The sequence below is a fragment of the Oncorhynchus tshawytscha genome, unplaced genomic scaffold (genome assembly GCF_018296145.1).
Source record: "Oncorhynchus tshawytscha isolate Ot180627B unplaced genomic scaffold, Otsh_v2.0 Un_contig_10763_pilon_pilon, whole genome shotgun sequence".
Taxonomy (NCBI): domain Eukaryota; kingdom Metazoa; phylum Chordata; class Actinopteri; order Salmoniformes; family Salmonidae; genus Oncorhynchus; species Oncorhynchus tshawytscha.
Genome location: NW_024608683.1, coordinates 1 through 52500, shown reverse-complemented (window position 1 = coordinate 52500; position 52500 = coordinate 1). Strand labels below are relative to the sequence as shown.

At 42.4% G+C, this 52500-nt stretch overlaps 1 protein-coding gene across 1 annotated transcript; it reads right to left on the bottom strand.

The window, feature by feature from the left end:
• Nucleotides 1–14148: 14148 nt before the first annotated feature.
• Nucleotides 14149–45688, bottom strand: LOC121843720 (adhesion G protein-coupled receptor B3-like; the record flags this gene model as incomplete). The annotated part of the gene is given in 5 exon segments (XM_042313504.1): nucleotides 14149–14252; nucleotides 17691–17817; nucleotides 37516–37559; nucleotides 38781–38883; nucleotides 45613–45688. Coding segments are annotated over 5 exon segments (454 nt in total), but the record flags the coding sequence as incomplete, so codon positions are not given.
• Nucleotides 45689–52500: the final 6812 nt, after the last annotated feature.

Here is a 52500-nt window from a genome sequence, read left to right as displayed (position 1 = left end):
CAACTAATCATCAGGCCCTCTGAGTTGAATCAGGTTTTGTTTGTCCGGGGCTGCAACACAAATGTGTGCCGTTGGGAACCACTGACCTATATAGTGTACTACTGTACATTTGACCAAGGCCCATAGGGCTCTGGTTGAAAGTAGGGCACTATATAGGGAACAGGGTGGCATTTGGGATGCAGTTCTAGTGTAACAGTAATCTTCTATTGGTGCTGATGGAGGATGGAGCCTTGGCATTGGTAGCCTGACAGGAAGTTAGGTTTACACATGCACACATGTACACATGTACACACACACGTACACATGTACACACACACGTACACATGTACACATGTACACATGTACACACACACACACACACACACACACACACACACACACACACACACACACACACACACACACACACACACACACACACACACACACACACAGGCTGAAAAAATATTAGTGCACTGTCCACAGGCCAGGCCATGTTCGCTAGTCTAGTGGTTATAATCAGATGCTAAACCCTCAGATATCGTATCTTATGAAAAGGGGTTTGGAGAGAAATCTGTGAGTCAGAACTGCAAAGCTTCAGGGTTTAGGAGTGCAGCACAGTGGCTGCATCCCACAATGCCACCCTATTCCCTATAAAGAGCACTACTTTTGACTAGAGCCCTATGGGGCATGGTCAAAAGTAGCGCACTATAAAGAGAATAGGGTACCATTGGGCATGCTGCCAGTGGCTATCCTTGTGTAACAGGGTAAGGCCACCAGGGATGGATGAATCTACCAAACGTCTGCTTTCATCAAAGCTTTGTAAGTCCTTTTTTGGAAAATCAAAGAAGAGAAGGAGTTGTTCAGCACAGCTGAAGAATCGTTCCCAGTGAGTCTATGACTGACATTTAGGGATATCTGTTGTTGTTTAAAGAATTGTTTATATTTCTCCCTGTTGTTATTGTGTTTTTATAGTGAGAGCTTGGGCCAGTAAGATTGCCAATGTATTCATTACACCTGGCAAAAACCTGAAACGTGAACTTGAAACTTAAACCATCCATCTATATGCATGTTAGGCATCCAGAGGGGATGTACTGTGGATGTTGTTAAACACATGCTAGGAGTAAATGTCCATGTTGTTAGACGTATTCTATGAGTAGATGTCCATGTTGTTAGCCGTATTCTAAGAGTAGATGTCCATGTTGTTAGACGTATTCTAAGAGTAGACGTCAGTGTTAGACGTATTCTAAGAGTAGATGCCCATGTTGTTAGACGTATTCTAAGAGTAGACATCAATGTTGTTAGACGTATTCTAAGAGTAGACGTCAGTGTTAGACGTATTCTAAGAGTAGATGTCCATGTTGTTAGACGTATGCTACGAGTAGACGTCAGTGTTAGACGTATTCTAAGAGTAGATGCCCATGTTGTTAGACGTATTCTAAGAGTAGACGTCAATGTTGTTAGACGTATGCTACGAGTAGATGTCCAGGTAGCCTAGTGGTTAAGAGGTTTGGGACTATAACCAAAAGGCTGCTGGTTTGAATCCCAGAGCTGTTGATGTGCCCTTGGGAAAGGCACTTAATTGTTCCTGTAAATCGTGTCTGCTAAGAGTAGATGTCCATGTTGTTAGATGTATGCTGAGTGGATGTAATGTAATGCTGGGTGAAAATTCCATGAACTGTAAGAGTACTTTTCATGCTGTGTAGTGTGTTTCTGGACATAATATAGGAACAGGCTGACAAAGGATCTGATTAAAAGTGACAAGCCTTCAAATTAACTTAGCATTACTTCTGGGCCTAAGGCTCCACACATCCCATTGCCTTGGAATAGGATGTCAGAGCTGTGATGCTAGCCACTAGCTAACAACAAGGCAGACAGAGCTGTGATGCTAGCCACTAGCTATCAACAAGGTACTCTGGGCTGTGATGCTAGCCACTAGCTAACAACAACGCAGACAGAGCTGTGATGCTAGCCATTAGCTAAGAGCAAGGCAGTCAGAGCTGTGATGCTAGCCACTAGCTAACAACAAGGCAGATAGAGCTGTGATGCTAGCCACTAGCTAACAACAAGGCAGACAGAGCTGTGATGCTAGCCACTAGCTAACAACAAGGCATACAGAGCTGTGATGCTAGCCACTAGCTAACAACAAGGCATACAGAGCTGTGATGCTAGCCACTAGCTAACAACAAGGCATACAGAGCTGTGATGCTAGCCATTAGCTAACAGATTTCATTAATCTATGAAAAAGTACAAATAAATAAAAGAACATGGGGGGCATGTTTTCCAATGATGGAAGGGACTACATGGTTACCAATGATGGAAGGGACCACATGGTTACCAATGATGGAAGTGACCACATGGTTACCAATGATGGAAGGGACCACATGGTTACCAATGATGGAAGGGACCACTTGGTTACCAATGATGGAAGGGACCACATGGTTACCAATGATGGAAGGGACTACATGGTGGTTACCAATGGTACCAATGATGGAAGGGACTACATGGTTACCAATGATCGAAGGGACCACATGGTTACCAATGATGGAAGGGACTACATGGTTACCAATGATGGAAGGGACTACATGGTTACCAATGATGGAAGGGACTACATGCTAACATTTGATTGAAGGGACTACATGGTTACCAATGATGGAAGGGACTACATGCTAACAATTGATTGAAGGGACTACATGGTTACCAATGATGGAAGGGACTACATTATTACCAATGATCGAAGGGACTACATGCTAACAATTGATTGAAGGGACCACATGGTTATCAATGATGGAAGGGACTACAATGATGGATGGGACTGGTGTAATGAATGGAGTAAAAGACACTATTGATGAATAAAATAGGCCTAATGTAGGGACCTCTGGGTTACCTGGGACACCACACTTAAAAGCATTCTGAACTTAAAAGCATGATGAATAATGTAATTATCTGAACAAGCAGAAGACAATGTGATTCCTGTCCTATATCAATAAAATACATAACAAACTAGATTTAAATAAAACATTATCCATATGTGAATATTGTGTGCAAACCTTTGACTGGTACTGTATATAAAACAATATTTAAATAATACATTTCAGAATCCATATATTGGGAATGATAAATACTTCTACCATGCTCTTTCTGACCTGAACCAGGCTACACCTCTTCACTGAAATGGCTGCTGTGTTTGCTCTGGGCTCCCATGGATATGCCTGTAAAACTGTCTGTAGAGTGATAGGCAAATGTGTCATTCTGTGACTCTGCCAATACACTGAGAATGACATCTGTGTGGGCTGCTTACGCAGTCAATGACAACCCTCTATGTGCCAAGCTCGTCTTTTAGATAAACCACTTGTTTGTATTACAGGACTCAAGAACAACTATGATAAGCCTGATCAGTTGGTTATTTGTAAACAGCAAGTGGGATACTGTTATTGTGTATAATCAAAGCACTAGTAGCAGAAGTCTCTTGTATTGTGAAAGTTGGCGGTTCGTATCGTAAATAGTCAGTTACATTTTCATTTAGCCATTCATCTTCTTCAGATGTATCTGTCACGCCCTGAACTTAGAGATCCTTTTTATGTCTCTATTTTGGTTTGGTCAGGGCGTGAGTCGGGGGGTGGGCATTCTATGTTTTGTGTTTCTATGATTTTGTATTTCTATATTTTGACCGGGTATGGTTCTCAATCAGGGACAGCTGTCTATCATTGTCTCTGATTGGGAACCATACTTAGGTAGCCCTTTTCCCACATGTGTTTGTGGGAAGTTGACTTTGTTTAGGGCACATAGCCTTTGAGCGTCACGGTTTGTTTTTGTAGTGTTATTTGTTTTGTTCGGAGTCATTTTGATTAATAAGCGAAAATGTATGCTCACCACGCTGCACCTTGGTCCTCCTGCTTCAACAGCTGTGACAGTATCTCTGATCTGTTTGTATAATTTAAAAGCCTAAAGGAATACAACTTTCATACATTGAATAATACATTACAATTTGGGTTAAAGGCTTCATTTTCCAATCCATTGTATGGAAACCTCTAAAATCTCAACGTATACTAACCCATTACTGGTGAAATCCTTCCTAAGAAATTTAAGAAATATATTTTAAGCATGAGCACTCCTTTAAATTATTTAGTTATCAATCTATCAAAAAAAAAAAAAACGAATATTCGCTTCCATCTGTTTAATTAAGGTGGCAAAAATAAGTTAGTCCTAAATATATAACTAAAAAAACTAAAGCATTGTACTTGGGACTAATCATTCACTAAACCCTAAACCTCAACTAAATATTTCAATTAACTAATGTGGAAATTGAGGAAGTTGAGGAGACTAAACTGCTTGGAGTAACCCTGAATTGTAAACTGTTATGGCCAAAACATATTGATACAACAGTAACTAAGATGGGCACTGCTCTACCTTCTTAACAGCACTATCAATGATAGTCCCTGAACTACTGTCCATTCAATTGGCACAGAACTGGCCAGTAAATTTGTCCCTGAACTACTGTCCATTCGAGTAGCTAATTAATAATGTGCATGTCAATCTCTCCTGGCTCAAAGTAGAGGAGAGAGAGACTTCATCACTACTTGAAATTGTGAGCAGTCCTGTGTAGCTCAGTTGGTAGAGTGTGGTGCTTGCAATGCCAGGTTTGTGGGTTTGATTCCCACAGGGGACCAGTATGAACATGTATGTACTCACTAATGTAAGTCACTGGAGATAAGAGTGTCTACAGGAATGAAAAATATTAACTTGTTGGATACACTGAGCTGTCTGTTTAAACAACTAGCAAAGAGCCCAGACACCCATACATGCCACCAGAGGTCTCTTCACAGTCCCCAAGTCCTGAACAGACTATGGAAGGTGCACAGTACTACATAGAGACATGACTACATGGAACTCTATTCCACATCAGGTAAAAGTACACCTTATAGAACAGTGGGCTCTGTGCATAGCACACATAATAACATGATACACATGGATTGTATGTGATAGCAGCCTGAGGGACATCTGTTGAGAAATGTTTTAATTCTATATAATTGCCTTAATTTAGCTGGTTCTAAGGAAGGGTAGCTGCTGCCTTGGCAGGAACTAATGGGGATCCATAATAAACCCCAGGAAGAGTAGCTGCTGCCTTGGCAGGAACTAATGGGGATCCATAATGAACCCCAGGAAGAGTAGCTGCTGCCTTGGCAGGAACTAATGGGGATCCATAATAAACCCCAGGAAGAGTGGCTGCTGCCTTGGCAGGAACTAATGGGGATCCATAATAAACCCCAGGATGAGTAGCCACTGCCTTGGCAGGAACTAATGGGGATCCATAATAAACCCCAGGAAGAGTAGCCGCTGCCTTGGCAGGAACTAATGGGGATCCATAATAAACCCCAGGATGAGTAGCCACTGCCTTGGCAGGAACTAATGGGGATCCATAATAAACCCCAGGAAGAGTAGCCGCTGCCATTGGCAGGAACTAATGGGGATCCATAATAAACCCCAGGATGAGTAGCCGCTGCCTTGGCAGGAACTAATGTGGATCCATAATAAACCCCAGGAAGAGTAGCCGCTGCCTTGGCAGGAACTAATGGGAAACTCCATAATAAACCCCAGGAAGAGTAGCCGCTGCCTTGGCAGGAACTAATGTGGATCCATAATAAATACAAATACATCAATGTGAGTGGTTACTTCCAGGGAGGGTGCTTCCATAAGTTCATTAGGGAGTTTGAAAGAACCCTGCATCATGTCCCCTAGTGTGAGTCACAAATGGCACCCTATTCCCTATTTGGTGCATCACTTTTGTGCACTATGAATGGTATAGTGTGTCATTTGGGATACAGTCTTTGTGTGGAATAACCCTCTGTTGCTGCATCCTACATATCCCTGTCTCTTAAAGGCTAAACACACACACATACGCACACACACACGCACACACACACACACACACACACACACACACACACACACACACACACACACACACACACACACACACACACACACACACACACACACACACACACACACACAACACACACACACACACACACACACACACACACACACACACACACACACACACACACACACACACACACACACACACACACACACACGGCTATCCTATGGCCCCTCATTAATGATTGCTGCGTCATTCTCCTGAATCTATAGCCGTAGAAACAACATCACTATTTCATTGGGGATTGATTTCATTGTCCTTTCTGGGGCCATTATTTAGGGTGGAGACCATGAAAAGGATCTTGCATCCCAATTTAGGGAGAAGGACCATAAAGAAGATTAAAAATGCGTCCCAAATGGCACCCTATTCCCTATATAGTGCACTACTTTGACAAGTGTTCAAAGGACTCTGGTCTAAAGTAGTGCACTATATAGAGAATAGGATGCCATTTGGGATGCATATTAATCTTCTTTATGGTCCTTCTCCCTTAACTGGGATGCAAGATCCTTTTCATGGTCTCCATGCCAACGAAGCAGAGTCTGAGTTTACCATCTCGGATGAAAAGGTTCAAGGTAAAAAGGCATCATATTGGATGAAACTGCAGCAAGGGTGAAAAGGTGTGCTGAAACGCATGCTGTCTGACTTAAAAACAACACCTTGTCTACATACTAAAAACGAGTGCATTACTATAAAGGGAATAGGGCGCCATTTTGTTTAGGATCAGCTTTAATACTGCATATTGACTGTGGCTTCTATCAATGTAATTGTCTGCATCATTTCCAATCCTCTTTTTTATAAATATATATATATAATATATATTTATAACATATATATATATATATACTGTATACATTTTTATATATATATACTGTATTATTTTCCCCTAACCCTACCACCCCTCCTCTAATTGGAGTAGACTAATGGACAACAACCCTTAGGCTATTATAGTACTTCCAGAGTATACAAGACACAGTATATTTTACATTAGTTATCTTGTTTTTTTGTTTTTTTAGTTCCACAATGCTCTTTTTCACAATCTATACTGTAGTCTAGCTCTCATCTCTAGACATCATCCATTCCATTATGGAGTGATCATCAGCATCATCATTATCGCTAAACCCTATTTCTCACACCTCTCCAATCAATATAAAGCCTTGAGTTTGCAGCTCAGACATTTTGTACACATAGACATAGGCCTAAAAGGCTCATTCCAAACAACCACCATCTCCTTCCAACAAAACATATGAGTACTGGATGCAAGGCATCTGGTCCAGATAGGTAGCTAACTCAGGGCCCCTACAACTGTTGTAGGCATCTGGTTCAGATAGGTAGCTAACTCAGTGCCCCTACAACTGTTGTAGGCATCTGGTTCAGATAGGTAGCTAACTCAGGGCCCCTACAACTGTTTTAGGCATCTGGTTCAGATAGGTAGCTAACTCAGAGCCCCTACAACTGTTGTAGGCATCTGGTTCAGATAGGTAGCTAACTCAGTGCCCCTACAACTGTTGTAGGCATCTGGTTCAGATAGGTAGCTAACTCAGGGCCCCTACAACTGTTGTAGGCATCTGGTCCAGATAGGTAGCTAACTCAGGGCCCCTACAACTGTTGTAGGCATCTGGTCAGATAGGTAGCTAACTCAGGCCCCTACAACTGTTGTAGGCATCTGGTCCAGATAGGTAGCTAACTCAGGTACAACTGTTGTAGGCACTGGTCCAGATAGGTAGCTAACTCCTAGCCCCTACAACTATGCTAGGCAGATAGTCCTGATAGGTAGCTAACTCAGGGCCCCTACAACTGTGCTAGGTATCTGGTCCAGATAGGTATCTAACTCTACGGGGCAACCAGCCAGTACTTTGCCATCATCTGAAGTACAATAGCTTGTGGGATTTAGATAAAGAGACATAGAGATGATCTGTCACTGATCTGGTTGACACAGATCCAGTTCCTGTGTGGCTCAGTTAAAGCATAGTGCCCCTAAACACCAGGGTTATGATTTCTTCCCACTTAAACATATGTACTCACTGTTCTGTAAATCGATTTGGATACAAGCATCTGCTAAATGTAATATTTTATATATATTAATATAAAACATAGAAGGTGTCATAGACTCAGGACATAAACCTTGAGTCATTTGGTCAGATGTAGTCTGTCCACTAGAAATTACAACAGAGGTAGGTCTTATATTTACAGTACTCCTCATTGGAAACCAGAGGTAGGTAACATATTTACAGTACTCCTCCTCATTGGAAACCAGAGGTAGGTAACATATTTACAGTACTCATTAGAAAACACAGAGGTAGGTAACATATTTACAGTACTCCTGCTTAGAAAACACTGAGGTAGGTAACATATTTACAGTACTCCTGCTTAGAAAACACAGAGGTAGGTAACATATTTACAGTACTCATTAGAAAACACAGAGGTAGGTAACATATTTACAGTACTCCTGCTAAGGGAACACTGAGGTAAGGTAACATATTTACAGTACTCCTGCTAAGGAAACACTGAGGTAAGGTAACATATTTACAGTACTCCTCATTGGAAACCAGAGATAGGTAACATATTTACAGTACTCCTCATTAGAAAACACTGAGGTAGGTAACATATTTACAGTACTCCTGCTAAGGAAACACTGAGGTAAGGTAACATATTTACAGTACTCCTCATTAGAAAACACAGAGGTAAGGTAACATATTTACAGTACTCCTCATTAGAAAACACTGAGGTAGGTAACATATTTACAGTACTCCTGCTGAGGTAAGGTAACATATTTACAGTACTCCTCAACACTGAGGTAAGGTAACATATTTACAGTACTTTTAGAAAACACTGAGGTAGGTAACATATTTACAGTACTCCTGCTAAGGGAACACTGAGGTAAGGTAACATATTTACAGTACTCTGAAACACAGAGGTAAGGTAACATATTTACAGTACTCCTCATTGGAAACCAGAGGTAGGTAACATATTTACAGTACTCCTCATTAGAAAACACTGAGGTAGGTAACATATTTACAGTACTCCTGCTAAGGAAACACTGAGGTAAGGTAACATATTTACAGTACTCCTCATTAGAAAACACAGAGGTAAGGTACAATATTTACAGTACTCCTCATTAGAAAACACTGAGGTAGGTAACATATTTACAGTACTCCTCATTAGAAAACACTGAGGTAAGGTAACATATTTACAGTACTCCTGCTAAGGAAACACAGAGGTAAGGTACAATATTTACAGTACTCCTCATTAGAAAACACTGAGGTAAGGTAACATATTTACAGTACTCCTCCTAAGGAAACACTGAGGTAGGTAACATATTTACAGTACTCCTGCTAAGGAAACACTGAGGTAAGGTAACATATTTACAGTACTCCTCATTAGAAAACACAGAGAGACAGCTAGACTGAATAACACCCAGGCTTCACAGTTGTCAAAATATCCCCTGAATCCGTAAAGGGGCCATATTTTGACGACGTGCAGAAACACACCCTATAAATAGCTTGTGAACACAGCACTGGATAACCTGAGCTCCAGATATACACAGACAGAGAACGGAACAATCTGTCCATCAGCCTATAGTTATTACCTCATTGGTTGTTTTAACATCAACTCCTCCCTCAGAGGAAAACATTAACATGATGAAGCAGAATCATCTTTGCTCTCTCTGATAGTAATAATGGTTCCTATGGGAAAGTCTGTTTTATGGTTTACCAGGCTTGTGGCTAAAACATTGATATGCCTTGTGAAATATACACCAATAATGTCAAATGTGGCAAAAACAAAATGCAATTCACAGTTTTAGACCCAAATGGGCTAATGTGGGTCACCCTGTCACACAGACCAGACTATCAATCAGCCCGTAAATAAGTCTGCTGTCAGCATGTGCATTTCTGTTGTTTATCTGGGGTTAGAAATCTAAGTCAAAGCTTTTAACTGACAATACATTTTTTGTAAATTCTTATTTACAATAACGGCGTACCCCGGCCAAACCCGGATGTCACTGGCCCAATTGTGCACCGCCCTAATCATAGCCAGATGTTATACAGCCTGGATTCAAACCAGGGACTCTTGCACTGAGATGCAGGGCCTTAGATCGCTGTGCCGCTCGGGAGCCTAATAATGTAAACATTAACATCATTTGGAAGTCTTTGTTGCATACAGTAATAACCTCACAATGTTGACATAAAAACTCAAGAGTTCCACTACAGTGAGTATCAGTAGAGTGGTTAAACAGTGAGTATCAGTAGAGTAGTTAAACAGTGAGTATCAGTAGAGTGGTTAAACAGTGAGTATCAGTAGAGTGGTTAAACAGTGAGTATCAGTAGAGTGGTTAAACAGTGAGTATCAGTAGAGTGGTTAAACAGTGAGTATCAGTAGAGTGGTTAAACAGTGAGTATCAGTAGAGTGGTTAAACAGTGAGTATCAGTAGAGTGGTTAAACAGTGAGTATCAGTAGAGTGGTTAAACAGTGAGTATCAGTAGAGTGGTTAAACAGTGAGTATCAGTAGAGTGGTTAAACAGTGAGTATCAGTAGAGTGGTTAAACAGTGAGTATCAGTAGAGTGGTTAAACAGTGAGTATCAGTAGAGTGGTTAAACAGTGAGTATCAGTAGAGTGGTTAAACTACAGTGGGTATCAGTAGAGTGGTTAAACAGTGAGTATCAGTAGAGTGGTTAAACAGTGAGTATCAGTAGAGTAGTTAAACAGTGAGTATCAGTAGAGTGGTTAAACAGTGAGTATCAGTAGAGTGGTTAAACAGTGAGTATCAGTAGAGTGGTTAAACAGTGAGTATCAGTAGAGTGGTTAAACAGTGAGTATCAGTAGAGTGGTTAAACAGTGAGTATCAGTAGAGTGGTTAAACAGTGAGTATCAGTAGAGTGGTTAAACAGTGAGTATCAGTAGAGTGGTTAAACTACAGTGAGTATCAGTAGAGTGGTTAAACAGTGAGTATCAGTAGAGTGGTTAAACAGTGAGTATCAGTAGAGTGGTTAAACAGTGAGTATCAGTAGAGTGGTTAAACTACAGTGAGTATCAGTAGAGTGGTTAAACAGTGAGTATCAGTAGAGTGGTTAAACAGTGAGTATCAGTAGAGTAGTTAAACAGTGAGTATCAGTAGAGTGGTTAAACAGTGAGTATCAGTAGAGTGGTTAAACAGTGAGTATCAGTAGAGTGGTTAAACTACAGTGAGTATTAGTAGAGTATTAAACAACAGTAGTATCAGTGGTTTAAACAACAGTGAGTATCAGTAGAGTGGTTAAACAGTGAGTATCAGTAGAGTAGTTAAACAGTGAGTATCAGTAGAGTGGTTAAACAGTGAGTATCAGTAGAGTGGTTAAACTACAGTGAGTATCAGTAGAGTGGTTAAACTACAGTGAGTATCAGTAGAGTGGTTAAACAGTGAGTATCAGTAGAGTGGTTAAACAGTGAGTATCAGTAGAGTGGTTAAACAACAGTGAGTATCAGTAGAGTGGTTAAACAGTGAGTATCAGTAGAGTGGTTAAACAACAGTGAGTATCAGTAGAGTGGTTAAACAGTGAGTATCAGTAGAGTGGTTAAACAACAGTGAGTATCAGTAGAGTGGTTAAACAACGGTGAGTATCAGTAGAGTGGTTAAACAGCTACTGTGGTTGAGTAAAGTTTGCCAACAACACTCCACTTGCCAACAAGATAAATAGACATGTAATGTACCACAGTGTGTCTGTTGTTGATTAAAGCATGTTAAAGTGCATGAATTGCCTGTATGTACAGGTATGTCTCTTCCAATACAAGTATATAAACACAACCTGTGAGTATCAGTGTGGTTAAACAGTGAGTAAAGCAGTAGAGTGGTTAAACAACAGTGAGTATCAGTAGAGTGGTTAAACAACAGTGAGTATCAGTAGAGTGGTTAAACAACAGTGAGTATCTTACCGCATTGTAGTGGTTAAACAGTGTCTGTGGTTAACCAGGATGAGGAGGTTGGAGGAGATGATTAAACAGGCAGTAAGTTGATTAGGATGATGGACCGTGAGTATCAGACCGGTGATATCATCTGGAATAGCTACTGGGTTGAGTAAGTTTGCCAACAACACTGACTCAACAAGATAAATAGACAAATGTACCAATCAAAAGCATGTTAAAGTGCATGAATTGCCTGTATGTACAGGTATGTCTCTTCCAATACAACATATAAACACAACCTGCATTGTGAGTCCATTTTGAGTAAACAGTTAAAGTGCATGCAGTACAACATGGAATCTTACCGCATTGTGTGTCTGTGTCTGTCCAACCAGGATGCCATTGGAGGAGATGATTGACAGGCAGAAGTTGATTAGGATGATGGACCGCTCAGGCCATATATCTGGAATAACTACTGGATCAACAAATGAAAAATGACAATCAACACAACACCACAACAATCACCAATCAACATTCTTCCATTACTACTAGGCCATTACTACTAGGCCATTACTACTAGGCCACTACTACTAGGCCATTACTACTAGGCCATTACTACTAGGCCATTACTACTAGGCCATTACTACTACTACTAGGCCATTACTACTAGGCCATTACTACCAGGCCACTACTACTAGGCCATTACTACCAGGCCACTACTACCAGGCCATTACTACTAGGCCATTACTCCTAGGCCATTACTACTAGGCCATTACTACTAGGCCACTACTACTAGGCCACTACTACTAGGCCATTACTACTAGGCCACTACTATTAGGCCATTACTACTAGGCCACTACTACTAGGCCACTACTACTAGGCCAATACTACTAAGCCACTACTACTAGGCCACTACTACTAGGACATTACTACTAGGCCATTACTACTAGGCCTAAACAAAGGGATATTTGGCACCAATTTGGTGACCAAGTCATGTGATAGTGTAGGATACTCACACGGATATGAATCAGAAATACACAAACAATGTTATGTATGTTTGTTATGTCTGTATATTAAGGATATTTAATGAATCATACAGGTTTACTATTAAAAGCTGGTTATTGCTGTATTATCATTCCCTGTTATGGCCATCCGTACGGCCAGTTAGCATATTGCATAGACATACAAATCAAATCAAATGATATTTGTCACATGTGCCGAATACAACAGGTGAAATGCTTACTTACAAGCCCTTAAATTTTAAAAATAAGAGTTAAGAAAAATATTGACTAAATAAACTAAAGTAAAAAATTAAAGAGCAACAATAAAATAACAATAGTGAGGCTATATACTACATGACCAGAAGTATGTGGACACATGCTCGTTCAACATCTTATTCCAAATTCATGGGCATTAATATGTAGTTGGTCCCCCTTTGCTGCTATAACAGCCTCCATTCTTATAGGAAGGCTTTCCACTTAGATGTTGGAATTTTGCTCTGTGCAGGCCAGTCAAGTTCTTCCACACCGATCTCGACAAACCACTTCTGTATGGACCTCGCTTTGTGCACGGGCCTTCCCCAAACTGTTGCCACAAAGTTGGAAGCATAGAATCATCTAGAATGTAATTTTATGCTGTAGTGTTAAGATTTTCCTTCACTGGAACTAAGGGACCGAGCCCGAACCATGAAAAACAGCCCCAGACCATTATTCCTCCTCCACCAAACTTTACAGTTGGCACTATGCATTGTGGCAGGAAGCATTCTCCTAGCATCCGCCAAACCCAGATGTGTCCATCAGACTGCCAGATGGTGAAGCGTGATTCATCACTCAAGAGAAAGCATTTCCACTGCTCCAGATTTTTACGCACTACGTGCTTCAGCACTCATCGGTCCCATTCTTTGAGTTTGTGTGGCCTACCACTTTGCGGCTGAGCCGTTGTTGCTCCTAGACATTTCCACTTCACAATAACAGCACTTACAGTTGACTGGGGCAGCTCTAGCAGGGCAGAAATTTGACGAACTGACTTGGAAAAGTAGCATCCTATGACGGTGCCACTTTTTAAGTCACTGAGCTCTTCAGTAAGGCCATTCTACTGCCAATGTGTGTCTATGAAAATTGCATGGCTGTGTGCTAGACATCTAGTCTAGCACACAGCCATGCTTATACACCTGTCAGCAACGTGTGTGGCTGAACTAGCCAAATCCACTAATTTGAAGGGGAGTCCACATACTTTTGTATATATAGTGTACATCAATTCATATATTCATATGAATATATATTCATATATTCATATTCACCATGTCAACATGGTTTTACAGTGTATACGTCACTGGTTGTATTGTACTCACCTCCATAGAATAGCATAGACCACTAGCAACAGGATCAAGGCGAGACAGGACAGACCACAACCAATGATCAAAGTCACAGAGGGGACCGCTGAGTACTCCATGGTCTGTAGGAGACAGAGACAGAAGGAAGTAGATATTACACCTGCTTTGTGTTGTTGCTACAGCTTCAGACACACGAATCAAAACACTTTTTATAGCTGCTTTGGGTTGGTGTTAAAATATCAGCCACAGGGCCTCCAGAGTTGTGCAGCGGTCTAAGGCACTGCACCGTATTGCATCTGGTTCGATCCCAGGATGTGTCACTGCCGGCAGTGGCCGGGAAACCCATGAGGCGGCGCACAATTGGCCCAGCGTCGTCTGGGTTAGGGGAGGGTTTGGCCGGCCGGGATTTCCTTGTCCCATCACGATCTAGTGACTCCTTGTGGCAGGCCGGGCGCCTGCAAGATGACTTTGGTCGCCAGCTGGACAGTGTTTTCTCCGACACATTGGTGCGGCTGGCTTCTGGGTTAAGCGAGCAGTGTGTCAAGAAGCAGTGCGCCTTGGCAGGGTTGTGTTTTTTCGGAGGATGCATGGCTCTCGACCTTTGCCTCTCATGAGTCCGTAGGGGAGTTGCAGCGATGGGACAAGACTGTAACTACCAATTGGATATCACGATAAAGGGGTAAAAGTACTAAAAGAAATGACAAAATGATCAGCCACTGACTGGAAAATAGACCAATAAGTTGATGTTATTAAATCTTAAACCACGAATAGAACTGTAAAACAAACCAATCAAAATATCACAACAAGTCGGCCATTTTGAGATGTTCTGTGTTGAATGGTTTCACCAACGCCAATACAAACTGAATTGGGAAGAGAAGGGGAGCCAGTGTGTTTGTGTGCATGTGGCACTATGCATTGTGGCATGTGCGCTCTGCAGTCTTTCTTCATTTTGAGTTTGATAGCTTTGGTGATTAATGTAATCTAAAAAATCTGTTGCTTTCTTAACTAACCATTCATCTCAAGATCATGATTGCAGTGTCTACTCTACGTCTCAAAATAAAATAAATACCCTAATAAAACGACCCATTCCCCATATATCTCTACTCTACAGTGTAATCATATTTCCCTGTATTAATCAGATATTCATGAATAATGAATCAAGAGAGAAAAAAGAGGGTCCCTATTAAGAAAAGAGACCATTTTCACTGATTGACATTGAGGATGGTCTAAAAGAGACATCAGAGGCTATGTGACAGAATTACATAGAGACTCCACAGAATAGAGCATAGAATTACGACTGGTGTAAAGTACTTCAGTAAAACTACTTGAAGGTACTATTTAAGTCGTTTTTGGGGGGTATCTGTACTTTACTATTGATTTATTTTGACTACTTTTACTTTTACTTCACTACATTCCTAAAGAAATAATGTACTTTTTACTCCATACATTTTCCCTGACACCCAAAGGTACTACATTTTGAATGCTTAAGAGGACAGGAGCATGGTCCAATTCACGTACTTATCAAGAGAACATCCCTGGACATCCCTACTGCCTCTGATCTGGCAGACTTACTAAACAGAGAACATCCCTGGTCATCCCTACTGCCTCTGATCTGGCAGACTTACTAAACAGAGAACATCCCTGGTCATCCCTACTGCCTCTGATCTGGCAGACTTACTAAACAGAGAACATCCCTGGTCATCCCTATCCTCTGATCTGCAGACTTACTAAACAGAGAACATCCCTGGTCATCCCTACTGATCTGGCAGACTTACTAAACAGAGAACATCCCTGGTCATCCCTACTGCCTCTGATCTGGCAGACTTACTAAACAGAGAACATCCCTGGTCATCCCTGCTGCCTCTGATCTGGCAGACTTACTAAACAGAGAACATCCCTGGTCATCCCTACTGCCTCTGATCTGGCAGACTTACTAAACAGAGAACATCCCTGGTCATCCCTACTGCCTCTGATCTGGCAGACTTACTAAACAGAGAACATCCCTGGTCATCCCTACTGCCTCTGATCTGGCAGACTTACTAAACAGAGAACATCCCTGGTCATCCCTACTGCCTCTGATCTGGCAGACTTACTAAACAGAGAACATCCCTGGTCATCCCTACTGCCTCTGATCTGGCAGACTTACTAAATACAAATGCTTTGTTTGTCAATTTTATCTGCATGTTGTACCCCTGGCTATCTGTAAATAAAAAAAAATAAAAAAAACTGTGCCATCTGGTTTCCTTAATATTATCAATTTGAAATTATTTATACTTTTACTTTTGATACTTAAGTATATTTAAAACCAAATACTTTTAGACTTTTCCTCAAGTAGTATTTGACTAGGTGACTTTCACTTTTACTTGAGTAATTCTATATTAAGGTATCTTTTACTCAAGTATGGAAATTGGGTACTTTTCCCACCACTGAGAATTACACACACTCCATAGAATAGTGTTTAGAATTACCTACAGAAGTCATTTATAAGATTGCAATGAGTAGGAGCCTCTCCTAACGTAATAAAGCTGACAATCTACCAATGCCAACCAAATAAGATCCATGTTTATTTAATCTACTGTTACTGCCTCTTAATTAACACCTTTCCCAGGATTCCACTTGATATAGGTTGTATCCCAAATGACACCCTATTCCCTATTTAGTGACCTACTTTTGACCAGGGCCCATAGGGCTGTGGTCAAAAGTCGTGCACTAAATAGGGAATAGGGTGCCATTTGGGATGCCGCCATAGCTTCTCTTTCCCAGCCCCCTCCCACAGACCACCAGTCATTGTGACATGGGCAGGGCAAGGCACTGAGTTATTAACCTGGTGCACTGCTGCTAGAGAGGAACACAATGCTATCATTCCCACAGATCACACTTTTCTCTATTCCAGTCACAACATTTGAGTAATGGTGGAACTGCTGAGCAACAGATATGATTTCACACGTGACAGTCAGTCGTGAGGGCCCGATCCCTCATCCTTTTTTATTTTCCTCTTTTAACATAATGTTGCAAATCACTGGCACTGTTAACTGTTACACAAATGAGTAACAAACAGGAACGTAAGACTAGCTATTATTTGAAAAAAAAAAAAATGAATATGACATTAGAACTAGATCTAATTAGACATAGTTCATTATGTGACGCTAATCTTTTGTAAGATAACATGACACTTCTCAATGAACTCCTTTATCTATACTTGTAATATTTGAATATGAATTGATGAGCAGAGCCAATACACAAACTGTAGGCTAAAGTCAGTCAACAACATGCACTGGCCTGTGTAACCACACACACACACACACACACACACACCAAAGCCAGTCAAGCTCACCAATGCAGAGCATTATCAAAATCATCTAGACAGCACATCCAGACTGAGATTCATCAAAAGAGACTCACCTTCACCTATAGGCTACACTAACTGAGATAAAGACCCCTGATTATGGGGAAACAAACACATCGATTGAAATTCCAACCAAAGCAAAGCAATGAAGCACATTCTAGCACCCTCCTCTGCATTAATCCATAAATGAATAGAACAAAATCCCACTACTTACTATTTCTCTTGGTTGCTGTGCCAAAATGGCGAAGGTAGATACACGATCACATAAGCATTTTGTATGGGATGCATCGGTTAGTACGGTTTTACATCCTTTACTCGACCAGGTTCCCCAAGAATCGTTCCTGCAAGAAGAAGAGATGCGATCGTTTCATTAATTCCAGCGCTCTCTCACTTTCACAAGGATTGGACAAATCTGAACGAATGAAACCTTTAATAGTGTAACATTGAATCTGTTTTAACTAATAACGGAAATCTCAATGCGAATAGGGAAGTGGTATCAACACGCAATTTCGCCATGCTACAAAAAGCATTTAGCTCGACCGGGAGAAGGAAAAAAAGGTTGAGAGAGGAAGAGAGAGGGAGAGAAAGGAGGGGACGAAGGGAGCTGTCCAAACGTGGGTGGTTCTGATTGATTAAATTTCTCTATAGGCTGTTAAACGCAACAATTGCTTTCAAAAACCTTAGGCTACATATCAATTTTTCTGCGTTTTTCTAGACAAACTATCATCTTTACCGCTATGTCTTTAGGCGAGAGCCTATTGAGCGCGTCTGGGTTATCTTCCGGAACGATTTTGTTGTTCTCTTTTCTTCCGTTCTCAATGCTTAGGCTATTATTATTACTAGGCTACTGTCGCTTTCTTTTTCGTTTGATCTGTTTTCCTCAACTATTTTAATTAGCGGGTTTTTTATGTTTCCTACGGGAACATTTCACCCTGGAAACCGTGGACAGCCTGAGACTGATACTCCGTTTCTCTCTGCTGCTGCAACAGCGGCTGGGGGAGGTTGGCTCACAGGTTACAAAATAGGGATATATTTTCCTAGGATTGATATTTTCCTATGATGATATCTGTTGCGCTCTTTCTCATTTGTTCAAGGCATGTAAAACATTTCCGAACGCAAGCATTGGTATTGTTCAACGTAGGCAAAACCGATCAGGAAAAAGGATTGCATAACCAATGGTACTCCACCCCACGGAAACGGCGCGGATGGTAGCTGCCCGTTTCCCGTTCTCCCCCCTCATAGCAGGTAAAATGATAGAGAGGAGAGGAAAGGAAAGCACGTTTCGTCTATTTACTGCCAGTAGCCTAAATCTCCCTCTCACTACGAACCTTCACAAAGAATGTCAGGACAAAAACTCGCACATAAGTCCTTAAGATAGTGTCCCATGTGAAATACATTTCTGTTTGGTATTATTTTATGAAAAATAAAAAACACCTAGATGTGTGCAGTCTTTTTATAAACATCCTTTAATGTATAGGCTGAAAAGTAAATTATTCACCCAGCAACAACTATTTAATGAGAAAGGAACGAGGCAAGTAAATTAAATCACTCACTTCATCCCCTCACACACACACACACAGACACAACACACACACAACACACACGCACACGCACGCACACACACGCACACACACACACACAAACACACACACACCAGGGCAGTGGACGCAGACCTTTGAGGGGGCAGGTGCTCAAAATGAAAAATCTACTTTCTTAATTAATATTCATAACTCGAAATTCATAATATACTAACTGTCTCTATAGCATTGGCCTATTTACAGCACATTCTTCAGTTATTGTAAGTAAGTTAATGCCAGTGATTCCTAGTAGTAGGTTACTAACTGATCTCGTCCATCTGCCAGCTCTCTTGCTGTCAAACAAACAATTTGAGCCTGGAGACGACTTTAGCTACTAACTAGAGACAGATGAGTGAAATATGGAGAAGAGTGGCTATTAGCTGATCATAGCGAATTATGATGTAAATCTACTGGTTAGCTAGCTAGCTAGTTAGCTATGCTGTCAATACTTTTTTTCATGATTTAAGTTTGTTCTGCTGGCGACATCTCCATCTTACTAATAAACACTCGAATTGCCCCCTTTTCTGTCCATAACAGAGAGAGACAAAAGTAGCCTACCAGTATTCAAACTCACCGCCTGTAACCAGCACAGCGCACTACATGCACAGAGATGAGATGAGTGCGAGCTTGAGGGTGTGGGACGGGTATAATTGCCCATATTGAAGATTAATTAAATGAGCTGTTTTGATGTGCAATTCGTTACATTTAAAATATATATATGTACATGTGGAAACCAGCTTTTCACAATGAAGACATATAGGATGCACTCAACAGGTTGTCAAGTCATCTCTATGGAGGATAGGCCTACTCATAACTGAGTAAAGAACAGTTAATGTTTTAATGTAAACGGATTCAGTTAGTGTTTTAATGTAAACTGATTCAGTAATGTTTTATTGTAAACTGATTCAGTTAGTGTTTTAATGTAAACTGATTCAGTTAGTGTTTTAATGTAAACTGATTCAGTTAGTGTTTTAATGTAAACTGATTCAGTAATGTTTTAATGTAAACTGATTCAGTTAGTGTTTTAATGTAAACTGATTCAGTAATGTTTTAATGTAAACTGATTCAGTTAGTGTTTTAATGTAAACTGATTCAGTAATGTTTTAATGTAAACTGATTCAGTTAGTGTTTTAATGTAAACTGATTCAGTAATGTTTTAATGTAAACTGATTCAGTTAGTGTTTTAATGTAAACTGATTCAGTTAGTGTTTTAATGTAAACTGATTCAGTTAGTGTTTTAATGTAAACTGATTCAGTTAGTGTTTTAATGTAAACTGATTCAGTTAGTGTTTTAATGTAAACTGATTCAGTTAGTGTTTTAATGTAAACTGATTCAGTTAGTGTTTTAATGTAAACTGATTCAGTTAGTGTTTTAATGTAAACTGATTCAGTTAGTGTTTTAATGTAAACTGATTCAGTTAGTTTTAATGTTTTATTGTAAAAACTGATTCAGTAATGTTTTATTGTAAACTGATTCAGTTAGTGTTTTAATGTAAACTGATTCAGTTAGTGTAGGAGAGTGGGAGCAGATTCATCTGCATAATATGGCCAACAGTATGCAAATAACTGTGCACTGACCCACACATTATTGTGATACAGTCAAACCATCATTATTTTACTAATATAATTAATTCAGATGTTATGGCTCTGCTGTCCCTATAGATCAACCAGTCAGATGGGGTAATATTACACGAGGTCATCATGAATGTGTTGGTAAGTCCTTGCTGACATCAAGGTTGTCCATGACTCTTTCTCAAATGACTCCTAACATAACATGACCCAAATGACTCCTAACATGGTAACACTAGTCATGACTGTAAGGGGTAGAAGACGCCTCCCAAATGACTCCTAACATGACCCAGGGTAACACTAGTCATGACTGTAAGGGGAAGACGCCTAAATGAAACATGACCCAGGGTAACACTAGTCATGACTGTAAGGGGTAGAAGACAAATGACTCCTAACATGACCCAGGGTAACACTAGTCATGACTGTAAGGGGAAGACGTAAATGACTCCTAACATGACCCAGGGTAACGTCTCCCAAATGACTCCTAACATGACCCAGGGTAACACTAGTCATGACTGTAAGGGGTAGAAGACGTCTCCCAAATGACTTCTAACATGACCCAGGGTAACACTAGTCATGACTGTAAGGGGTAGAAGACGTTTCCAAATGACTCCTAACATGACCCAGGGTAACACTAGTCATGACTGTAAGGGGTAAAAGACGCCTCCCAAATGGCATCCTATTCCCTATGTGCACTATATAGGGAATAGAGTGGCATTTAGGACGAAGTCGTGTACTCAGACACTGAAGGGGTGTAGAGAAATGTACTTTGGGTACCACTTTACTTTAATCTATAACGCTTTATAACTGTATAAGCCTGTATGATGTCTTACAAGGCTTATAACATGTAAAATAACATACCATGTCCACGTTCTACATGTATGTATAGGAGGTATTTATGTATCCTGAATAATGGAATTGCATCATACAAGAGTACATCTCTCATTTTAATGTGAGTCAATTACAGCTGTGAATGAATCAAAGACGGCCCACATAAACATTTTTGAAAATGCCTGTGCCCCAGTTTGATCTCCCTTGAAAGTCATACACTACTGAATGTTCTCATCTAATACTGTATGAGAACGTTATTCAAGCTGATATCTTTCTGCTCCACATCCTGGAAGTCCTACTAGTCCGGCAACAATCACTAACCAAGACACAGAACACAGTCACAAACCGTTGTAATTCACTACTTTTCACCAGGGTGACCATAGGGCTGTGGTCAAAAGTAGTGCACTATATAGGGAATAGGGTGCCATTTGGGATACAGTCAAAGAGATATCAAATCCTTTTAATCAGGTATTTAGCAGTAACATTGCACAAGGTCTCCTCACTTAAGGTAGCTAACACAGGAGTACATTTGAGATGGCTGACACTGTCATCACGCTTTACAGCTTCCACTTATGGCCCAAATGAGAGAAATTGGCTAAGTGTGTCCAAAGTCATTTGTCCTGTACTTAACATCCAGGAGACACAACTCTGCTGGTGCTAATTATATTTGGCTAGTCCAATGATATTTTGACATGTAATTAGTCTTTCCGCTAACCTCAAAACATGAGTCTGAGGTGAGAGAGAGGAGGAGGAGGAGAGAGGAGGAGGAGGAGAGGAGGAGGAGGAGGAGGAGGAGGGAGAGGAGGGAGGAGGAGGAGGAGGAGGAGGGAGGAGGAGGAGAGGGAGGAAGAGGAGAGAGGAGAGGAGGAGAGGAGGGAGGAGGAGGAGGAGAGGGAGGAGGAGAGGAGGAGAGGGAGGAGGGAGGAGGAGGAGGAGGAGAGGGAGGAGGAGGAGGAGGGAGGAGGAGAAGGAGGGAGGAGGAGAGGAGGAGGAGGGAGAGGAGAGAGGAGGAAGGGAGAGGAGGAGGAGAGGAGAGGAGGAGCAGGAGGAGGAGGAGGAGGAGGAGGAGGAGGAGGAGGAGAGGAGAGGGAGGAGGAGAGGGAGGAGAAGGAGGAGGAGGAGAAGGAGGAGGAGGAGGAGGAGAGAGGAGGAGGAGGAGAGAGGAGGAGGAGAGGAGAGGAGGAGGGAGGAGGAGGAGGAGGAGGAGAGAGGAGGAGGAGAGGAGGAGGAGAGAGGAGGAGGAGGAGGAGAGAGGAGGAGGGGAGAAGAGAGGAAATGGAGGAGGAATAAGAGGAGCAGCAGGAGGAGGAGTTATGTTAGGGGTATATCACTTAGATAGGGGATGAGCAGTCTGCTTCTATTTTCAGAGCACATAGTAAACCTATACAGATGGCATACGTACGTACAGTACATACCATTTAGCAGATAGGCCTAGAGTAAGTGACTATAATGTTTTATATTTTAATATTCACTATAACGCGTGACTGGTGAACGCTGCTGGGTGTAAATGTGGTGTAGGGGAATTAAGGGGGAAATGTAAGACAAGTTGCTGAGGTGGAAACCATAAAGTAGAAACTTTAGAGGGAGGAAACTCCACACCATCAAGGGTCCTACGTTCACGTCTGTTAACTCTGATCACTGTGGCTGAGGTGAGAGCCTCAGAGGGAAGCGAGGACCTTAAACTCCCATCTGATTCTGGTTTTCTATTCAGTGGGTCTTTCTTAATTTAATGAGAAGGTCCAAAGCCTAGCACTATACCTCAGATAACCCTTCATGGGTGGTAGACTGTAACAAGTTACACTATACCTCAGATAACCCTTCATGGGTGGTAGACTGTAACAAGTTACACTATACCTCAGATAACCCTTCATGGGTGGTAGACTGTAACAAGTTACACTATACCTCAGATAACCTTCATGGGTGGTAGACTGTAACAAGTTACACTATACCTCAGATAACCCTTCATGGGTGGTAGACTGTAACAAGTTACACTATACCTCAGATAACCCTTCATGGGTGGTAGACTGTAACAAGTTACACTATACCTCAGATAACCCTTCATGGGTGGTAGACTGTAACAAGTTACACTATACCTCAGATAACCCTTCATGGGTGGTAGACTGTAACAAGTTACACTATATCTCAGATAACCCTTCATGGGTGGTAGACTGTAACAAGTTAGCGGGTGGTAACTATAGAAACAATGTGTATTAATTCACGACAGGGGAATTTAGCGAAACAAAGTTGGGATCCTGAGGGGCGCAGGGTCTAAGGCACTGCATTGCAGTGCTAGAGGCATCACTACAGACCCGGGCTCGATCCCGGGTCTGAAAAGTGTCAGCCTATTTGCAACCCACCTCCTTGTTTCCATGTCGGTGTGTTGCACTTACATTCAGTCCAGTATGAATCACATGATTATGAAGGCATCCATGTATGAAAGTGTGTGTTCCTGTTTTAAATGTATGTAGTTCTGTCCCTCTGATGTTCTGGTCTGTTAATGTTCTGTATTCTGTCATGTTTCATGTGTTGTGTTGGACCCCAGGAAGAGTAGCTGCTGCTTTAGCACTAGCTAATAGGGATCCTAATAAATACTAAATACATAATAATGAACATAGTGGACATACAGATGTAGGATCTTAATTTAAACCAGTTTGCTAGAGATTGAAAATAATCCTGCAGCAACAGGAAATTTGAATTTTTATGTGGATTATAATTAATGAATATTTGGAGGTGCTGACTAATAGATGCTGATCTTTGCGAGTCATTGGAAAATCTCCCTGTTCTTTGTGGTTGAATCTGTGTTCGAAATTCACTGCTCGACTGAGGTACCTTACAGATAATTGTAGGTGTGAGGTACAGAGATGTGTCAAAAATCATGTTGAACACTATTATTGCACACAGAGTGAGTCCATGTAACTTATCATGTGATTTGTTCAGCACATGTTTACTCCTGAACGTATTTAGGCTCCTTGACATACAGTGCCTTGCGAAAGTATTCGGCCCCCTTGAACTTTGCGACCTTTTGCCACATTTCAGGCTTCAAACATAAAGATATAAAACTGTATTTTTTGTGAAGAATCAACAACAAGTGGGACACAATCATGAAGTGGAACGACATTTATTGGATATTTCAATTTTTTTTAACAAATCAAAAACTGAAAAATTGGGCGTGCAAAATTATTCAGCCCCTTTAAGTTAATACTTTGTAGCGCCACCTTTTGCTGCGATTACAGCTGTAAGTCACTTGGGGTATGTCTCTATCAGTTTTGCACATCGAGAGACTGAACATTTTTCCCATTCCTCCTTGCAAAACAGCTCGAGCTCAGTGAGGTTGGATGGAGAGCATTTGTGAACAGCAGTTTTCAGTTCTTTCCACAGATTCTCGATTGGATTCAGGTCTGGACTTTGACTTGGCCATTCTAACACCTGGATATGTTTATTTTTGAACCATTCCATTGTAGATTTTGCTTTATGTTTTGGATCATTGTCTTGTTGGAAGACAAATCTCCGTCCCAGTCTCAGGTCTTTTGCAGACTCCATCAGGTTTTCTTCCAGAATGGTCCTGTATTTGGCTCCATCCATCTTCCCATCAATTTTAACCATCTTCCCTGTCCCTGCTGAAGAAAATCAGGCCCAAACCATGATGCTGCACCACCATGTTTGACAGTGGGGATGGTGTGTTCAGGGTGATGAGCTGTGTTGCTTTTATGCCAAACATAATGTTTTGCATTGTTGCCAAAAAGTTCAATTTTGGTTTCATCTGACCAGAGCACCTTCTTCCACATGTTTGGTGTGCCTCCCAGGTGGCTTGTGGCAAACTTTAAACAACACTTTTTATGGATATCTTTAAGAAATGGCTTTCTTCTTGCCACTCTTCCATAAAGGCCAGATTTGTGTAATATACGACTGATTGTTGTCCTATGGACAGAGTCTCCCACCTTAGCTGTAGATCTCTGCAGTTCATCCAGAGTGATCATGGGCCTCTTGGCTGCATCTCTGATCAGTCTTCTCCTTGTATGAGCTGAAAGTTTAGAGGGACGGCCAGGTCTTGGTAGATTTGCAGTGGTCTGATACTCCTTCCATTTCAATATTATCGCTTGCACAGTGCTCCTTGGGATGTTTAAAGCTTGGGAAATCTTTTTGTATCCAAATCCAGCTTTAAACGTCTTCAAAACAGTATCTCGGACCTGCCTGGTGTGTTCCTTGTTCTTCATGATGCTCTCTGCACTTTTAACGGACCTCTGAGACTATCACAGTGCAGGTGCATTTATACGGAGACTTGATTACACACAGGTGGATTGTATTTATCATCATTAGTCATTTAGGTCAACATTGGATCATTCAGAGATCCTCACTGAACTTCTGGAGAGAGTTTGCTGCACTGAAAGTAAAGGGGCTGAATAATTTTGCACGCCCAATTTTTCAGTTTTTGATTTGTTAAAAAAGTTTGAAATATCCAATAAATGTCGTTCCACTTCATGAATGTGTCCCACTTGTTGTTGATTCTTCACAAAAAAATACAGTTTTATATCTTTATGTTTGAAGCCTGAAATGTGGCAAAAGGTCGCAAAGTTCAAGGGGGCCGAATACTTTCGCAAGGCACTGTAACAAAGGGGTTGAATACTTATTGACTCAAGACATTTCAGCTTTTCATTATTATCAAAAAAAGTAAAATCAAATCTAAATGTCCCTTTTTGAATTCAGGCTGTAACACAACAACATTTGGAAAAAGTCAAGGGCTGTGAATACATGACTTTTTAATATTGTTTCATTTCATTGGCCTGAGCTATTGTTAGTTGGAAGTCAAGACCAGACTGATCTCAGTTTGTCAGTGTCAGAATAGCCACTCATTTTGTTGTATTTGTGTGGTGTAAAAAACAAAAACAAAGACCTGGGCCTATGATTTCTTACTCCAGCCCCCAGTGGAGCAGAGAACAAACAGGAAATGGAATAGCATCTCCCCCTTAGCAGGAGAAACCAGAGTCTATCTTCCTTACTTATGTTAGTCAGCATTAGTCTCTGTTTGGTAAATATCTTGGCTACAAAGACTTTAACATGCTTTAGTCAGCATTAGTCTCTGTTTGGTAAATATCTTGGCTACAAAGACTTTAACATGCTTTAGTCAGCATTAGTCTCTGTTTGGTAAATATCTTGGCTACAAAGACTTTAACATGCTTTAGTCAGCATTAGTCTCTGTTTGGTAAATATCTTGGCTACAAAGACTTTAACATGCTTTAGTCAGCATTAGTCTCTGTTTGGTAAATATCTTGGCTTTTAACATGCTTTAGTCAGCATTAGTCTCTGTTTGGTAAATATCTTGGCTACAAAGACTTTAACATGCTTTAGTCAGCATTAGTCTCTGTTTGGTAAATATCTTGGCTACAAAGACTTTAACATGCTTTAGTCAGCATTAGTCTCTGTTTGGTAAATATCTTGGCTACAAAGACTTTAACATGCTTTAGTCAGCATTAGTCTCTGTTTGGTAAATATCTTGGCTACAAAGACTTTAACATGCTTTAGTCAGCATTAGTCTCTGTTTGGTAAATATCTTGGCTACAAAGACTTTAACATGCTTTAGTCAGCATTAGTCTCTGTTTGGTAAAGTACAAAGACTTTAACATGCTTTAGTCAGCATTAGTCTCTGTTTGGTAAAGTATTTAACATGCTTTAGTCAGCATTAGTCTCTGTTTGGTAAATATCTTGGCTATTTAACATGCTTTAGTCAGCATTAGTCTCTGTTTGGTAAATATCTTGGCTACAAAGACTTTAACATGCTTTAGTCAGCATTAGTCTCTGTTTGGTAAATATCTTGGCTATTTAACATGCTTTAGTCAGCATTAGTCTCTGTTTGGTAAATATCTTGGCTATTTAACATGCTTTAGTCAGCATTAGTCTCTGTTTGGTAAATATCTTGGCTACAAAGACTTTAACATGCTTTAGTCAGCATTAGTCTCTGTTTGGTAAATATCTTGGCTACAAAGACTTTAACATGCTTTAGTCAGCATTAGTCTCTGTTTGGTAAATATCTTGGCTACAAAGACTTTAACATGCTTTAGTCAGCATTAGTCTCTGTTTGGTAAATATCTTGGCTACAAAGACTTTAACATGCTTTAGTCAGCATTAGTCTCTGTTTGGTAAATATCTTGGCTAGAAAAGCCTTTAACATGCTTTAGACAGCATTGGTTGCCATGGTTTCAGTCCTGTGTTATGGGAGTTGTGATTTACCAATGTTACAGATGTAATCTCTCCAGGAGGAAAGTATTCAGGAGGAAAATATTCAGGAGGAAAGTATTCAGGGGGAAAGTATTCAGGGGGAAAGTATTCAGGAGGAAAGTATTCAGGGGGAAAGTATTCAGGAGGAAAGTATTCAGGGGGAAAGTATTCAGGGGGAAAGTATTCAGGGGAAAGTATTCAGGGGAAAGTATTCAGGAGGAAAGTATTCAGGGGGAAAGTATTCAGGAGGAAAGTATTCAGGAGGAAAGTATTCAGGAGGAAAGTATTCAGGAGGAAAGTATTCAGGGGAAAGTATTCAGGGGAAAGTATTCAGGGGGAAAGTATTCAGGGGGAAAGTATTCAGGAGGAAAGTATTCAGGGGGAAAGTATTCAGGGGGAAAGTATTCAGGAGGAAAGTATTCAGGAGGAAAGTATTCAGGGGAAAGTATTCAGGGGGAAAGTATTCAGGAGGAAAGTATTCAGGGGGAAAGTATTCAGGGGGAAAGTATTCAGGAGGAAAGTATTCAGGGGGAAAGTATTCAGGAGGAAAACTTATTGGAAAGACAAACTACTTATTTTTTGTTAGACTTTTTCTGTTTCCTCCTTTGCTTAATCATCATGTTTTTTCTGATCATCCATGCCTGTTGTATTTGACAACCCTTTACACAAAATGAGGATAAATCATAATTTAGGCATGCATGATCACGCATACCAGATGCAGAGGTCAGGATTGGGGGGGTACAATACATACACTCATGTATTCTAATTGTTTTCCTGCACAGATGAATGTTGGTTCCCTTTGCTGGGTACACATGTTAACCAACAAATGAATTGATTTACACATAAACCCTCAGACAAACAGATTACTGATGACAAGAATAAACAAAACACAAACAAATACATTAGATTGTTATGAATTATGCATGAGTTCTACTTTGCTTGGACAAGCTTGTTGCCAAGAAACCAAATTCTGTTTTGTTAATTCCAGTTCTAATAACATCCTCCTCCAGCTGACTTCCCCCTGGTTCACAGTCGCTGTCCCTTCAACTCTTTCAGCCGTCAGTAGAAATACTACTGGACCTGAATCTATTTCTAAAAACTTGAATTATTCTCAAGAGACCAGAGAGTTGTGTGGCCCCTGATTCAATAGAAATGTAATTTGGTTGAATGTGCTTTAGTTTTCTTATCTGCCACTGAGTGGAGAAGAGAACCCGTTTCTCTCGTTGTAACTGATATTGCAGCAGAAGCACAGCTCAATTTTCACATTTTAGAATTATTAAAATTAAAAAGCAGCCATATTCCATTTACAAACTGGGGCTGCGGACAATAACTGCTGCTATTTTGTACTGGAAGATGTAAAATATGAATTCCTGGAGAATGTTATATATTATCACACAGGGATCATACAGTATGTGTGTCACCTATGATAGATATTGTATTCCCCAGTGGTGCAACGTTGAAATGACCTCATTACGACATGATTAAAACCAGAACTGGTTGAACAATTGTTAAAATAACATCTTTGTGGTCAATTTTCCCTACCGGGAAGTAGATATATTGGCCGGCAGGGTAAATGTTTATATGTACTTCCATAGGCCTGTAGTGACAAACATAATCATCCAGCATCATTTACTTCTGTTTTCTCCTGCATTGTGTTTCTATCTGACTGTTTACACCTCTGGGTAGTTCTAACTAATGTCCCTGTCACCCACCCTCACTGTGAGCATTGTTTGGTAAAGGGAGAGGGTGATAGGGGTATACACCTGGGCTGAGCTGTCCTATAGGTGTGCCCCAGGGAGAGGGTGATAGGGGTATACACCTGGGCTGAGCTGTCCTATAGGTGTGCCCCAGGGAGAGGGTGATAGGGGTATACACCTGGGCTGAGCTGTCCTATAGGTGTGCCCCAGGGAGAGGGTGATAGGGGTATACACCTGGGATGAGCTGTCCTATAGGTGTGCCCCAGGGAGAGGGTGATAGGGGTATACACCTGGGCTGAGCTGTCCTATAGGTGTGCCCCAGGGAGAAGGTGGTGGGGGTATATACCTGGGCTGAGCTGTCCTATAGGTGTGCCCCAGGGAGAAAGAGGGAGAAGGTGAGGGACAGAGAGAGGATGAAAGAGAGAGAGAGAGAGAGAGAGAGAGAGAGAGAGAGAGAGAGAGAGAGAGAGAGAGAGAGGAGAGAGGAGAGAGAGAGAGAGAGAGAGAGAGAGAGAGAGAGGGAGAGAGAGGGAGAAAAAGAGAGAGTGGAGAAGGAGAGAGAGATGCTCCATTCCTCCACCAGTGCTGCACTGTCCTACAGTTGTGTCCTAGGTGGCATCGAGGCAGCGTCACACATTGAAACACTGAACACACGGTGCCTCTACTCTGGGTAAAGTTGCTGCCCAAAAGCAGGATAGAACACACAGTATAGAAGAATAGAAGGATAGAACAAATGGATAGAATGATATAAGGATAGAACACACAGTATAGAACAATAGAAGGATAGAAAACATAGGATAGAAGGATAGAAGGATAGATGAATAGAACACATAGGATAGAAAGATAGAAGGATATAACACAAAGAACAGAAGGATAGAACACATAGGATAGAAGGCTTCAACACACAGGATAGAAGGATAGTACACACAGGAGAGAAGGAGAGAAGGATAGAACACACAGGATAGAAGGATAGTACACACAGGAGAGAAGGAGAGAAGGATAGTACACACAGGAGAGAAGGAGAGAAGGATAGTACACACAGGAGAGAAGGAGAGAAGGATAGAACACATAGGATAGAAGGCTTCAACACACAGGATAGAAGGATAGTACACACAGGAGAGAAGGAGAGAAGGATAGAACACACAGGATAGAAGGATAGTACACACAGGAGAGAAGGAGAGAAGGATAGAACACACAGGATAGAAGGAGAGAAGGATAGAACACATAGGATAGAAGGCTTCAACACACAGGATAGAAGGATAGTACACACAGGAGAGAAGGAGAGAAGGATAGAACACACAGGATAGAAGGATAGTACACACAGGAGAGAAGGAGAGAAGGATAGAACACACAGGAGAGAAGGAGAGAAGGATAGTACACACAGGAGAGAAGGATAGTACACACAGTATAGAAGAATAGAAGGATAGAACAAATGGATAGAATGATATAAGGATAGAACACACAGTATAGAACAATAGAAGGATAGAAAACATAGGATAGAAGGATAGAAGGATAGATGAATAGAACACATAGGATAGAAAGATAGAAGGATATAACACAAAGAACAGAAGGATAGAACACAGGATAGAAGGCTTCAACACACAGGATAGAAGGATAGTACACACAGGAGAGAAGGAGAGAAGGATAGAACACACAGGATAGAAGGATAGTACACACAGGAGAGAAGGAGAGAAGGATAGAACACACAGGAGAGAAGGAGAGAAGGATAGTAGAACACACAGGAGAGAAGGAGAGAAGGATAGTACACACAGGAGAGAAGGAGAGAAGGATAGAACACACAGGATAGAAGGATAGAACACACAGATAGAAGGAGAGAAGGAGGAGAGAAGGATAGTACACACAGGAGAGAAGGAGAGAAGGATAGAACACACAGGATAGAAGGATAGTACACACAGGAGAGAAGGAGAGAAGGATAGAACACACAGGAGAGAAGGAGAGAAGGATAGAACACACAGGAGAGAAGGAGAGAAGGATAGAACACACAGGAGAGAAGGAGAGAAGGATAGTACACACAGGAGAGAAGGAGAGAAGGATAGAACACACAGGATAGAAGGATAGTACACACAGGAGAGAAGGAGAGAAGGATAGAACACACAGGAGAGAAGGAGAGAAGGATAGAACACACAGGAGAGAAGGAGAGAAGGATAGAACACACAGGAGAGAAGGAGAGAAGGATAGAACACACAGGAGAGAAGGAGAGAAGGATAGAACACACAGGATAGAAGGATAGAACACACAGGGGAGATGTATAGAAGGATAGAACACACAGGAGAGATGGATAGAAGGATAGAACACACAGGATAGTAGGATAGAACACACAGGATAGAAGGATAGAACACACATGAGAGAAGGATAGAACACATATGATTGAAGGATAGAACACACAGGATAGAAGGATAGAACACACAGGACAGAAGGATAGAACACACAGGATAGAAGGATAGAACACACAGGATAGAAGGATAGAACACACAGGATAGAAGGATAGAACACACATGAGAGAAGGATAGAACACACATGATAGAAGGATAGAACACACATGATAGAAGGATAGAACACACAGGATAGAAGGATAGAACACACAGGATAGAAGGATAGAACACACATGAGAGAAGGATAGAACACACATGATAGAAGGATAGAACACACATGATAGAAGGATAGAACACACATGATAGAAGGATAGAACACACATGATAGAAGGATAGAACACACATGAGAGAAGGATAGAACACACATGATAGAAGGATAGAACACACAGGACAGAAGGATAGAACACACATGAGAGAAGGATAGAACACACAGGATAGAAGGATAGAACACACATGATAGAAGGATAGAACACACATGAGAGAAGGATAGAACACACAGGATAGAAGGATAGAACACACAGGACAGAAGGATAGAACACACATCACACATGAGAGAAGGATAGAACACACAGGATAGAAGGATAGAACACACATGATAGAAGGATAGAACACACATGATAGAAGGATAGAACACACATGAGAGAAGGATAGAACACACAGGATAGAAGGATAGAACACACAGGACAGAAGGATAGAACACACATGAGAGAAGGATAGAACACACAGGATAGAAGGATAGAACACACAGGACAGAAGGATAGAACACACATGAGAGAAGGATAGAACACACATGAGAGAAGGATAGAACACACAGGATAGAAGGATAGAACACACATGATAGAAGGATAGAACACACAGGACAGAAGGATAGAACACACAGGATAGAAGGATAGAACACACAGGACAGATGGATAGAACACACAGGATAGAAGGATAGAAGGATGGAACACACAGGATAGAAGGATAGATCACACAGGAGAGGATAGAACACACAGGAGAGATGGATAGAAGGATAGAACATCCATGATAGAAGGATAGAAGGATGGAACACACAGGATAGAAGGATAGATCACACAGGAGAGAAGGATAGATCACACAGGAGAGATGGATAGAACAGACAGGATAGAAGGATAGAAGGATGGAACACACAGGATAGAAGGATAGAACACACAGGACAGATGGATAGAACACACAGGATAGAAGGATAGAAGGATGGAACACACAGGATAGAAGGATAGATCACACAGGAGAGGATAGAACACACAGGAGAGGATAGAACACACAGGAGAGGATAGAACACACAGGAGAGGATAGAACACACAGGAGAGGATAGAACACACAGGAGAGGATAGAACACACAGGAGAGGATAGAACACACAGGAGAGATGGATAGAAGGATAGAACATCCATGATAGAAGGATAGAAGGATGGAACACACAGGATATAATGATATATCACACAGGAGAGGATAGAACACACAGGAGAGATGGATAGAAGGATAGAACATCCATGATAGAAGGATAGAAGGATGGAACACACAGGATAGAAGGATAGAAGGATAGAACATCCATGATAGAAGGATAGAAGGATAGAACACACAGGACAGAAGGATAGAACATCCATGATAGAAGGATAGAAGGATGGAACACACAGGATAGAAGGATAGATCACACAGGAGAGGATAGAACACACAGGAGAGATGGATAGAACATCCATGATAGAAGGATAGAAGGATGGAACACACAGGATATAATGATATATCACACAGGAGAGGATAGAACACACAGGAGAGATGGATAGAAGGATAGAACATCCATGATAGAAGGATAGAAGGATAGAACACACAGGACAGAAGGATAGAACATCCATGATAGAAGGATAGAAGGATGGAACACACAGGATAGAAGGATAGATCACACAGGAGAGGATAGAACACACAGGAGAGATGGATAGAAGGATAGAACATCCATGATAGAAGGATAGAAGGATAGAACACACAGGACAGAAGGATAGAACATCCATGATAGAAGGATAGAAGGATGGAACACACAGGATAGAAGGATAGATCACACAGGAGAGGATAGAACACACAGGAGAGATGGATAGAAGGATAGAACATCCATGATAGAAGGATAGAAGGATAGAACACACAGGACAGAAGGATAGAACATCCATGATAGAAGGATAGAAGGATGGAACACACATGATAGAAGGATAGAACACACAGGACAGAAGGATAGAACATCCATGATAGAAGGATAGAAGGATGGAACACACAGGATAGAAGGATAGATCACACAGGAGAGGATAGAACACACAGGAGAGATGGATAGAAGGATAGAACATCCATGATAGAAGGATAGATCACACAGGAGAGATGGATAGAACACACAGGAGAGATGGATAGAACACACAGGAGAGATGGATAGAACACACAGGAGAGATGGATAGAACACACAGGAGAGATGGATAGAACACACAGGAGAGATGGATAGAACACACAGGAGAGATGGATAGAACACACATGAGAGATGGATAGAAGGATAGAACACACAGGAGAGATGGATAGAAGGATAGAACACACAGGAGAGATGGATAGAAGGATAGAACACACAGGAGAGATGGATAGAAGGATAGAACACACAGGAGAGATGGATAGAACACACAGGAGAGATGGATAGAAGGATAGATCACACAGGAGAGATGGATAGAACACACAGGAGAGATGGATAGAACACACAGGAGAGATGGATAGAACACACAGGAGAGATGGATAGAACACACAGGAGAGATGGATAGAACACACATGAGAGATGGATAGAAGGATAGAACACACAGGAGAGATGGATAGAAGGATAGAACACACAGGAGAGATGGATAGAAGGATAGAACACACAGGAGAGATGGATAGAAGGATAGAACACACAGGAGAGATGGATAGAACACACAGGAGAGATGGATAGAACACACAGGAGAGATGGATAGAACACACAGGATATAAGGATAGAACACACAGGATATAAGGATAGATCACACAGGAGAGAAGGATAGAACACACAGGAGAGAAGGATAGAACACACACCATAGAAGGATAGAACACACAGGAGAGAAGGATAGAACACACAGGATAGAAGGATAGAACACACAGGAGAGAAGGATAGAACACACACCATAGAAGGATAGAACACACAGTATAGAAGGAAATAATGAGTCATGAAGAACAATGTTTCTGAAATCTTGGAGGGAGTCTGTTTCTGTTTCAATCTACACATTTTTAAGAACATTTTAAATGTTTCAGAAACAGATGAACAGAACTGTGTATGGGATATATAGTTGACGATATTTGTTGACATTCTTCAATTTAAACGTTGTACAGATGTAGGATCTTAATTTGGTCACTCGTTTGTTACTGAGAATTTTCCTATACAGCAGGAAATGAAACTTGTAGTGCTTTTTAGTTTAAGAAGGTTTCTAAAGTTTGTTATTTCAGACTTGCTTTCCCTTCACGATAATAGTATCAACCCCTACAAAAATGTCCATGAATTATAATCCACATAATTATTAACATTTCCTGTTGCTGCAGCATTTTCTTGCTGTTGCAAACTGGATCAAATTAAGGTCCTACATCTGTATGCTATGTAGTCCTTTCAGATGAGGATTAAGAAACCAGAATAATAAAGCATGTTAAATTAAATAGAGATAAGATTTGAGTCTAATGTATAAAATGATGGTATATTTTCTGACGCACAATGTGTAAGGAACAAAGAACACAAGGAACAATAACGATGGCATTGAAACCAGCTTCTATCAAATCACTGAGTTCCTTGATATTCCAACGGCACAGAGGATCTTTCATTCCATTTACCCTTATCAGTGTGCTATTACGGCTGTAATACAACGGCTGTAATACAACACAGAGGATCTTTCATTCCATTTACCCTTATCAGTGTGCTATTACGGCTGTAATACAACGGCTGTAATACAACACAGAGGACAAGAGATGCATTCAAAACCTACATTGAATTTCCTCTGGCCTTCGCCGCTTATTGTCTCATACAATTGCAGAAAAATACGTGCCTGTAGCTTAATGAAATACAGGAACCTGTAATACCCTGTTATGTGTGTCTAAGCAATACAACACAGAGGATTCTTTCATTCCATTTACCCTTATCAGAAATACAGGAACCCTGTATGTGTGTCTGTAGCTTAATGAAATACAGGAACCCTGTATGTGTGTCTGTAGCTTAATGAAATACAGGAACCCTGTATGTGTGTCTGTAGCTTAATGAAATACAGGAACCCTGTATGTGTGTCTGTAGCTTAATGAAATACAGGAACCCTGTATGTGTGTCTGTAGCTTAATGAAATACAGGAACCCTGTATGTGTGTCTGTAGCTTAATGAAATACAGGAACCCTGTATGTGTGCCTGTAGCTTAATGAAATACAGGAACCCTGTATGTGTGTCTGTAGCTCCTACAGGAACCCTGTATGTGTGTCTGTAGCTTAATGAAATACAGGAACCCTGTATGTGTGTCTGTAGCAATGAAATACAGGAACCCTGTATGTGTGTCTGTAGCTTAATGAAATACAGGAACCCTGTATGTGTGTCTGTAGCTTAATGAAATACAGGAACCCTGTATGTGTGTCTGTAGCTTAATGAAATACAGGAACCCTGTATGTGTGTCTGTAGCTTAATGAAATACAGGAACCCTGTATGTGTGTCTGTAGCTTAATGAAATACAGGAACCCTGTATGTGAGATAATAGGTGTCTGTAGCTTAATGAAAAAGTCAGGCTGCGTCCCTATTTCCTATGAAGTGCCCAGGTTTTGGTCAACAGTAGTGCACAATGAAGGCAAAAGTCAGGCTGCGTCCCTATTTCCTATGAAGTGCCCAGGTTTTGGTCAACAGTAGTGCACAATGAAGGCAAAGTCAGACTGCGTCCCTATTTCCTATGAAGTGCCCAGGTTTTGGTCAACAGTAGTGCACAATGAAGGCATAAGTCAGGCTGCGTCCCTATTTCCTATGAAGTGCCCAGGTTTTGGTCAACAGTAGTGCACAATGAAGGCAAAAGTCAGGCTGCGTCCCTATTTCCTATGAAGTGCCCAGGTTTTGGTCAACAGTAGTGCACAATGAAGGCAAAAGTCAGACTGCGTCCCTATTTCCTATGAAGTGCCCAGGTTTTGGTCAACAGTAGTGCACAATGAAGGCAAAAGTCAGGCTGCGTCCCTATTTCCTATGAAGTGCCCAGGTTTTGGTCAACAGTAGTGCACAATGAAGGCAAAAGTCAGGCTGCGTCCCTATTTACTATAAAGTGCCCAGGCTTTAGTCAAACATAGTGCACGATAAAGGGAACAGAATGCCATTTGGGATGCAGACCCAGACTAAAATTCCCCAATGTTATTTAGAAGATTTATTCATTTCATCTGATTTTAATCTTCATAGGCGTTTTTTCTGCTGAAGTAATTGTCCTCAGATCCCCTTACAGAGGACGACGGCCCCGAAGCTAATACATACAGAGTATAGGATCGTCTGAAGACATTCTGAGTACAATTACGTACAGTACACTTTGCCAAGAGTAAGCACCCTTGAACCTCGTAGAAGACGGACAAAACAGTGTTTTCATCTTCAGTGCATTTAGAAATCTACTTTATATCAATAGAAATCAAAGCGTAATTCCCTACATAACAGATACATCAGCATCACCATGGATTAGAGAAGAGCAGGAGAAAACAGCAAAAGGAAAGCTGGTTCACTTACATGACGCTGTTATCCCACAGTGCACAGTAAGGACTCAGGGTTCCCTGCATCACCAAGAAGAAGAGAGCACGCTGAAAACCTTCACTCATTAGATAACCACAACAAAATGACCAAAGCCTCGCAGATAGTCATTTCTGCACGCAATTATCCAAGAATAACTCACTAAACAAATTGTTCTTTTAAAACTAACGGCTATGGCAAGACCTCTTTAGATTGCAGTTCAGGGTTAAAATGTAAAATGCCAATGAGAATTGGTGGCAGTTTCACTTTGAATCACATTAGCCTCAATAAGCATTGAAGTACCCAACAATGGCTACAGCCACACGTTTAGAGTGCATTAGCCAACAAACAATGGTAGAGTAATTGATTCGATGATTAATTTGCAGGCGCCCAGTGTAGCAGGTGTGTCAGGGGAGAGAGAGAGAGAGAGAGAGACAGAGAGAGACAGAGAGACAGAGAGAGAGAGAGAGAGAGAGAGAGAGAGAGAGAGAGAGAGAGAGAGAGAGACAGAGAGACAGAGAGAGAGAGAGAGAGAGAGAGAGAGAGAGACAGAGAGAGAGAGAGAGAGAGACAGAGAGAGAGAGAGAGACAGAGAGACAGAGAGAGAGAGAGAGAGAGAGAGAGAGAGAGAGAGAGAGAGAGAGAGAGAGAGAGAGAGAGAGAGAGAGAGAGAGAGAGAGAGAGAGAGATGGCACACTGTCCAGATAATTACAAGGACAAGCTCTCTTTACAACCCTGGCCTTTTAGTTAATCTCTGAGATAAAGACTATCGTTCAGAGGTGTCGTCCAAGGTGATGCAAAGCAGCATGTCATTGTCAGAGCCCATATATTTCAACTTGTCCTCCTGATTCAGGTCTGGGCCTGTATTTATCAAGCGTCTCAGAGTAGTTGCCTTTAATAATGAAATGAATTAGGTTAATATGGACAGGGATGACCTGATCCTAGGTCAGCACTCGTACTCTGAGATGCTTTGTGAATATAGGTCCAGATATACAGTATCTTCTCTGTACAATTGACTTTGGTAACCGTGTTTGAGTGTGGACTCAAGTACATGGATTACCGTCATGTAACTGGGTCCAATGTACCGGTTACACAATTATCTGATTGGATATTAAACATCTGCCTTCTCTGTGTCACTTGTATGCCTTTTCAAGAAGTGAGGGAGTCTTGGGCAGGTACTTACATTGTGAGGAGGTCATTCTTGCCCTCAAATTAATTCAAATGAAAGATGAAAGATGAAAGATGAATAAAATAAAGGTCCTTACGTTGGCCAGGTGAGCCAGCTCGATCTCCAGGTGTGACTCTGTTATCCTGGGCTCTGGTCTCACTGTGACAGCAATGACTTTGGAGCTCACTGCCGTGTGGTTCCTGGGTGGAAAACAGAGTGATGTACACCATGAGATGGGGGTGGCAGGGTAGCATAGTGGTTAGAGCGTTGGGACTAGTAACTGGAAGGTTGCAAGTTCAAACCCCTGAGCTGACAAGGTACAAATCTGTCGTTCTGCCCCTGAACAGGCAGTTAACCCACTGTTCCTAGGCTGTCATTGAAAATAAGAATTAGTTCTTAACTGACTTGCCAGGTTAAATAAAGGTAATAAAAATAAAAAAAGGACACTGATTGGAAGTTGTGTCACTTAGGCACTGCTACATAAATACCGTGTGTTCGGTCCCACTTTAAACAAAGTACATCTTATAAAGGCTATATATAGCTTCATAATGGCTTCACGATCACTACATAAAGGCTTTATAAGCACTACATAAATGCTTCACAAACCATATGACTAAACTTTATGTTCTGTCTTATTATAAGGGTATATGTCAGACAAATGCATTACAATCTCTGGGAGAGTTTTCTTTGTGAGTCAGGATTTTATTTTTGGGGGAGTTTGCACAAAAGGTGTGTTAATAAATGTTTCCCTAAATGAGTTGTGTTTCATAGACTTACCAAAGATTATTATAAGGGTATATGTCAGACAAATGCATTACAATCTCTGGAAGAGTTTTCTTTGTGAGTCAGGATTTAATTTTTTGGGGAGTTTGCACAAAAGGCGTGTTAATAAATGTTTCCCTAAATGAGTTGTGTTTCATAGACTTACCAAAGATTATTATAAGGGTATATGTCAGACAAATGCATTACAATCTCTGGGAGAGTTTTCTTTGTGAGTCAGGATTTTATTTTTGGGGGGAGTTTGCACAAAAGGTGTGTTAATAACATTTTTCCTAAATGAGTTGTGTTTCATAGACTTACCAAAGATAAAATCCTATACAACGTTTACAACATGACCCCTCATTCAGAATGTTGATACTATTGATGCACATTCAGGTTCATCTGATATTATCAATGTCCTTTGATGCAAAGAACAACACAAAATGTCATGTCACACCTCTCTGTGAGGCACTTGACAAACACACCTGCTGTGGCACTGCAGGACAAGACCTGACACACAAAATGACACACGTGAAGCAAGTCAACCCAAATACATGTGAACTGGAGCCCAGACAGAGCGAGAGGAGAGAAATTAGGCACAACTTAGGCACTGGGGGCCAACTTAGGGGGGGCCAACTTAGGTGTGATATCATGGTCCATTTGGAGCGAGTCACAAAAGATTGAAAATAGACACGTCTGGAGGTCTGGCCTTTTCTACGTTAAATGAATCACAGTGAAGTGTCTCTACCAAACAACCTCAATCTAACAGAGATCTTTAAACACTGTCTGTATCACAAATGGCACCCAATTCCCTTTTTACTGCACTACTACAAAAGTACTACACAGTATTTATTCTGGAACCACATTAGCTGCTGCCTTCCTGGGGTCCAGGGAATAGGGTGCCATTTGGGATGCATTCCGTGCTTCCACCTCATCTCATGCAGTGTATATCTAGTCTATCTCCACTGCAAAGCAAGACAAATCCCCAAACCAACTTCAAATGACACGCCTCCTCTCCTTTTGTCTTTAGCTTATTTACTTCCTGAATATAGATATGGAGGGGGGGGGGATTCTATTGCTGAATAAAAATGGATGACTTACTCTCTACAGTGGTAATGTGATTTGAAACATAATAATACATTGTAGTTCATGAAAGGGTGACTTGGTAGAAAGCGGTCTTGGTACACTTCTGAGCCTGCCTCTGTTCTCACCTCACCTGAACTGCCCCACAAAAAGAGAATGAAAGAGAACTACTCAAAAGGAAGTTAATTGGAGCCTTTCTACTTTTCCAGGTTCAGATCTACACTATGTCCTCTTTGCACTTCGTTTGTCTTTATCTTCAAGGGAACGTGTGTCATGGGGTGGAGAACAGAGAATGTCACATTTCCTTTCCCTCTTTCATCTCTCTCTCTTTCATTTACCTCCTGGGGAAACAAAACAGTAGGTTGTGACACCACCAAACTGATACTACAATGACTGACTGATTCAAATGGCACCCTACTCCCTATAATATAGTGCACTACTTTTGACTGGGCCCAAAGGACTCTGGTCAAAAGTAGTGCTAAATGTAGGGAATAGTGTGCCATTTTGGTTTCTGACTGACAGTGTCTGACCTACAGTTCTCTAGGGAGGGTCGGAGAAGGTTCTAGAGCTCTCAGCTGGGCCCAAAGATGTTCCATAGAACGTCTGGAACTCTCTAGAGAGAAAGACTGGGTTCGATGTTTGATCCTGGGCAAGAACACCACAATCTGGGTCAGTCTGTCTGCTGTTTCCATAAACAGGCCACATAACTAAGTCAAATATGGATTTAGGACTGGATCACAAAGAAAACTAGTGCAGATACAACATCAATGGGTGGCTTTTATAAGAGTAGAATATCAGTGACCAGAGGAAATACAATAACAATGGATGGCTTTTATAAGAGTAGAATATCAGTGACCAGAGGAAATACAATAACAATGGATGGCTTTTATAAGAGTAGAATATCAGTGACCAGAGGAAATACAATAACAATGGGTGGCTTTTATGGCATAAGTATCAGTGACCAGAGGAAATACAATAACAATGGATGGCTTTTATAAGAGTAGAATATCAGTGACCAGAGGAAATACAGGAGGAAATATCAGTGACCAGAGGAAATACACAATGGGTGGCTTTTATAAGAGTAGAATATCAGTGACCAGAGGAAATACATCAATGGGTGGCTTTTATAAGAGAATATCAGTGACCAGAAAATACAATAACAATGGATGGCTTTTATAAGAGTAGAATATCAGTGACCAGAGGAAATACAATAACAATGGATGGCTTTTATAAGAGTAGAATATCAGTGACCAGAGGAAATACAACATCAATGGGTGGCTTTTATAAGAGTAGAATATCAGTGACCAGAGGAAATACAATAACAATGGATGGCTTTTATAAGAGTAGAATATCAGTGACCAGAGGAAATACAATAACAATGGATGGCTTTTATAAGAGTAGAATATCAGTGACCAGAGGAAATACAATAACAATGGATGGCTTTTATAAGAGTAGAATATCAGTGACCAGAGGAAATACAATAACAATGGATGGCTTTTATAAGAGTAGAATATCAGTGACCATTGGAAATCTATCTGCACTGCTAATGCTATAATTTCATCAGTAGATTATATATATTTGACTATATTTTCTTCAGGACCATCCTACAGTGGGCTAATGTATAGTTGTAGTGCAGCACTCCCAAGGAAGCTAAGAATAGCAACATCATTTCTTTGAAAGGTTGGAGTGCTGTGTTGTTTGGGTTAGTTGAGACTGGGAACAAAGAAACGGGACCCCGTGCGTAGATCACTGCTCTGAGGAGAGACTGACTGATGGCTGCATTTCACTTCAGGTAGATACCATTGCTGAGTGTGTTATTTTATCTTATCTGCTATTGGTTTTCCTCTCAGTGTACGAGGACCTGTTGCAAAAGCTGTCTACTCTGTCAAAAGCAAGCTTTGTGCAACAGGAAAATACATCTGATTGTGGGTTGTTGTAGGTAACATCTCTAGCCAGCTAGCTAACATGTAGCCAGTAGCTAACTATCTAGCTATCCAGCACTGTACACTAGCGCTAACTAATTATGTGAGAGAAACATTAATAGCAACCCATATTGACAAAGTGAAAACATGCATTGAGAAAATGTTTGCTAATTAACAGAAAATGAAATATATAAATATCTCATTTGCGTAAGCATTCACACCTCTGAGTCAATACATGTTAGAATCACCTTTGTAGTGACTGGGTGTATTGATACACCGTCTAAAGTGTAATTCATAACTTTAACATGCTCAGAGGGATATTCAATGTCTGCTTAAAAAAAGAAAAAAACATCTACCAATTAGTTGCCCTTCTTTGTGAGGCATTGGAAAATCCCATTCGTCTTTTATGGAATCTGTGCTGAATCTGTGTTTGAAACTCACTGCTCGACTAAGGGATCTTATAGATCATTGTATGTGTGGGGTACAGAGGTGAGGTAGTTGTTCAAAAATCATGTTAAACACTATTATTTCATACCGAGTGACTCCATGCAACTTATTATGTGACTTGTTAAGCACAGTTTTACTGCTGAATTTATTTAGGCTTGTCATAACAAAGGGGTTGAATACTTATTACATTTTCAGCTTTCAGCTTTTCAGCTTTTCATTTTAAATTACTTTGTTAAAATTTCTAAAAACATCATTCCACTTTGACATTATGACACAACACCTCAATTTGAATCCATTTTAATAGAACAAAATGTGGAAAAAGGGGTGTGAATACTTTCTGAAGGCTCTGTATATTTTTACCCACAGAAGCTGATGGGTGGCACGCCCATCATAGAGAATAATGCTTCTAGATAACTGACGTTAGCTAAGTAGAGGACTTGGCCACATTCCTAGGCTCGTTCTGTATCAGCATAAGAGAGAAGAGATTGATAAAGTCATTGCTATAATTTTAATAAAGTACTGATGTGTACAAATTTTTGTGACAAAAATGGGGCGGCAGGGTAGCAAGTTCAAACCCCCAAGCTGACAAGGTACAAATCTGTCGTTCTGCCCCTGAACAGGCAGTTAACCCACTGTTCCTAGGCCGTCATTGAAAATAAGAATTTGTTCTTAACTGACTTGCCTAGTTAAATAAAGGTAAAATAAAAAATAAAAACATGAACTCATATTAACTTAACACAGATGGTTGTTGTGATATGTAGTTCACTGTATCTTACTTCGTATAGCTTTTGCTCGGGCATCCTTTTGTCTTTCACTCTATGCAAGAGATTCAAATTCTAGGCTTGTGTCCCGAATGGCACCCTATTCCCTACAAAGTGTACTTTAGATCAGAGCCCTACATAGGGAATAGGGTGTGATTTCATATGCAGCCTTGCTCTAACTGGATGAGAGCCTTGACGATACGTAATGACAGTAATGTCCAAACTGATAAACAGAATAACTAACAATATTGGAAACCAGCTTGAAAGCATAAACCAACCATGAAATATTGCTTAGTCGTCCGTTGTCCCTTCTAATTAGTAGTATGAGAACATAATATGATTTAACCAGGATGGAGTTCAGATATTATGATGATTATTTTAACCCAATTTTGTGTTGCTTCCCGAATGGTACCCTATTCCTTATTTAGTGCACTACTTTTGACCAGGGCTTTGGTCAAAAGTAGTAGATTATATAGGGAATGGGGTGCGATTTGGGACACAGATGTGGTGTCATCCTCCTCAGCAGAAAGCAGAGATTAATTGTTGTTGAGTCTGGGAGCAAAGCTTGTCGTTTTAATTCATGAAAAGTTACAGGGAAACTTGAGTTGATCAGCTTTGATGGATTCTTTGATAATTGGCTTGTCATCTATGGATTACACGACTGAACGATTGTATTCTACTACGATATTCTGAAAGAAAGCGATGCCATTTTTCCTTTTGAAGTATTGATGATGTTCTGGTAGAATGATGCATCATGGTAGTAATATGTCTGTTTTACCTCCACATCATGTTTGATCTACTGTATATAATGTACCTTGAGAAGGGTTTTTGTATACTCGTAGGTACAGTAGTATGTATAGTGCAGTACGTAAAATGAGCTTTTGCAAGTACATATAGTGCAATGTAGAGGCCATTTCCTGGAAAAGCAAAGTGTAAGGAGTCTTTTATGAACCTCCCTGGATAGCCTACACTACCTGTGAAATACTATTGGAGGATTTACACTCAGGCAGTGCAGCAGACACTTTGTCAGAGAATAAAGTTGACATCATATTTTACATCTCACTGCTGTCTCGCCTGGACCGTGTCCCAAATGACTACTTATTCCCTCTGTCTCCCTCTCCCCTGCTGAGAGACAGAGAGAGAGACAGTGAGAGACAGAGAGGGACAGAGAGAGAGACAGAGAGAGACAGAGAGGGACAGAGAGAGAGACAGAGAAGGACAGAGAGATAGAGAGAGAGACAGAGAGAGAGACAGAGGGAGAGAGACAGAGATAGAGACAGGGAGAGAGACAGAGAGGGACAGAGAGAGGGAGAGAGAGAGAGAGACAGAGAGAGAGACAGAGAGAGGACAGAGAGAGATAGAGAGAGACAGAGAGAGACAGAGAGAGATAGAGAGAGAGAGACAGAGATAGAGACAGAGAGAGAGACAGAGAGAGACAGAGAGAGAGACAGAGAGAGAGAGACAGAGAGAGACAGACAGAGAGAGAGACAGGGAGAGAGACAGAGAAGGACAGACAGAGAGAGAGAGACAGAGAGAGAGACAGAGGGAGAGAGACAGAGATAGAGACAGGGAGAGAGACAGAGAGGGAGAGAGAGAGGGAGAGAGAGAGAGAGACAGAGAGAGAGACAGAGAGAGAGACAGAGAGAGATAGAGAGAGACAGAGAGAGACAGAGAGAGATAGAGAGAGAGAGAGAGAGAGAGAGAGAGAGAGAGAGAGAGAGAGAGAGACAGAGAGAGATAGAGAGAGAGAGAGAGACAGAGAGAGAGCGAGACAGAGAGAGAGACAGGGAGAGAGACAGAGAGAGAGAGAGACAGAGAGAGGAGTGACAGAGACAGAGACAGCGAGAGAGAGAGACAGAGAGAGAAGGAGTGACAGAGAGAGAAGGAGTGACAGAGAGAAAGAGAGTGACAGAGAGACAGAGATATGTTGATAGAGAAGATGTATGGTCCATCTTACCTTGGTGAAGGCAGCATCAGTCCCAGAGTCTTGTACAGGACTGTCCCCAGGATGAAAACAGGTGATCCATCCATGTCTGATGGGCAGAAGGAAATAAGTTTGGACACCGTTGGTTACAGGACAGTTTAGTTGTGGTAGTGGTTGTACAGTGTCTTATGAATGGGCTGGCCATCTGAAAGATGTAATGAACCTTAATAATCTCAACAACACCACAGCGCAGGGTCAACAGATAGTCATAAACCAACATATCAGGCCACAGACACAGACTAACTCTTAATGATGGGCTTTATTTGGAGCTATATTTGACCAGGCAGCGAAACAAGCCACTTCACAACTTTCCTGCCAACAGCAATCAGCTAATTTGTCCTCAACAATGAACCATTGATAAAGGGTAAGGGATGGTCCAATGAATCTTTGCCTGTAAGGCAGTGGTCACTTCAAGACCTTCCTAATCAATCACCAAACACTTCTGTAGAAATGCCACAAATAAAGGCTTTGCACTCCTTTTATGTATTTGTGTTGTGCTGTTTGTGGGAGGTGCACTTGATTCAGAAGCCCTGTGGGTGGTAGGTGCACTTGATTCAGAAGCCCTGTGGGTGGTAGGTGCACTTGATTCAGAAGCCCTGTGGGTGGTAGGTGCACTTGATTCAGAAGCCCTGTGGGTGGTAGGTGCACTTGATTCAGAAGCCCTGTGGGTGGTAGGTGCACTTGATTCAGAAGCCCTGTGGGTGGTAGGTGCACTTGATTCAGAAGCCCTGTGGGTGGTAGGTGCACTTGATTCAGAAGCCCTGTGGGTGGTAGGTGCACTTGATTCAGAAGCCCTGTGGGTGGTAGGTGCACTTGATTCAGAAGCCCTGTGGGTGGTAGGTGATTCACCCTTGATTCAGAAGCCCTGTGGGTGGTAGGTGCACTTGATTCAGAAGCCCTGTGTGGTGGTGCACTTGATTCAGAAGCCCTGTGGGTGGTAGGTGCACTTGATTCAGAAGCCCTGTGGGTGGTAGGTGCACTTGATTCAGAAGCCCTGTGGGTGGTAGGTGCACTTGATTCAGAAGCCCTGTGGGTGGTAGGTGCACTTGATTCAGAAGCCCTGTGGGTGGTAGGTGCACTTGATTCAGAAGCCCTGTGGGTGGTGGTGCACTTGATTCAGAAGCCCTGTGGGTGGTAGGTGCACTTGATTCAGAAGCCCTGTGGGTGGTAGGTGCACTTGATTCAGAAGCCCTGTGGGTGGTAGGTGATTCACCCTTGATTCAGAAGCCCTGTGGGTGGTAGGTGCACTTGATTCAGAAGCCCTGTGGGTGGTAGGTGCACTTGATTCAGAAGCCCTGTGGGTGGTGCACTTGATTCAGTGCACTTGATTCAGAAGCCCTGTGGGTGGTAGGTGCACTTGATTCAGAAGCCCTGTGGGTGGTAGGTGCACTTGATTCAGAAGCCCTGTGGGTGGTAGGTGCACTTGATTCAGAAGCCCTGTGGGTGGTAGGTGCACTTGATTCAGAAGCCCTGTGGGTGGTAGGTGCACTTGATTCAGAAGCCCTGTGGGTGGTAGGTGCACTTGATTCAGCCCTGTGGGTGGTAGCCCTGATGAAGGTGCACTTGATTCAGAAGCCCTGTGGGTGGTAGGTGCACTCTGATTCAGAAGCCCTGATTCAGAAGCCCTGTGGGTGGTAGGTGCACCCTGATTCAGAAGCCCTGTGGGTGGTAGGTGCACTTGATTCAGAAGCCCTGTGGGTGGTAGGTGCACTTGATTCAGAAGCCCTGTGGGTGGTAGGTGCACTTGATTCAGAAGCCCTGTGGGTGGTGGTGCACTTGATTCAGAAGCCCTGTGGGTGGTAGGTGCACTTGATTCAGAAGCCCTGTGGGTGGTAGGTGCACTTGATTCAGAAGCCCTGTGGGTGGTAGGTGCACTTGATTCAGAAGCCCTGTGGGTGGTAGGTGCACTTGATTCAGAAGCCCTGTGGGTGGTAGGTGCACTTGATTCAGAAGCCCTGTGGGTGGTAGGTGCACTTGATTCAGAAGCCCTGTGGGTGGTAGGTGCACTTGATTCAGAAGCCCTGTGGGTGGTAGGTGCACTTGATTCAGAAGCCCTGTGGGTGGTAGGTGCACTTGATTCAGAAGCCCTGTGGGTGGTAGGTGCACTTGATTCAGAAGCCCTGTGGGTGGTAGGTGCACTTGATTCAGAAGCCCTGTGGGTGGTAGGTGCACTTGATTCAGAAGCCCTGTGGGTGGTAGGTGCACTTGATTCAGAAGCCCTGTGGGTGGTAGGTGCACTTGATTCAGAAGCCCTGTGGGTGGTAGGTGCACTTGATTCAGAAGCCCTGTGGGTGGTAGGTGCACTTGATTCAGAAGCCCTGTGGGTGGTAGGTGCACTTGATTCAGAAGCCCTGTGGGTGGTAGGTGCACTTGATTCAGAAGCCCTGTGGGTGGTAGGTGCACTTGATTCAGAAGCCCTGTGGGTGGTAGGTGCACTTGATTCAGAAGCCCTGTGGGTGGTAGGTGCACTTGATTCAGAAGCCCTGTGGGTGGTAGGTGCACTTGATTCAGAAGCCCTGTGGGTGGTAGGTGCACTTGATTCAGAAGCCCTGTGGGTGGTAGGTGCACTTGATTCAGAAGCCCTGTGGGTGGTAGGTGCACTTGATTCAGAAGCCCTGTGGGTGGTAGGTGCACTTGATTCAGAAGCCCTGTGGGTGGTAGGTGCACTTGATTCAGAAGCCCTGTGGGTGGGTGGTAGGTGCACTTGATTCAGAAGCCCTGTGGGTGGTAGGTGCACTTGATTCAGAAGCCCTGTGGGTGGTAGGTGCACTTGATTCAGAAGCCCTGTGGGTGGTAGGTGATTCAGAAGCCCTGTGGGTGGTAGGTGCACTTGATTCAGAAGCCCTGTGGGTGGTAGGTGCACTTGATTCAGAAGCCCTGTGGGTGGTAGATTCAGAAGTGCACTTGATTCAGAAGCCCTGTGGGTGGTAGGTGCACTTGATTCAGAAGCCCTGTGGGTGGTAGGTGCACTTGATTCAGAAGCCCTGTGGGTGGTAGGTGCACTTGATTCAGAAGCCCTGTGGGTGGTAGGTGCACTTGATTCAGAAGCCCTGTGGGTGGTAGGTGCACTTGATTCAGAAGCCCTGTGGGTGGTAGGTGCACTTGATTCAGAAGCCCTGTGGGTGGTAGGTGCACTTGATTCAGAAGCCCTGTGGGTGGTAGGTGCACTTGATTCAGAAGCCCTGTGGGTGGTAGGTGCACTTGATTCAGAAGCCCTGTGGGTGGTAGGTGCACTTGATTCAGAAGCCCTGTGGGTGGTGGGTGCACTTGATTCAGAAGCCCTGTGGGTGGTAGGTGCACTTGATTCAGAAGCCCTGTGGGTGGTAGGTGCACTTGATTCAGAAGCCCTGTGGGTGGTAGGTGCACTTGATTCAGAAGCCCTGTGGGTGGTAGGTGCACTTGATTCAGAAGCCCTGTGGGTGGTAGGTGCACTTGATTCAGAAGCCCTGTGGGTGGTAGGTGCACTTGATTCAGAAGCCCTGTGGGTGGGAGGTGCACTTGATTCAGAAGCCCTGTGGGTGGTAGGTGCACTTGATTCAGAAGCCCTGTGGGTGGTAGGTGCACTTGATTCAGAAGCCCTGTGGGTGGTAGGTGCACTTGATTCAGAAGCCCTGTGGGTGGTAGGTGCACTTGATTCAGAAGCCCTGTGGGTGGTAGGTGCATTGATTCAGAAGCCCTGTGGGTGGGAGGTGCACTTGATTCAGAAGCCCTGTGGGTGGTAGGTGCACTTGATTCAGAAGCCCTGTGGGTGGTAGGTGCACAGATTCAGAGCCCTGTGGGAGGTGCACTGATTCAAGCCCTGTGGGTGGTAGGTGCACTTGATTCAGAAGCCCTGTGGGTGGTAGGTTTGATTCTGAAGCCCTGTGGGTGGTAGGTGCACTTGATTCAGAAGCCCTGTGGGTGGTAGGTTTCAGAAGCCCTGTGGGTGGTAGGTGCACTTGATTCAGAAGCCCTGTGGGTGGTAGGTGCACTTGATTCAGAAGCCCTGTGGGTGGTAGGTGCACTTGATTCAGAAGCCCTGTGGGTGGTAGGTGCACTTGATTCAGAAGCCCTGTGGGTGGTAGGTGCACTTGATTCAGAAGCCCTGTGGGTGGTAGGTGCACTTGATTCAGAAGCCCTGTGGGTGGTAGGTGCACTTGATTCAGAAGCCCTGTGGGTGGTAGGTGCACTTGATTCAGAAGCCCTGTGGGTGGTAGGTGCACTTGATTCAGAAGCCCTGTGGGTGGTAGGTGCACTCCCTGTGGGCGGGAGGTGCACTTGATTCAGAAGCCCTGTGGGTGGTAGGTGCACTTGATTCAGAAGCCCTGTGGGTGGTAGGTGCACTTGATTCAGAAGCCCTGTGGGTGGTAGGTGCACTTGATTCCCCTGTGGGTGGTGGGTGCACTTGATTCAGAAGCCCTGTATACGGGTAAGCAAAGTGTTCCCATTTTGAACCATTTCATTGTGCCTAGGCTCCCACAACCTCGGCCACAGCAAAGTTTGATCCCTAATGAGATTTCATAACTCTTAAAACAATGACCAGAGAGAGACTGTCAACAGCAAATAAGTGTTTTTTTTTTATGAGCAGGTCATGTCTAAGTTTATTCAGCACTGTCAACACTGTTATTATTCAGCACTGTCAACACTGTTATTATTCAGCACTGTCAACACTGTTATTATTCAGCACTGTCAACACTGTTATTATTCAGCACTGTCAACACTGTTATTATCCAACGCTACTACAAAGCATAAAACTTGCTTCTCCCTCACCACTCGGAGGAAATGAATGAGTAACAGTGTGGATTAGTATTAGCAGCTTGTCCTGTCTATTTCAATATTGAGGAATATTTCAGGTCATAGGAACAACATGAGTGCCTGAGGCAGATGGAGAGCCATCAGGTGGAAGACAGTGTCTCCTCTCTGGTCAGTCTCACCGGAGGAAAGGAAGGAGAGCAGGTGGAAGACAGTGTCTCCTCTCTCTGGTCAGTCTCACCAGAGGAAAGGAAGGAGAGAGCAGGGACCGTGGAAGACAGTGTCTCTCCCTCTCTCTGGTCAGTCTCACCGGAGGAAAGGAAGGAGAGATCAGGGACCGTGGAGGAGGACCCTCTGCTCTCCTCCCTCTCTGGTCAGTCTCACCGGAGGAAAGGAAGGAGAGATCAGGTGGAAGGACCCTCTGCTGCTCTCTCCCTCTCTCTGGTCAGTCTCACCGGAGGAAAGGAAGGAGAGATCAGGGACCGTGGAAGGACCCTCTGCTGTCTCTTCTCTCTGGTCAGTCTCACAGGAGGAAAGGAAGGAGAGATCAGGGACCGTGGAAGACAGTGTCTCTCTCTCTCTGGTCAGTCTCACCGGAGGAAAGGAAGGAGAGATCAGGGACCGTGGAAGACCCTCTGTGTCTCCCCTCTCTCTGGTCAGTCTCACCGGAGGAAAGGAAGGAGAGATCAGGGACCGTGAGAGGAGGACCCTCTGCTGCTCTCTCCCTCTCTCTGGTCAGTCTCACCGGAGGAAAGGAAGGAGAGATCAGGGACCGTGAGAGGAGGACCCTCTGCTGCTCTCTCCCTCTCTCTGGTCAGTCTCACCGGAGGAAAGGAAGGAGAGATCAGGGACCGTGAGAGGAGGACCCTCTGCTGCTCTCTCCCTCTCTCTGCTGAGACTAATGCTGCGTTCAAAACAAATAGCAGACCTCCGACTTCAGTGCGTTCAGGACAACTGGGAACTCTGAAAAAAACTAGATCCAGTTAGAAAAAATATTTTGAATGATCATCCAACTTGGAATTCCAAGTCGGAAACTCTGGCATCTTTCTAGGGCTCCGAATTTCTGACCTGAAGAGCACTCTTTGACATTTTTTTCCCTAGAGTTCCCCCGAGTTGTCTTGAAAGCACCATGACCATCAGATGCAGGTACCATCAGTCTTGTCAAATAACATTTATGCGAGGCACTTTCCCAACTGCTGTCATGTCACCCCGCTCCTCCGCACACTCCACTGGCTTCCAGTCGAAGCTCTCATCCACTACATGACCATGGGACTTCCCTACGGAACAGCAAGAGGAACTGCCCCCCCCTAACTTCAGGCTATTCTCTAACCCCAACCCGAGGTCTCTTGGCCCTCCTACCCCCTGAGCTCCCGCTCAGCCCAATCCAAACTCTTCTCTGTCCTGGCACCCCAATGGTGGAACCAGCTTCCCCCTGAAGCTAGGACAGCAAAGCCTGTAGCTACATTATTGAGGGAAATGTACTTTCTATGCCTGAGATATGTGGTTGTCCCACCTAGCTATCTTGAGATGAATGCATTAACTGAAATCTAATATGTTCTGAAAAGAACAATATTGGCAGGACAGTTATATAGCCAATATGCTGTGATAATGTGTTTGGCCTACTGCACAAACCTCATTCCTACAAAACTGTTTTTATTAGGTTAATGTTCCGTTTTTATGTCATGTTTTAAAAAGAATCTGAGCGGTAGATCTCGGCTTGCTTTTTGACTGCGAAAATGATGTTGACTCAGAAAAGGTTGGTGACCACAGCTGTAAGGCAGCAGAATGGAGGCTGTCGACACCTGTTGGAGCAGTTCTCTGGATCTCTGCTCCAAATGGAACCCTATTCCCTACATAGGGCCCACAGGGCTCTAGTTAAAAGTACTGCACTATATAGGGATTAGGGTGCTATTTGGGAGGCTACCTGGATAGGTCTCCCTGCTAATCTTCTTGGCCACTCAGTAAGAGTGAGATGGTTTTCGGCGTTGAGTTAGAAAATCAACTGCCATTTTGTCTCTCATTGATACAGTCCAGACACGACTGATTAAGCCAGTTAACCAAATTGTCTGTCTACACTCTGGGCTCTGTACTGTCATGGGTTAACAGGATACAAACATCAGAGGAGGCTGC